General features: G+C 36.8%; 1 long non-coding RNA gene across 1 annotated transcript; it reads left to right on the top strand.

Moving 5' to 3' along the window:
* Nucleotides 1-16,857: 16,857 nt before the first annotated feature.
* Nucleotides 16,858-70,050, top strand: LOC105492621 (uncharacterized). Its single transcript, XR_011609745.1, has 4 exons — nt 16,858-17,001; nt 23,542-23,599; nt 53,598-53,640; nt 69,846-70,050. It is a non-coding gene; the product is annotated as an uncharacterized lncRNA (long non-coding RNA).
* Nucleotides 70,051-72,089: the final 2,039 nt, after the last annotated feature.

Raw genomic sequence — 72,089 nt, 5'->3', positions numbered from 1 at the left:
GAAGCACTTATATACATAACATATGCTATATGTATATAATTTTTATAACTGAATATTCTGTGTCATCTAAGATTCGTGGAATGTAATCTTGCCTAAGGTTTCCCCTGATCCTTAGTATATGAAAATGTACAAACTGGAGTTTTACCATAACTGGGTTTCATAGGATTGTCCCCATAAATAATTGTTGAGAAGAAAATCCTATAAGTATCAGCTAAAGTCACAGGTATTATAAGTGTTGAGTCTGTTCTATAATCTCTAATATACTCACATTCTTTTCATCTTTAGAAGCAACACATGTCCTCACTCATATGCAGAAGCTAAAAACATAGATTCCATAGAAGTAGACAGTAGAATAGTGGTTATCAGAGGCAAGCAAATGTAGAGGAAAGAGAGGGATAGCCAGAGATTGGTTAACAGATGAGAAACTCCAGCTGGATAGGAGGAATAAGTGCTAATGTTTTATGGCACTATCGGGTCACTATAATCAACATTTTATTGTATATTTTCAAATACCTAGAAGAGTAGGTTTTGAGTGTTCCCAACACAAAGAAATAATAATGTTTGAGGTAATGGCTATGCTAATTACTCTGATTTGATCTTACATATTGTATACATGTATTGAAATATCACACTGTACCCCATAAATACATAGAATCATTATATGTCCACTAAAAATAATAATAAAAACAAAACATTTGTTACTGAATAAAGTTGTAGGCATAACAGGAGGTCTAATAAGCAAAATGTTTTCAGATATGAAAAGTTATTGTGGTGGCTCACACTTGTAGTCCCAGTACTTTAGGAGGTCGAGGAGGGTAGATTGCTTGAGACCAGGAGTTCAAGACCAGTCTGGACAACACGATGAAATTGTCTCTACAAAAATTAACCAGTCATGGAGGTACACACCTCTTGTTTCAGCCACTTGCTGGGCTAAGGCCGGAGGATCACTTGAGCCCAGGAGGTCGAGGCTGCAGTGAGCTGTGATCACACCACTGTACTCCAGCCTCAGCAACAGAGCAAGATCCTGTTGCAAACAAACAAAACATCTTGAACTAAAAATTTGGTACTGTACTTAACCTTACATTTTTCTCCTAAGTCCAATAATGTGTATTTATGCCGAAAGGAATCTTTTATTCCTTAATTTGTTTTCAAAGACAATGAAAAAAGAGTTTTATATTTTAAAAATAGAGACATGTTATATAAAAAGTATAAGTGTAAGCTATTGAAAGGTTTTTCTTTTAAAGAACAATGTCTAAAAAACAATGTCTAAAATATGATTTTTCCATCCACTAAAATTAGACTTTTTTTTTTTTTTTTTTTTTTTTTTTGAGACGGAGTCTAGCTCTGTCGCACAGGCTGGAGTGCAGTGGTGTGATCTTGACTCACTGCAACCACTGCCTCCTGGGTTCAAGCAATTCTCTGCCTCAGCCTCCCGAGTAGCTGGGATCACAGGCACCCACCACCATGCCCGGCTGATTTTTCTATTTTTAGTAGAGACAGAGTTTTACCATCTTGACCAGCCTGGTCTTGAACTTCTGACCTCAGGTAATCTGCCTGCCTCGGCCTCCCAAAGTGCTGGGATTACAAGGGTGAGCCACTGTTCCCAGCCTAAAATTAGAGCTTTATATTTGACATAGCTCTGATGTGTAAGTTACTGATATTCAAATTATATCCAATGGCATATACAGAATTTTGTGCAGAAGTGTTTTGAATATTTCCAGCTTCTCAGGCTCAATCCCTTTCACTCAGAAAACTATTGTTCTAGATTGAAATGGAAGAATCATTTTATTTTAACATAGGAATTTAAGCTCAGGCAGAGAGCAACAGGCTGGCATATAAAGGGATTCCATCTGTCATTAGGAAATTAAAATATAATTAAATAATAATATACCGGAAATTGACAATATACTTCCTTTACATACACGTTAAGGATTTGTCAGATGGCTGACATGGATTAAAAGCAAGGACATTCTGAAACTATCAGTAATTAGTCCCTGGATTTCGATCCAAAAGAAGCAATCTTAAATGCCTCACCATTATAGGCAATATTCTAATAAGATTCCTTTTGCAAAATGTATTCTTTCTTTTTCTTTTTTTTTAAGTTATGTTTTGGCAAGCCTGTAGCTAAAGCTATACATGCCACAATTGTAAAATGGTACATGAAATAAATACAAAACTATAAATGTATTTTATTAAAAATGATTTGAATTTTTTTTTTTTTTGAGATGGAGTCTTGCCCAGGTTGGAGTGCAGTGGCACGTTCTTGGCTTGCTGAACCTCTGTCTCCTGGGTTCAAGCAATTCTCCTACCTCAGCCTCCTGAGTAGTAGGGATTATAGGTGCCCACCACCATGCTCAGCTAATTTTTGCATTGTTGGTATAGACAGAGTTTCACCACGTTGGTCAGGATGGTCTCAAACTCCTGACCTCAGGCAATCTGCCCGACTCGGCCTCCCAAAGTGCTAGGATTACTGGCCTAAGCCACAGCAACTGGCCAAAATGTTTTTTGCCAGATACATCAGATAATATACTGTTAATAGTAAAACTAGACCTATTTAGATATACTTAGATTTTCACTATGTTTAGCAGTCAAAATCTTCAGGTTTATAAGCTCATCACCAAATACAAAGTTGTATTTTGTAGCAATTAAGCAAAAAATTTTAGCACATAAAAATAATTAATTTCTGTATAGGATCTTTGGTTTTGTGCAGTCTGCTTTCTCTCTCTCTTGCTGGCTCTTTCTCTCTCTCTGTCACACACACACACACACACACACACACACACACACACACTCTCCCAGTTCTTCTTATCACTATTGGTCTTTTGAGTCTTTTCAATTAGACATATAAGATATGTGTAATAAGAAAGAGGAGCTATTGAAGATCAATGAAAAATTGTGTGTGTGTCGGGGGGGGGGTGTTTTCTTCCTCCTAATAATAATATATAAAGGTTAGTACTTTATTATTATATTTTTCTTGGTTGTTGCTATTCCATTTTGTTTTGTTTTTGCTTCCGTAGGAAGAAAGTTCTTTCTTTGACACCAAGACTTTTTTCTTAGAAAACTATCTTTAATTGTCATAACTGGATTTAATAGTATGAATACTTGCAAAACTTTTAAAAGGGACTTTTTTAAAAAGTCTACTGTTCTAAAGAAAGGGCAAGAACTCAGGCTTCAGATAGATCAGGAATTTGTCTTTGTCCAATTGTCTTAAAGAAGCTATTTTTTTTCCATCTTCTTTTCTATTTTGTGAGGTAATGAAATATTTAAATAACTGATACTTGGCAGAAACACTTATTCCCACAGTATTTCTTGCCAAAATGAAAGAAGAAAGATCCAAATATCAAACAAGGGACGCTGTATTTGTGAGATTATAAGCCTGATTTTTACATGACCTCCCCCTTAAAATAAAATAAAATAAAATAAAGCAAGGTAAAGCAAAACAATATAATTAAAGCAGTGGAAATCTAGAAAGCTTTGTGAAGTGATATAACCATCCTCAGTTGATGACAAAAATTAAAAATCCAAAAATATATAGCAAGAAACAATCTTGCTCTGACAGTAAATGGATCACATAACCAAATCCTTTTTCCAGTTTCAATATCTGTTCAATTTTTAAAAGGAACACAAAAGTTAGGACAACATGACCCATAACTTGTGACTATCTAAATAAAATTAAATGCCTTTAAAAAGTTTTCTACTATGGTGGGGTGGGGGGAACTAGGTCCAAAATAACGTGTATTCACTGGGCTTCATTTTATGAAAGGAAAGGCTCTTTTGAGAAAATAAGTAATTCCATTCCATGCAGGTTTCATTTTTGTAAACATCAAATTGGCAAATATGCATTTGCTTTCTTCCCTGAGATTTGCCTTACAAAATGTTAAGAAAGAACTGACTTTACTAAAGACTCCTTCATTTAATTATTGCATCCAAAATTTATTAAAGACAGAAAACAAAAACATTTGTAAGCCATGGGGACTGGTGGTAATTCAGGTACAGCGAAACCAGGAGGATCTGCTGATTCCAGATGGAGTGGATATATTCCCACGGCACCTATTATTTGCCAAATGTTTCGTAAAGCAAACACATGACCTAAAAGATTTTGCAAGTGTGGGGTCTTCAACAAAAAAAAAAAAAAGAAGACAAAAGAAAAAAAAGTACACACTTGCAAAAAAAAAAATTCTGTTCTTATTTAAAAGTCATTTCTTAATTCTTAACCATAAGTTGTTTTTAAAAACACACACACTTTTAATATTTTTCAGCTGTCATGCCCACTTTAGTGAGTCTACATGTGTGGGTACTCCATAAAATCTCAGTGGTGGTGGCAGATGTCCCCTTTGAAATATTTCATCTGCTGCTGGGGGTGGGAAGGGGGTGTCACTTTGGTGCCATGAACGCCATTCCTTCTGAAGGCTCCAATTTAGGACAGTCTCTCTAGAGCAAAAGCAGTATTTCTTGATGTCACTCAAACCAGCGGTACAAAAAGCAAAGAAACATATGACTATGTCAAGATGAAAAAGGAATTTTAAATAATAACATATTTATGAAGCCCTTTACAACCACAAAAGAACTGCTGTAAAAAAATCAATAATTGTTATAATTAAGGCTTGGCTATGGGAGAGTAAAAACTTATATTTGTTATTTGAAGTGACCAAATTCTATGTGCATGGAAGCCCCACCTATTCAGGGAAGACTCGCCTAGTGGTTGGAATCCCAGATGATTTCTTCCTTCCTAGTATTCCTCTAGCAGTTTCACTCTGTGCCACACATTTTAGCACTTAATTGCCTACTGTCATCCTTTATCCTCTAATTGTTTAGAGGTCTGGTAGTTTAGGAGTTTCAACTTATTTTGAGTGAATCTGTATTTTTCTTCCTTCAAGACAATTACTATGCTGAACAGAAGATACCCAATACATACTTAACTGACGCATTCATTTATTCAGTAAATTTTCATAAACATCTAGTCCAGGCCAGGTTGAAAAAATGTCACTGTCCCTTGCCCTCAAGTAGCCTGTATATTTCCAAAATGTTTTCTTAATGTCCCAAGAGAAAAGGACATTAAGACAATGATCCCAGAAATATGAGTATAACTACAACCAGTGTTGAGTGTTGTGAAGGAAAAGCACAAGACACTGTAAGTCAGGGGATTTGACATAGATGAGGGAATGAGGTGAGGCAAAGTTTTCTGGGAAACTGACACTTCGTTTTAGGCCCAAAGAGTGAGTTAGAACTATCTAAAGAAGAGGGAATATAAACACCTTGGGAAGATGAAAGTGCAGGCTAGTTTGAAGAACTGAAATAAGACCAGTGTGATAGGAGAGTAATAACTATGCGAGAGATGGAAGGAGACACTGGAAAGTGTAGCAGCGGGCTGATCATGTAGATCCCTATGGTTCCCAATGAGGATTTTGAACTTCTATGCTGCATGAACTGGCAGGCCATTCAGGGTTTTGAACCAGGAAGTGGCATGATCAGATTTACCCTTTAAAAGAACCATTCTAGCTTCAGGGTGAATAATGGATTAGAAAGAACAAATGAAGGAGTAGGGAGACCAGGGAGAAACATATTTTATTAATCCAGGCCAAAAATGACACAACCATGAACTAGGGCAGATGACAACAGAGGACATGGAAAGAGGTGGCCAAGCCTGAGGTACATTTGCAAAATTAAATGTTTAGGACTTTATGGTGGATTTGATATGGAGCTTGAGACAGAAAAAAAATCAAAAGTAATATGGCAGCTTCTGGCTTGAACTAGGTAGGCTGGGCACAGTGGCTCACTTCTGTAATCCCAGCACTTTGGGAGACTGAGGTGGGCAGATCACTTGAGGTCAGGAGCTCGAGACCAGCCTGGCCAACACGGCAAAAGCTCATCTCTACTAAAAATACATCGGACCTGGTGGTGCACACCTGTAATCCCAGCTACTCAGGAGGCTGAGGCAGGAGAATGGCTTGAACCCAGGAGGCAGAGGTTGCAGTGAGCTGAGATCATGCCACTGCACTCCAGCCTGGGCAATAGAGTGAGACTCTGTCTCTAAATAAATAAATAAATAAATAAATAAATAAATAGAATAAACAACTAGGTGGATGATGGTATCACTTACCAAAACATAAAAATAAAAGAGAAAGCAGGACTTGATTGAGGAAGAGTAGCAATCAATAGATCTTAAGTTTCAACTGCTCCTGAGGTGTGAAAGTGGAGGTGTCAGATCAGCAGCTGGTAGAAGGTCTGGGAAGGTGTGGAGCTCAGGAGATATTTGTTGGGAGAAGGTGATTCGGGAGTCATCCCCCAAAAAGAGAGTTTGAAAAACAGGACTGAAAGAGTTCACTTAGAGAAGAAGGAGGTAGGAAGAAGAGAAGCAGCTCAGGACAGCACAGGGGAGAATTCCAAATAGGACAAGGAGACAGAAAAAGAAACTAAAAAAATAAAAAATAAAAAAAAAATAAAACAGGTAGGAGGACAGCAGTGGAGTGGGAAGAAACTCAAGGGAAGAGTCAGGAAGGAGGCCCTGATTGTCGATGCCTTTGTGAGGAGCAGCCTTCCATTCTAAGTGTCCGCCTTGGGTCATTCCAATTGGAGGTTGCGCTGAAAACACAGCTTGTTCTTTCTGTCAGTAGCACCTGCTTTTATATGTCTTTTTTTCTCCCAGTTAGCATTACATGAGCTGCTCTGGATAATAATTACATATGTCTTTGCAAAACTCTGTGACTTACAAGAGGAATTTTTCATATGCTGGGTAAACTAGGCTTTTAGGTCAAGTCATCTTAAACGTAGACTCCAAGTTTTGTAAAAATGTACCCAGCCATTTTGATATGATATGGTTAACAAACAGGAAAATTTAATCTAGTATTCTATTAGTAAATATTATTTGTAGACACATGACAATGAGCTGCGATTGTATCTAACTAGTCTTCATTCTCTCTTCTTAGCTCAAAAAAGGATTATTTTTAAAAATTGCCAAAATTGTAAGGGATATATAAAAATTAAAAAGAGATGTATTTTATTGGTAAAATTACGGATATGTTTGTATTTTCTTTTAGAATTTCCTTTAAAGGCCTATGTTAAATGTATTGCTGCTGGGAGTATAAATTGATACAACCTCTTTGGAAAACTATTACTCTACTTTTTAAAACTTTGTATTTAATGATAATGTAATGCCAAAATTGCACATAATTGTACAGCTTCCTGAATTTTCACAAACTTAACATACCTCTATAATTAGCACACAGATCAAGAAACAGACAATACCAATACCTCAGAAGATCCCTTGGCATTATGTGTTTAATGTTGAACGTTCCTTTATGGCTTTTCTACTCATAAACACACACACGCATGTGCACACACACAATCATGCTGTATACATGCACACATATAGAGCTATTCTACATATGAATAATATATCCTGACAAAATAGTTGGAGTTGCTTTAAGAATGTCCTTCAATAGCTATGAGAGTTTTGAAATTTAATTAGATCTTCAGGTTTACTTGGGGTGATATTCAAAATATTTAACCACTGATATAGCACATGTAACAACCAATCCAAACAGATGCCACCCTTGGACCTGGGGCATGGTCCTGCAGTCTCCCTGCTGTGCTGATATAACCTTTCCATTGCTGGATCATAAAGATATCCAGATGATTTCTAAGGAGAGGCCCTTGGAGCTAGAGTGTAGGGATAATGCCTAAGGACTAACTAACCAGTTATATAAGTAGGTCAATATTTTAAAAATTAGTACAACTAGACATGGATAAATGATTTGTTCAGACTAAAATTTGTACAATTTGGAATATGTCCATGAACAAAATAAATATAAATTGTCTTACTTTTACAAATAAAGAAAAGAAAAAAACAGGAAAATAAAGATTATTACTAGGGCCTCTCCCAGGATCCTAAGTTTAAGTTTCATACGATCAGTTTCATGAAAATCTACCTCTGGCTATGGGTATACTGGAACATACAGCTGAGTATTTGCTTTGAGTCCAGCTAAATATTCCAGGCTGCAGATTCTCAGACTAAACTAGACTACATGAAGACCTTGTCACTGTTAGTGGCCATGGCAGTGTAGACACGATCAGTGTATTTTTGTTTACTGCTGTTTAGTTTGTGTATGATTCAGTTGCAAATTAAATTTGATTTTACTACATTAGAATTCTAATCTTTGAGAAATACCAAGGACATACCTAAAATAGTTTCAGCAACAGTATTGCAGAGTATGAAGCAACTTTGCAATCACTTCTACCATTACAGCACTTCTATAACTTAGGACAATTTTTCTTATACTATGAGGCATATGATACATGTTTGCTGTTTGAATAAATGAAGGCAAAGCTGGATTTGAATCTCAGCTTTACTAATTAGCATTACACCTTTTTACACATTCTTAAAATGGACAAGGTAATAAAACAAAAGGAGACTGTAAGGATTACTGACAGAAAAAAAAATTCATATGGTAGATACTAAAAAACTGCGAATGTCTTCTCTTCTCTCCAGAATACAGTTAAAGAACACAAGCCTTGAATTCACAACAACAAAAACAACAACAACAAAAAGGGCTTTTTCTGCTGAAACAGATCTCAGAACTCAAGACATTGGAACCAGGTTTTTCAATCACGCAGAAAGGTTTAATTAAGTGAGTGTCAATGTGATAACTAAGTCTATGTCACTGTGACCCAAGACCAAAATTAAATGTTATCAAAGACTTTGAATACCACAGGGATATTTTATTGAGCACACAAGGGATTGTGTTCTATCCTTGATGGCTTTGAGGAAGGGAAAGAAAGAAATCACCAGTTTTTCCCAATGAGCAGAGGGATAAATGGAAGACAATACTGCTAGAAAAATACACAAATTATTAAAGAATTCTTGACAACCAACAGAAACATTGGCCATAAATGCATTTTAAAACAAGATAGATTATATTTAAATGGATGACTAAAATTACATAAATATTAACACCGTCCTTTCTTAGCACACAAAGAAAAGAATGAATTCTTCAGAAATTAGGGAAAGTCAAGTGAACTCAGAGAAAACAGAAAAATAAACTTTTCCCTGTGGTTATTAACAGCATATACATCATTAATGATTACTGAATTATTATTAATATCACCACTGAATGATGTGGAAGTTCTCATGCCTTAAATGTAATGAACCCATTAATATTTGTTAAGTGTGTGAACACATTAACAATACATGATAACCTTCTTTCTGGAAACTAGCTTATGGGTGCCAGAAGCTTTGTATTTCATAGTTTCATCATTATTATTGAATTTTAAGTATTGTCTTAAGTTACCTTCCCTCACCCATCTGGTAAAGATATTTTATATGTAAAATCAAGGCTTTTCTTTTCAATTACATTTCACTCACATTCTGAACTCTATTTTTTACATCCTTAATTATGAACAAAGAGATCTTGAGAAATAAATCCATTTCCACTTCTAGCTGCATTTCAAAATCTGGAATATTGAGTCTCCATGGAATGCTCAGCCTCAGAAAGATTTTCCCCTGGGTCTCACAGGATATATTTTACAGCAGTTTAGGAGAGGAACCAATAGTTTTTATGGTCCTCAGGAGGACTGGATGGGTAGAAGACCACCAAGAAATGGAATAAGATTTCAGTTCTGTGGGTGTTACTCAAAGGGATTTGCTAAACCTACAAATTTCCCCTTCAGGTTACTATAAGTCAAGGTGACATATATGTAATATATGAATTGGCAATGCAATTGCAACAAATGATTTCTGTCAAGAAGAATTTAAAATACATTTTTTAATCCTAAATATTTTTTCAGAATATCAGTGGAAATAATGTTTTCCAGTTTATGAGAAATCACTTGGTTACTTCCTAGAAAGACATTAAGAATAATATGAAATCTAGTATTCACAGAAAAAAAGTTGTTTTTATATCTATAATTGTTTTGCCTTAAAAATATCATTTTCATTTGGAACCTCAGTGTCCTTAAAGGGTAAATTTTCTTATGTAAATATTGCGAATATAAGGAGTCTTTGAAAAACAATAAAATAACATTGAAACAATAAAAGTTGATTAATGAGGAAGTGAATGGAAAAAAAACAGAATAATAACAATAATAATAGTTAACCTTTGGGTCAGGTGGAGTGGCTTACACCTCTAATCCCAACACTTTGGGAGGTAGAAGTGGAAGGATTGCTTGAGGCCAGGAGCTTATGACCAGTCTGGACAACATAGGGGACCCTGCTACAACAAAAACGTCTTTTTTAAAAGAATAGCTGGGTATGGTGGCATGCGCCTGTAGTCCTAGCTACTCAGGAGGTTGAGGCAAGAGGATCACTTTAGCCCAGCAGGATGAGGCTGTAGTGAGCCGTGATTACACCACTGCACTCCAGCCTGGGCAACAGAACGAGAGCCTGTCTCTTAAAAACAAACCAGAAAAACAGTAAACCTTTGAAAAGTTTTTAGTTTGTGCAATATGTGTAGTAAGCAGCAATTTTATGCATCTAATTTAATCCTCATAACAATTATATAAAAAGAGAGGTAGGCTGGAATTAGAATTTCGATCCAAATAAGTGAAACTCTGCAGAATGACAAGAGTAGGACTAAGAGAATAAAAAACATTTAGCCTATTCTGTTTCACATTACAAATTATTTCTTAAAAAAGAACCCTGGGCACATACTCTATCCTTCAAGATAACTCTCAGGATTGCAATCTGTCAATATTCAACAGAAGAATTAAAAATCACTGTGTATTTTGAACCAGTAATTCAGCTTCTAAAATTGTATAAAATATAAATGCAAGGATGTTCATTAAAGCATTACATAAGATAATAAAAATTCAGAAATGGCACAAATGATTTTGGATTTGTTAGGTAAACTATGGTAGGTCTATGAGATAGTTTACTATGTATCACCATAAATTATATTATAGAAAAATGTTTCTGAGAGGAAAGAAAATGTTCACAATATATTGCTAACCTTAAAAAATGTATTCCATTTTGAATAGAAGTAAAAATATGTATGCATATGTTGAAAAGGTCTTGAAAGAAAACATCTTAAAATGGTAATAAGCACCACTTCTCCCAGCTGTGTCCAGAATCCAGCATCCAAAGCTTCAGTGGTGGGGTGGCAGGAGGGGTGGCAGCAACATGGCGACCTCAAGGGTGGAACTATGGTGTGACTTTGGATCTCATTCTAAGTGGTACAGCCCCCCCAGCCTGGTTCTCTGGCTCATAGTAAACTCCACAATAGTCTTCAATAACTTCATTTTCTGCTACAAGTATCCAGAGTTTGTTTATGTGGCTTGCCCTAAGGATCCCAACAGATACAGGTCCTCCTTAGAGTAAAGTCCTGCGTGAAACACAAAGCAAATGGCCAAGAGCTTCAGGTCCTCTGTTGGAAAATGTCCAGCATCAGTTATTCTCATGATTTCTGGAATTATCAAATACAAATTCTCTTCCCCAAGATCAATTTTTGAGCAATAGCAGAGACACTGGAAATTTACTGCGATAGAAGTGGAACTAAGGAAGAAATAGGGAAACTGCTGGACACTGGATTTCCCAGGTCCTACGTCCAGACGGCTGCCTATGTGTGCTTTGACCAATGTGGGTAACAATTATCCCCATGGAAAAGAACTCTTCAGAGAAATTCTATTTCAAGGTGAAGATCCAGATTCAAAAATTAGGACTCCACAAGTTACAAGTCTGTACAGTCCAAAATAAATAAATAAATAAATATGCAGACCTACTGAGGAGTTCAAAGAGGAAACTTAATAAAGCAATTCCCAGTCCCTGAAAATAGCACTCATGTGAAGGGCTAAAGATATTCCAAATGGAGGATTTCCTAACACCCCCTAAGATGTGATGACTGAGAAGAGTGACAAGTAGATAATTCCAGAGACTAGAAGAGAGAGGCAGCCTTTTGAAAGGGTACAATATAATTGATTTCATTTTCAAGTGAAATACCTGGCACTATCACTGCCTCTCTCAATTCACTCATGTGACCCACAAGGAAGTTCCTATGACCCTTTGGCTGAGAAAAAAAAAACTGACCTGGTTACGAAGGTATCACATCATATGCTGGTACTGGCCAGCCATGGATTGCTTATTCTACTGCAGCCTCACCCAAAGATGTCCATAAAGAAAAGTGATGAAGAGATATCCTCTCTCATGGGCAAAACTTGGAGCAGGAAGTCTTGTTATTTAGTATGCCTGGGAAGAGAAATGGCCTGAGGTTTAGATTGATTTATAGGCATTCACTGTTGGGTGGCTAGTTGGCCAGGAAATGGAAGAAGAGTGTGAGAAGATTGGTGAGCACTGTCTGGGAAAAAAGTCATGTGAATGTACCAAAACTGGGCACAAAGCATGAAGATGTTTGTATCCTGTGCAAAATGCTCTGTGAAAGACATCCACTCTTAAGGAAGTTCTCATCAATCATATTGTCACAATCATTCATACAAAGGCTATCAGGCAGCATCCCTCCCCAGTGCTTATCCAATGGGCCCCTGTACAAAGATGCCATCATGACAGACAGAGGCAATGCAAGGCCTCAACTGCACAGTCTTCACCTCCACTTTGTCACCATAACACGGTTTCTAACGTACAACCTCAGTGACCAATATTTAATACCTGACAGATCATCATTACCAAAGGGATTAGCAGCTTTCGGGTGGCAGGTTGATTACAGTGGTCCTCTGTAATCAACAGTGAACCATTTTGGAAGGGGCAGAAATTTGGCTTCATTAGATGGACATCTATTCTATACATGGATTTGCTATGCTTCTGCCAGCACTATCATCTCATGAACTTATGGAAACATACTGTTAACCTTCATAGAATCCCATGACACGTTGGAGCTCATTTCACAGCAAAATGTGCAGCAAGGAATTTATACCTATTAAATTTACTTGTCTTGCAGTGTACCCTATTGTCTGAAGAAAACTTACCTAATGGAACAATGAAATTAATTACTGATAATTCAGTTATAAAATCAGCTGGGAGACCACATCCTAGGAATATTGGGTGCTTTGAACAAGGAACCATTATAAGGTGCTGCTTCTCTCATAGCCTGAATATAAATATTTGGAACAAATGGGAAAAATGAATTACCGTTTTTGTTAATACACAAAATAACGATATTTGTATCATTTTTGCTATCTTTATAACTTCATACTCAGCAGATTTAGAGGTCTTAGTTCCAAAAAAAGAAATACTTACATTAATAACACAATAATTGTTCCTTCGAAATATAATTGAAACCTCCAGGTCGATATACTTTGGGCTTCTCCTGCCATTGAACCATCAGTCAAAGAAAGGGGTTGTGGGAATTGATCCTGTCTAACAACAGAAAATTGTTTTGCTGAAACATGATGGGATTTACTGTCATCTTCTCTTAATACTTTCAAGCTTAGTAGTAAAAATCAAAAAGCAACTATCCAGTAAAGCCAAAATCACTAAGGCTTCCAACCCTTTAGGAGAGAAGTCTTGGTTCACCAGCCAGATAGAAAAAAACTTGACCAATTGAGGTTCTGGTTGAGGGCAAGAGGAACATAAACGAATGAAGGAAGGCAGCACACTCATGATTAGAAACAGAGATGAGGGTGATGCTAGCTCTGCCTGCTTTTATTATGTATATATTAACAAATTATTTCTATTTTGCTCTTTCCTCTTTCTCTATTCATATTATCTATGAGGGAGTGTTCATGATGCATAGATTTTCATTTTAATTCACAAATCACTGTACTCTGAGAAACTGCATCTAGAACATACAATGAAGAGGACATTGTATCACTTGACCACCTTCAACTTTGAGAATGAATAGTGAAGATGAGATTTTTTGTGTCCCTTTTGTGGAGAGTGTGACAGCATCTTCATTTGTGCTTTGGGTTGCATTTTATCAGGTAGAAGAATGAAGTCATTGTTTCATGGGAATAAATAATATATGGTTAGCAAAAATGCATGCTGCACAGAAAAAGGGGTGGACTGTGTTACTTCCTTACTTCCTACTTCCTTACTGCTCACAGATTCATTTCTCACTCTTATTCTGCTTGCCAGAAATTGGCTTTTACAAACATGTCCAAGGTTTTATGTCAACTGCTTTCTAGCTAGGTAGGGTAAATGGGAAGCCCTACGTATGAGTTTAGGCTGAAGGAAGGGATAAATCAAGCCCCCATTCCAACCCTCCCGCTGCTTCTGGTAGGATATCTAGTAATGGCCTAATCTTCTCATGGTTCTAATTCTAATCAGGGATCTAGATAGCCCCTCTCACTCTGGTTTCACCTCCAGTTGACTGGCCCTGGTTTCTAGGCTCTGGTAATACCACATTCTCCCTCTGCCCTCCAGGTGTAGGAATGGCAACACTTACGTGAGTTGGCACACCATCTTTGGTTGGCTTTTCAGCTCTTCTAATTCCTTTGTCATACATTTTAGGCTTCTTACATACTCCCAAGCATTGACTCTGTTTTCTCATTAGACTCTGACTGACACAGTTATTACAGTAGTTTAGGTGAAAGATAATGGTGATTTAAATTGAGGTGCTAGGGTGTTAGCAGTAGGTACCAAGAGATTTAAACAGAGTAGAGGACATGCTATATATATTGAGGTGTTGAAGAAAAGGAGGAATCAAGGAGAATGCTTGTAATTTTTTTTTTATTTTAAGCAACTGCATAGATAATGGCATAATTTATTGAAATGCACCAGATAAAGGAAGAAACAGTTTGGAAATAAGAATTTTAAAATTTATTTTTATATGTGCTCATTATGAGATCCCTGTAGGATAGCAAAATGGGATTTCCCTATTTGACAGATGCTTAGTAGAAACTAGAGATTTGGGAAAAGACCCAGCCTCCTTCTTGATACCTCAGTTCTAAGTCCTCTTTTTCATTTGCAATTAACTTATAAGTGGTTAGACACCAGCTCCTTTTTCTGTTCCTGTCAAATGGAGAAAAAAAATGAGGAAAAATGAAATTTCTAGGGATATTTTTATTTAAATGATACTCTAATAGAATAAAAGAATTTGGCTGACTGTTTTAAGTTTTACCAGAAAGGATTTTACCTGATTCTGAAATGGCAAAAATAAGTGATGTTCTAAACAGGGAAACCTTAAGGCAACTCTCATTTGCTTGTTCTGATGCTCTGAGAACAACGGGAAGCCTAATTACTCAATAGCCAAGTGCACTTAGCAATGTTTTGAGAAACTGCCCTCTGTCACCATTCTGTTTTAGGACATGATCAATTCATTGCCTTAGTATCAGCTAAATTTCATTGGAATAAAAATAGGAGGAAAATACTGACCTCATAATGAGATTCTTGAATCCAAAGTAAAAATTTGTAAGCACTTTGGTGTCTGAATGAAGTCTATGAAAGAAGCACTAGTTTGTTTCTGGCTTTGTGAATTTAGCCTTATTCTCATGTTTCTATTACCACATAGTTATCAGCCATTCACATATAAAAATATAATCTGGAATCAGGAACTACAATATTAATAATCAATAATGGGTAAGAACACATGAAAACATCACCAATATATTTCTGAAAAGGAAATTGGGTGTCAGATTATCTTTCCTAAATTTTATACATTCAATGTTAGCTAATATATTTCTTGGAATACTTGTGTAGTTTATCTTTTTGTGATAGTGTCTTTCAAAAAGTGTTGTGGAGTGTGACATAACATGAGAAAGCAATTCTACAGCAAATTTTGCTTTATACCTTTGCTATAGACACAACATTCTAGTTGATGTGAAAGTGTGTGTAGAGTGTATATGTCTGTGTGTATGTTTACTGAATGCATCCTCATTGATGGCTGGCCATTTGGGGGGGAAATGTGAAGAGAAGTAGAGTGGCATAGGGATGGGAAACTCTCCTCCTTAATTAGTCTTATAAAACCAAAATTTCCCATGCTTAAAAGGTCAAAGAGAGAGTATAATGCACTTATGAAAAAGAGATACCCTCATTAATCTGGTTGTTCTTGGCCCAGACCGCAGAAGAAATATAAATGCTGTCATCACTTATGTGTGAGATAAAGGATGAAATGTGGGAATTTCTCGGTTTACTGCAATGACCATTCTTTTGGTTTGAGAACACTGATGGAAATAACCTGAGCTGAGAAAAGCTCCCTGTGAGGAATACATGTTATGGGAAACTATTAAAGACAACGTTTGGTCAATGACCTTCTTGATGTAGTTTAATCAAGCTGCATGCCCCACACCAAAAAGACAACTACTTGAAGAAGGGAGCCCTCAACAAGCCAAGACATTTTACCTTTCCTCTATTACATGAGTCTGGTAAAAGGCACGAGTGTGCAATAAATCTCTAGTTCATGCATTCAGAGGCTGCACTATAATAATGATACACTATAAATCACAGAAAATATGTTACCTTTATTTTAGGACAGTCAATAGCTAGAAATAGTGCTAACCAATAGCACAGATGTCTAGTAGATACAAAAACGAAGGTTTGGCAGTTGTTTAAAAATGGGAAGTATAAGGATTTGACCTGAAATATATTAGAAAATAGCAGCAGTTTCATAGTTTTGTCAGGTTTCCAGTTTTTCATTTCACTATTTCTTTTTTAAATCCCATGTTCTGTTTTGGAAGGTAGACTGCAACTTTGGAAAACTGAAAAGAAAAAAATTCTGTCATGCATTTCTAAAATAACCTTGTAAATATTTGTAGATCATATACACTTACATGAGCTTTTATGTAAATTTGTTTTTCTTTGAAAGTTTAAGGATAATTGAATGCTGAGAATGGAAGTAAAATGAGGCTGTAAACAAATGGGTGGCTCCCGCAAGGACCCAAGGGGATTGGAACTAGGATTTCCATGTGCCAACTATTAGCTAATTGTGAGATGACACTGACTGACCGGACTCATGATCCACATCCCAGTGTCTGCCTCAAAAGAGCTGTTAGAAGAAGAAAGTGCTCATTTGCTGCAACTGTGACCAAGTTCTCTGAAATCCAATAATAGACAGCTGGAGATCCCTCACATAACTGACAACACTAAGGGTCAAAGAGGCTTCTGATACCCCTGAGGGAGAGGTAAGAAAAAGCAGACTAGGTATTTTAAGTACAACAGGGTTAACAAGCTGTAATTTACTACCTTGTTGATTTTCTTGCTTGCTGGAAGTCTGTAGAAAGTGGGAACTTATGGAAAAGTGAATTATACTTTTCAAATATCCTCTTTTTTGTCTTTCCCTTTTTTTTTTCTTGTGCCCCACCTTTTTTATGGTGGTGGGACGGGGGATGGTCAGGAAGTTAGGCAAGTTGATTTAGTTAAACAGTTGAAACTCTAGAGAAATATGATCTTAACTTCCCAGAGGTTGAAAAGTAATGTTGTTTCCTGTGATTCTCCATTTCCTGGGTTTAGCAGGGACACAGATCCCAAGAATTAAAATATGATGAGAACGTCTGTCCTCCTAAGATGTTCTCACCCCGGCAGGAAAGTACCATACCAGAAATTTCACAAGAAAGTCTGCTCTCATGAGACTCACAGCCAGACTTTTAACCATTTTGATAAGTTCAGAAGAGCTTCCATCAAAAAGCTTTCAAATGCCTGTCCCCAGTGACCCCACAGATCCCTTTGAGAGCCACCCAACACCACTTCATAGTTCCCATAAACACTTGGACCTTTCCCTGTGAAAGCTGACAAGTTTTCCCGAAAGTCCTTACATACCACACTCAGCCTCATCTTGCCAAATGTGCTATCTCAGTGGAAACTGCTGGAACTTTCCAGACAGATTTTATGCTACAGGCAAAAAGCACCTCAGTCACCAATGTGCCCACACTGTTTTCTGAGACTTTCGGTACCTACATATTTCATACACGATGTAAAAAGTCTCATACTTTTTTTCTCCCTGTATAACTAAGTATTGCTCTCATAATACTTTGTGAAAAATGTCTCATAACTATAGTAATTACTGATGTCAACGCCCCTGTTAATATTCTGGATCTGCAAACATTTCACATCAGATCTCCACATGGAAAAGGGACTGCTCACCTCTACTTTGTAAATTAGCTATATGATTTATCTGTGGGAAACATTTCAAAAATATAGATTCAGAAAGACATCTACCACATGATGGCTTTTCCATATGGCATCTCATAATTATTTTGCTGTGTGTGAACATGATGAAAACAGTTTCATAATCCTCCAAGGGTCAGAGTAAATTATTTCAATTAGACATATTTCAGAGCAAACATTACCTTAGGGTTTATTAATAATATTACCTGAGAAGGAACAGCTGCCTTTTATGCATAAAAAGCTGTCAGCTTCTTACCGCTCCATACTATAGAAACCCTTTTGTGACTTTAAAAAAATGGCAGATTTTCTCATGCTTTACCTAAACACAGAACTTGGCAGCAGGGACCTGGTTGTAATCCTCAGCATGGGAGCTGGTGGGTGGATTTTTTTTTCTCTATAAACTCTTGTATAAACCACACCAGTCTCCTGGTATTTATTCTGGGTAATGCTAGAAATTGTACACAGATCCAACAGGCCATGTAAAGGAGTTTTGTAACTTCCTGAAGCCCTTTCATGCAAAATCCTTGCTCTGAATGCTATTCCAGAAAGATGGGACATTACAGCAGCTTAAAAGGAAGGTTTGCTTTGTTGTCTTTTTCTCCTCTACATTGGAGCCTTGCAAATATGAAATAGGTCAATTGGGGCAACATAATAACAGCAATTAATATGAAATTAATTGACCTATATTGAAAATGTGATGCCCATTGAAATGGCTTCAGACCTACATCACGTAGATAGCTATATTAATAATAATTAAGGATTGGAATTTTTCTCTGTAGACGGGTTGTCACTTTATAAGAGTTAGTTGGAGCTACATATTACTGCAGCACATCAATTAAGCTTCGCTTTATTATAACCACTAGTCTCTGAACATGCATATTAAAAGATCTCAAGGCACAGAGTCTATGAGATGTGTGGAAAAGAGATTAGAAACACTCTGTGTGTCTAAGAAATGTATCATCTTATCACAAGCTTTTCTTGCCTCCCACCCCAAGATAATGACGATGACAATGATAATGTGATGATGATAATCTTTATAATAATGGGATGATGATTTTGATAAGGGCTTCTCACCAACATGTCCTGCTTTTGGCAAAACTTTCCTAAGGCAAATGCATATTCATATTGGCAGAACTGACAAAGAATGTATTTTTTAGGAATTTGTTGCTGGTTGCATGAGAGATGGTATGGTAGGTAGTAGAATTAGTCAATATCAACTATTCAAATATTACTCTTTTGGCATTGAGTCCCGGTGAGGCTTCAAATTCTCAGAGGATCTTAGCTGAGGTAATATCTGTGATCTTATGAGTATTTTTTGAGACAAACTAATTTAAGTAGTGTGATTGAAATTTTGAAGGAAACTTAAATGTAAACACACAATCTTTCAAATACTTGCAACCAACATTCCTTTTCACAAACATACATGAAGCCGTAAAGCAGTCCTTTACCAAAGACAGCAGGGAAATGCTGTGAGGCGAAGAGGGTAATCAGAAAATTTTCTTATATTTGTTTATTTTGCCAATGAATATTATACAGCTGTGGGGAATAGAAATGAAAATTGGGGAATAGAAATGAAAATTGCAATCAGAAAGGTTATTTGCATTATTCATTTCTATTTCATTTTAGGAAAATATCAATAAAAATGGGGAACATTATAGAATTTAAAAGAAACCTTGTATTATATTTTCTACATTCCTTATAGAAGGGCAGAACATCTCGTATGCTTTGTTGCAACTATTCCAGAAAAAAAAAAAAAGCCATAATCATTGCTTCTCTATCCTACAATCTTATGCTTTCCAGTTCTCCTTTTTTTTCCTCTGTCTTTTGGCACTCTAGCATGTCAGATTCTTGTTTTGTACCTGTTTTGACCCCAACTAAATGGTGGAGCACTAAAAACCAAAAGCAGAGCCATAACTGGGTCAGAAGAGATCTGAAAACCTAATCATGCCACAGATGAACCATTGGCAATAGTTCAATGCGTACTTGTGGCACCAATTTATTTCTTCCCATAGTGACCGCTATCTAAGTAAATGAACCAGCATCTACTCAGTTGCTCAGAAAAAAAACCTGAGAGTCATCTTTGACTGCTCTCCTTCTCTCACACCCCAAATCTGAATCAACAGCAAAACTGTCAGTTCCTAATCAAAACATATTTAAAATTAACAATGTATCATTTCCAAGGCTGTTACCATAAGCAAAGCCAGTACCATCATTTTTCTGTACTACTGCAATGGTCTCTCAGTACTCCTCATACTACTTGCTTCTGTGATATTTTTCCTCTCTATAATTTGGCCTCCAAACAGTTGTCTGTGACCTTTCTGAAAGATATATCATGTTCCTACCCTCAACCTTCCAATGCCTTCCCATTATACTTAGAATAAAATTCAAAATCCTTATCATGGCTTCTAAGTCCTCATGAGATTTAGGCTCTGACAACCACTCTAACTTAATTTCCTATCATACTTCAACTAATTCACTGCACTCCAACAACCTTTGCCTTCATATTCCTTTATACCCCAAAGCCCTTCCTATATCTGGGCTTTTACTCTCTGTTTGGAATACTTGTATTCCAGATATTTGCATGGCTCACTTTCTTTCCTCAACCACCTTCCTACCCAAATTTAACCTTCTAGAATATAACTTTTACAATCCCACCTAGAATATTCTGCCATGTCAATGTCTGTAATGGTTAAGTATTTTTTTGGAGGTGGAGACAGAGTCTTGCTCTGTCACTCAGGCTGGAATGCCTTGGCATGATCCTGGTTCATTGCAGCCTCAACTTCCTGGGTTTCAGCAATCCTCCTGCCTTGGCCTCCCGAAGTGCTGGGATTACAGGTGTGAGCCACCACACCTGGCTATAATGGTAAATTGCATGTGTCAACATGAGTGATCTAAGGGATGCCAAGAAGCTCAAAAAACATTAATTCTGGGTGTGTCTTTGAGGGTGTTTCCTAAAGAGAGTGGCCTTTGATTTGGTAAACTGAGTAAGGAAGATCGCCCTCACAAATGGTTATGGGCATCATCCAATCTGTGGAGGGCCCCAGTAGAACAAAAAAGTGGAGAGAAGACAAATTTGTACTCTTTGCTCAAACTGAGACATCCATTTCCTTCTGCACTTGGATATTAGCAACCTTGGTTCTTGGGCCTTCAGAACCTAACTGGAACTTACATCATTGGCCCCCAGTTTTCAGGCCTTTGAATTTGGACTGGAACCTATATCTCTTGGCTCTCTTGGTTCTCAGGCCTCTAGGCTTGAACTGGAACTGCACCACTGGCTTTCCTGGGCCTCCAGCTTGCAGACAGTAGATCATAGGACTTCTCTGCCTCTATAGGCTTCTGAGCTAATCCTTCATTCATAATACATGTCTTTCTATATATCTGTGTTTGTACATTCATCCATCTATCTATCTATCTATCTATCATCTATCTATCTGTCCATCCACCCATCCTTCCATCCATCTATTTACATCTCCTATTGGTTCTGCTTCTCTAGAGAACCTTTACTAATATGCTATCCTTTTACCTTACTTCATTTTTATTGTTAAATCATACTTGACAGTTTAATATATATGAGCTACATTTATTTACTTACCTGCTTACTTAATTATCATACATCTTCTATCAGAATATAAGCTCCATGAAGTCAGAGACTTTGGGAGTTTACTTACCACTGTATCCCCAGCACCTAGAACATTTCCTAGCACATACTGGATACTAAATAAACATCCATGACATAAACGATTGTATTTGACTCAATTTAAAGGTTTGAAATACATGAAACTAAGATAACAACAGGACAAGTCATATAGTTTCATCTGCCCTTTTTCCATGTTAAGGGAAGTAAATGTGTATTATTATTCAATGGTTATCTAAAAAACTGATGAACCCACCTGAAGGTAATACCTTGTATTGTCCTTAACTCCATACCTACCCCCCAAATACCAGGTAATGCATTGACTGTCTTTGGGTTTATCTACTTCTTTTCAAAGTACCTTGTTTACTTTTCATGTTTAACTCTGAGATCATGAAGTTTCGAGTTCTGCTTGTGTACCATTGAAAGACTTGAATTACATGTTCTCCAAGATCCCTTCTAGCTACATAATTCTACTAAAAATGTAGAGAAAGGTAAAGCCAATGGTGACTTCAGTTATTTAATATGCACCTATGTTCTAGTTTATTAGTTACCCTATCTATAATTTTAATATGCAACTATAGTTACTAGTTAGCCTAGATTTTCACTTGGTAGTAGAATACAACTTACAATGTTATGTATTCTCATCGAATATCCCTGATAAGTCTCATAATCAAAAGAATAGAGTGGTAATCAAAATACTAGAAAATAGCCCTGATATCTAATGTGTCATTCACTATTCAACCTAAGCAGGTTGTCTTCCTTTTGTAATTTGATTGCCCAACTTCTAAAATAAGGTCAATGCACAAAACACTTACTGAAGTGTCCTATTTCCAGGACCATATTCCAGGTTTCTTGGAAGAAGGTACTAAGAATGATTTTGGCAAGTCAAGTATGTCAGAATAAGAGGTAGAATTGGTCAGAGGGAAAAATTGAACAACCATGGAGGTCTAATAAAACCTTGGCCAAAAGCTCAGGTGCATATAGACCCCTTCAGAGTTCTCCTGCCTTAGGCAGAATACGAGGGATATTTACATCCACCTCAATCAATCATTGTATCAGGGCAAGGAGTGGGGTGGGGCAAGAACATGTCTTGGAACATGCAGCTCACATAAACTTTGGAAACCCTGGAGGAGCTGACTAATGGAGACTGTCTTCCAGCAATTGAGTCAACAAGTCCTATCTTATAGGGGGATGGGGGTAAAACATTTCCATCCCTTCTGGTCACAGAACCATGTAGCAATTCCTCTTATATGTTTTATATTAATGCAAAAGAATAAGATATGTCCTATATGGGTGCTTTTCAAAGACCACTAATATGATACTGTATGTGTATTACTGTGCATTCTATTTTCAATCTATAATGGGCAATGATAATAAACATTTATGATCTACATTGAAGTGTGCATGTATCTGCAAGAGCCCATGGGCTTTTGTGTATAAGGGAGCTTGAAGTATGTCAAAGGTCATTTACAGACTAATATCCATAATAGAACAGGGCAATTACCAATTCATAAATTGTGCTTTGGCTAGACTTCTCCTTCCTAGACTTTTCAAGAGCATTGGCTTTAGCTATGGGCCTACTTAATTGGCTGTGTTTGAATTTTACAAACCTCAGATCTCACACCATTTTAGAGGGTTCATCAACACATTCATATATGTAGCTATCATAAAAACAGATGTTTACTTAAAAATAACATAATTCTTAAATTTTTCTAAGTGTTCTTTGCTGTCATTATTATTTGGCCTGGAATTACTAATCATAGAATATATCATAATTATTCTTCCCTCTTTTCCCTTTCCACTTAAATAGTTTAAAAATCATATTGGCTTTTTTTCTTATTTCTTGAAATACTCAACCAATTGGCTTAGCCCTTTCTTTCTTTCTTTTTTTTTTTTTTTTTTTCTGTGTCACCTTTTAATACAGGTTTTCATCACCTCTGCAAAAGGGATTTTTTTTTCTCCCCAGTGAAAAAGATGGATTGGTAAGTGGCCCTACAGCCTATAAACTGTTTCCTTTTAATTCAGGCCTGAGCAGTTTGGCCTGGCTCACATTCAGGTAGTATATAACTTGTCTGAACTCCTTCTAAAGGGCCTCCTGCTCGTGTATTTATGCTGAGCACTTGGGTGAGCCTTGAAACAGCCTCTCTACAGAGTGATGGGATGTTTGCTCACCTCCAGACCACATTGTAATGAAGCATGCCCCTTGCTTTTAAAATTCTGAGGTTCTGACCTCTCCAGGTGAGGCTTTCCCTGGAAATGGCCCCCTGAGGCTACTCCCAACTGCACAGTTTATGTGTGGGACACCAGTAACTATGTTCACTCTTAAGGGTTTTCTTTCTCTTTACATTGTCAGCTGCTCTCATGTTCCAACATAAAGGCCCACACAGGAAGTATTAGGAGAGATTTCTAGACCTCCTAAAGCTAAACCTGGTTAAGCTTTCCTTTAACATTCAAATACTCAAAGGAACTTTGTGTAAATTACAAATTTTGCAATGGTGTATCCATTTGAAGAAGAGTGGTATAATATGCAAAATAACAAAGAATTTTTTTCATCATAAATGTCATTGCCAAGAACAGGAACTGATGTTACTTGGCTTTGATCTTTGTTTTCTTCCCCTTCCTCCACTGCTTAATTCAATTATGTATCCCTCCTTTACATAATGCAAGCACTACTCCTCCACCTCCTCCTTAATTACAGACTATTCAGGGATCCTGAATGTCCTGAGATAGAGCCAGTATATTTTGGCATTGTTTTATTCAAACCTCTACCAGGTACTGCATGTTCAAGACAATTTTCTTTTAAGTGCACCCCACACACACCAAAATCAGACTACATAGATAATAGCTCATTCAGTAATCAGTAGATTATGAAGTGGTTGAAATGTATTTGAAAATTAATGGATAGACTGAGACAAAGAGGCTACTTAGATTCCTTTGATGAGATGATACAGCAACTTACATCTAACCTAACTGTATGCTACTCCTTCTCACCCAACTAACTATGCAATTGCAAATTTTATGAAAATATTTCAAACTGTATTTATATTATGGCCCTGTCAAATACAGTTTTTAAGTAATTTTGGCCCAAGATTGAAGATTTAAAAGAAACGTGAAAACTTCTCTGTCCTTTATACATTACCTTTTTACCTGACACTTGGACTACCATCAATTATTCTGCTCATTTTGGGGGGAAAAGTGAGAGGAGTTATGGAAGGAAAATATTTGTAAAAGGAGATAGCAACACGTCATGATAGACTTTACAGCATGTTTCTGTGCTAAGCCTACTACACAGCAAACTAAACTCAAAAGAGTCCTGTCCTCTACCATCTGTGACTGGAAAAAGAAGACAGGAACAAACAAAACAGCATTAAGCAAGGATTCGTAAATGTAGTTAGATATCTAAAAATGATAGTTGTGAAAAGGTATCTTTTCTTCACAGTTTAGTGGGATGAACTGCAATCTCTCTTTTAAAGCGTTATGTAAAAAGAATTTGAATGGTGATGATGAAGTATGACTTTAGGAAGTCAAACAAAGTCTTGTCTGAGAGAAAGACCAGAGGATGAGCAGGTCAAGATCCCTCTTCCCTCCAGCACAGTGAGTCGACTTCATGTTACCATTCTCTGATTAGCAATCTTTTTTATTTTTCTTTCCTGGGTTCAAAACATTTCCATAAATTGCAATTATTTCCCACAGTGCCAAATATATGTTCATTGACAAAGGTGATTATTAGGTATTAAAGTCTAATTTCATAAGAAATTTGTGAATTGTTTTTTTTTTTTTTTTATTTTTTGAGACGGAGTCTCACGCTGTTGCCCAGGCTGGAGTGCAGTGGCGCGATCTCGGCTCACTGCAAGCTCCGCCTCCCGGGTTCCCGCCATTCTCCTGCCTCAGCCTCCTGAGTAGCTGGGACTACAGGCGCCCGCCACCGCGCCCGGCTAATTTTTTTGTATTTTTAGTAGAGACGGGGTTTCACTGTGGTCTCGATCTCCTGACCTTGTGATCCGCCCGCCTCGGCCTCCCAAAGTGCTGGGATTACAGGCTTGAGCCACCGCGCCCGGCCGAAATTTGTGAATTAATTGTTAAGCCTCTTTCTTAACTAGTCAAGAGCAAATCCTTCCTTCTCACAACTTGTCATGCTAATGTTGCATGTTATCACCTGCATGTCAGGAGAAAATTCTTTAGGCAAAGATGTTCCCTTCAGAAGAGAACAAGGGCAGTTACCCTGCACTAAATATATCATGATGGACTTTGATCTTTCCAGTCTCTTCAGATATCTTTTATTTTTACCCAGAAAAAGTTGTCCATATGTTCAATTGTAGAGATGAAAATATTAATTTAAACCAAAAGCATATTGCAGGGAAAGCAATCTAATTACAAAAAGCCATTTATACAGAAAAAGTATACTTTCAAATAAAGTAAAAGGTCACCACAAATCTTTATAGGCTAACAAAATGGAATCAAATACATAACGTTAAAAATGTACAGAAACAGTTTCTATAGAGGACTAACACTGTTCTCTGTCATTGATGCCTCTAGTAGATCAAGACAAAAATAGAGACCGTTTGAAAATTAACTAATATAGTTAAATTAACAAATACACTTTCAACTGGGTGCAGTGGCTCATGCCTGTAATCTCAGCACTTTTGGAGACCAAGGTAAATGGATTGCTTGCACCCAGGAGTTTGAGAGCAGCCAAACAACATGGCAAAATCCTGTATCTACAAAAAATGCAAAAAATTAGTTGAGCATGGTAATGCACATCTGTAGTCCCAGCAACTTGGGAGGCCAACATAAGAGGATTACCTAATCCTGAGAGGTTGAAGCTGCTGTGAGCCACGGTCATGCCGCTGCACACTCCAGCCTGGGTGGCAGAGGAAGACCCTGTCTCAAGAAAAAAAAATAAAAATAAATAGAAAAAATAAACTTAAATTAAAAAACATACTTTCACTATAAACTCTACAAAGAATATAGAATATACCATATTTATAAAACATGCAGAAAAAAATAGGCATGTACAGTTTCAGAAAATATTTTAGTATATCGCAAAGCAGAAATTATGTAGCGTACATTGTCTGACTAACATAAAATAATAATAATAAAAGGCTAAAGAAACAAAACAAGCAAAAACTCTAACCATTAGAAAAGTTGCTATAATTTTTCTAAATAACTTTGTTCAGACCAAAAAAGAAATAAAAGTTAACAGTTAAAGATAATTTAGAAAATAATGAAAATTAGTATATTACATTTTAACTTTCATGAGATGCAGACAAGGTGGTATGAAGAGACAAAATCACAGCCTTGTAGTATTTTTACAATTAAATAAGAAAAAAATTGAAAATAAACCAAGAGTTCAACTCAAGAAGTTAGAAAAAGAAAACACACTTAAGAGAAATAGAAGAAAGATAATAGTGAAGATAAAAGCAGAAAATGATTTATTATAAAAGAAAAAGATAATAGAAATATTAAATAAATTCAAGAATTATAAAAGAAGAGAAGAATTTCCTGCAAATAAAATCCAGAGAGAAACAATGATTGAAATTATAATGATAAATACCTGTGATGTATTGTTTACTTTTTCTGTAGGAGACACTATACTTAACCTTTGCCTATTACTTCAGTTAATCCTTAAAACAAAACTCTAAAGTGTTTATTTCTGTTCTTTTTATAAATGTGGTCACTGAAGTTGGGGGTTTCACTTGCTATTATAGCAAAGCTTCTTATGTATCAGTGATGGAATTTCAAAGAATAATCCTCTCACCTTTACTCCAAAACCTGTGCTCCTAACAACTACACTATTTTTAACAAAATCATTTGATAAAGATGGTCACAGAAGATTAAAATGCCTAATTCTAATTAGTTTGCTAAGTTGGATGAATTGGGCAATTTCTTGATAAAATATACATTTATCAATTGTACCAAGTTTAGGCAATCTATATATACAAGTAAATATTGAATTAATTGGATATGTTACAAAAAAATTATCTCCAAACATGGCTCTAAAGCCAAAATGGTATTTTAACTAATGAGTCTTGTTTTTAAGTTTTCAAAGAACAAAATTTCCAGCCTTATATTACTTATTCTAGGATCTAAAAATAATAAACAGTAGTTTTTAAATTAAATTAAATTAAAATTTTACTTATTTATTCTTTGAGACAGGGTGGTTCTTTGTTGCCCAGGCTGGAGTGCAGTGGTGCAATCATGGCACACTGCAGCCTCAACTTCCTGAGCTCAATCAATGATCTCACCTTAGCCTCCCAAGTAGCTGGGGCTGCGGCCATGTGCCCCCAAGCCCAGCTAATTTTTGTGTTTTTGGTAAAGATGGAGTTTCGCCATGTTTCCCAGGTTGGCCTCAGACTCCTGGACTCAACCCATCTGCCCAACTTAGCCTCAAAGTGCTGGGATTACAGGCTTCAACAACCCGCCTGGCTAGTTTTTTAATTTTAAAAATTAAATATGTGGTATCAAAATTTGATAAGGATAACAAGAAAATAAGGAAATTATGCATTTATCTCAGTTACATAGTTGTGAAATCACCAAATACCAGCACTATTATGAAGACATCTGACTGGATAAAATGAAATCCCATTACTCATTAACCATGATATAAAAGAGTTCTTAAATCATTCATCAGCCTCACCTTATTTTGAAATTACTAGAGATAGTCTCATTAAATTTAGGAACAAGGGAAGAATTCTCATCATCATCATCATTGCATAATAATGTTAGGAAGGCCCTGACTAACTAAACAGCCAGTGAAACCATTTATAAGAAACAAACAACATTTGGAAAGTAGGAGATAAAACTATCTCTATGACTAGACCACACCGGAAACAAAATACATAACTTACAAACTCAAAATTCATGAGTGCTGATGAGATGATCCAATGCAACAGAAAAATTATACAGTCGTTAGCTTCTTATATACTATAAATAACCAATTTGTTGGAACAAAGTCCCACCTGCATCTAAGTGTGCCTAAGAGCAGAAAAGAAGGACTAGATCGCTGCAAGTGGAAACCCTGTGGCACGCTGCTGACAGGCTGAAATTTCCATGACATCTCTATTATTCACAAACAAAATGTTATTGTGGTCCTACTAGGCACCAGGATCGGCCCAGATGTAGAGAACATAGCGTTGAAAAGATCTGGAAGGTATCATTGTAATGGAGCTGATAATTGATTGGGATGAGTGGAACAAAGAATCATAAAAATGAAAAGTAAATAAACTGAAAACGGAGTGAAAGTTGCTATTATGAATAAAATAGACTAATGAGATGGAGACTCGGGGTACTTCAGGTTGGGAATTCAGAGTCCTTCCTCAACAGGTGACATTTAACCTGAGAATTGAATGAGAGCCAGATAGGTGATCAGGTTGAAGAGAATTCCACATAGAATCTTTTATTTTGACTTAAAACTTTGTTTAACTTTTATGTTGGATTTTATAATACATGCATGCTTCTTTCAATGTAAATGCACTGTAGACTTTTCCTCCGAGATTAATGTCATATTCATTGAGAAGTCCATTCAGACAGCCTTCTCCATTTAGTCGCTTTGACTTCAGTTCATTTGGACACTTCTTATAAACTAGCTGTCAGACATTGTTCTCCTCCTCTTAGCCAATCTCCTTTTCCTCCTTTCCACTTTACTCATTAATATATGCAATATACTTTCTCATCTTATCTCTAACTCTCACCCCCATCTGAACTCATTACTGAAATGAACGATGGGGTGTCTCATTTGACATATTACTTGTTAATAAAAATTGTGATACCCAAGTGGCCTCAATAAATTGTGTTCATACAAATTAAGGTAATATCAAATTGGCTGTTTCAAAATGTTCTTTTTTACCCCTTATCATTCTGACACACACCCCTAAGAGGTATCATTTTAAAAAACATAAGAATATTAAAATAATTTCATTTTAATTCTGGTAGTAAGATGGTAGCAGGTTAGATCTAATTTTTCTCTCCTCTCTTGGACTCTAAGCAGTAAGGAAAACAGCAACAGCAAAATTCATGAACTCCATTTCCAGTGAAATTGCAAGACAAATTTCAAATTGTGTAAGTGTTGATTAAAGCAGCTGAGGCTAACAAAGCCTTTCAGAAATCCCTGCGGAAAGAGGCAACAGAAGCAGCAGTAGACTATGAAAAATGGGGTGACGTATTGGGGGGTATAATTGGTGGTAGGAAATCTTAGCAAGTGCCAGAAAAAACTGTACACCTTCTATATAGGAACTATGTATTCTTTGGTGATAGTGGCCATGAAGACGCTACAGAGCATGGGATGAATGTAAAAGCACTGACGGAGTGGATGAGGTTGAGGGAAGCATGGGCTACAGGAGGGGTTCATACTAAGAAAACGTTCATCAGCAGACAGTGAAGTCTCTAAGAGTTTTTAGGGTGTTTTCACTCAGCAATCTCATAGGGAGCCTAAGATATAGAGTTAATCTCAAAGAGATTTGTAGACATGGCTTTTCTCTAATGAAGTATAGTACTAATTGATAAATAAGAAACCAAAAACTGAGTCAGGAACAGGGGCTCATGCCTGTAATCCTGGCTACTCAGGAAGCTGAGGTGGGAGAACTGCTTGAGGCCACAAGTTCAAGACCAGTCTGGGCAATATGGCAAGACCCTGTTTCAAAAACATTAAAAAATAAAATAAAATAAAATAAAAAAAGAAAAGAAATAAAAAACTTTGTAATTACATTGGGTTGGACTAAAATGGACAGAAATTGTACAAAATAGGAGGGCTTTGAACCTTAAAACTTCTATGGATACACAGCTGGTTGAGAAAGCTATTAATATGTAGAGGCAAATATTGGTAATTTCTATTGGAAAAGAAAGGATAACTCAAACGGAAGAATCAGGAACCCAGAGGGTATAGCCAAGACTCATGGAGAATCATTTTTAGGGAGCCAAACAAGCCCCTAAACCATGCTGGATTTCATAAATTGCTGTGAACCTTAGTCAACTGAATTATTTGTTGTAATGACTCTATCTCTATCCCACCCCTGCACATTGTGGCAGGAAAAAGTAAGAGTGCACAGAGCACATGGACCTCATTTAGTTGACAAAATTCTGGACTGCCAGCTGATGCCATAAGAGAATGAAACTTTTGCAGACCTTGGGAGGAAATGAAAGTATTTTATATGTTAGAGAAAGTAAACAATTCATGGCCAGAAGATGGAAGGTGTAGATTAAAGATAGCCACAAATTATTTTCTAGCCTTCTCTTTCAAGTATAATTCCCCTCCACTTAAGTCAAGGCTAACCCTAGTGGCTTCCTTACTGAATCAAATGTAAGTAAATTCAACTACTTCTGAGGCTGAGGCTAGGTCATAAGAAGCCCCTCAGAGCTCACCCAGTCTCCTTGTAATACCCCTATTTGAGCCATGAGCTGCCATATGGTAAGGCTGAATACCCTACTGAAGATACCACCTGGAAAGGCTCTGAGACCACAAGGGAAGGAAGAGGGTCCCAGCTGAGCTTAACTTCGTGGCCCATCTCCACCAAGCCACCAACATACAAATTAAACTATTTTGAAACCTTTGGACCAGCCAAGCTAGCAGCTGAATACCAACAAGTGATACCAGTTAATGAAATGTAGAGCAGAATTGCCCAGCTGAGCCCTACCTGAATTCGTACTCCTAAATTTTGTGAGATATAACAAAATATTGTTGTTTTATGCCACTAAGTTTTAGGATCGCTTTTTAGGAATCAATGGACAACAGAGCATCCATAGTAATGCATATAATAAATATGTACATGCTATGTCATCTAAAAGAACAGGGGACGAAGGGTCTTACAATGAGGTATAATTTTAAAGCTAATCACTGGAACACAAATACAAATCTTCTAAAACATCAAAGTCCCAAGAAGAAAAAAGCAAAGAAAACAGACTAGAAAAAAGGCTTAAAATGCACACACACTAATACTTGCTATAAAATCTTGCAATGAACAAATGTTCCTGGACAGCAATTTGTCAATATGTAGCATAAATCTTAAAATTGACTATATATTTTGATCTGAGAATTACATCGGAAAAAAAAAACTTCTAAAATAAATTATAAGAAATGTATGTAAAATTTTATGTATAATGTTGTTTGCTGAATAATCATTTATAATAGTAGAAATTTGGAGTCATCACTACTACCCAACATATAAAATGATTTAATAAATTATGGATTATCATATAACAGAATAATGTGTAACCTCTGAAAAACATGTTTTTAAGAATGTTTAATAGCATGAAATCCATGCAAAGTATAATGTTAAGTGCAAAAGAGCAGAAAGGAAAACTATATGTAGAGGATTATGCAATTTTATAGGAAAATGAAGTGCCAATTAATATATAGGTACAGTTTTTTAAAAAATATAGAAAAAAAATCAGTAATGCTGTCACCTATACTTAATAGGAATACATTTTTATTTTATTCTATATATTTTAGGATACTCACTAATATTTCCATATATTTGTTAAAATTATAAAAAGCTATTTTAAATAAGCAAATAAGTAAATTGTCAAACTAAGGATCTGCCATCTTTCACAATGAAGCTTTCTACTCTCTCTTCTATAATTATGAGTTGGATTCCACAAAGAGTGATGGTTAAATCAGCTCAACCAACATTGATACCCTAAGAAGACATATCTGGAGCAAAATTCTTAAGCATAATTCATTCTCTATATTTCTGGAATACTTATTATTCCTGAGGTGTCCACAGATGTCTGGTTAAAGAGGAATTGTCTAGTTATGTATTATTTTAGATGCCTTTTAGATTCTTCAAAATCAAAAGGCAGAACCTTGTTCCTAGGGCCATCATCTAGCCAAATGACATTTCCTACTAGATATTGAACTCTGAATACATTATAACCCCACACAACATGGAGATATCTTATCTCTGACAAACTGTGTTGTCTTTATTTAATTAAAGGTCTCCAATAAATCCCTGATAATTTTAATATAATTTTCAGTACCCCAAAACATTAAAAAAAGGAAATCTTTCTAAGCCACTACTCTTTCTTGGTTTTCTGTTATTGTTAACTCAGTTCCTTTTTGCACATAGAGTAGTTTGCAAGCTGAATTAATTTCAGGATGCTAGGTAACTGTCCAGTCTTTTCCATGCTATTGCCTCCTAGGATCATGAAATAGTTAAATCTCCTCCAAAGTCACCATCTAAGAGTACATACATGGCAGGAGCATCTGGCTCATTATTAGATTATGTGGGCACCAGTCAGCATAGAGCTCTGAGCAGACTAAGTAATAGCAGTGGAGGCATAGTTGTGGAAAAGCAACCCACAACTTGAATGGCCAGGACACAAAATTACTCTTTGGTCTTGGCACAGAGATAGGCACTACTTTCTTTTCTATGCAGCTCTTTTTACTTCAAAAGAAAAACATTCAGACTCATTAGTTTATATTACTTTCAATCAAGGATCTAAAAATATGAAAAATTTTAAATGCTGAGATATATTTTCTTCTCAGACCCTACCTTAGGTATTTCATTTTCTCATACCCTTTCATACTCTCCCACCCAAAAAGGAAAAAGAAAGTTCCTGGTATTTAACTGGACCTGAAGTCAAAAGATCCTAAGTACCACAAGAAAGACTACTCTTTTGATATTTTTGGCAAGCACCAGGAGTGGATGTTCTAGAATTCTGGCCAAATTTTCCATCCAATTTTGCCGACTAACTTGTGAGGTTCTGGGCATTTGGAAAGAAACAGATAAGCAACTCAGCATCAGACTTTTTAAAAAAATAAAACCCAGACACTAAAGGTCTTCAGGCTCAACACAGGTGGTATTTTTACAGTGTGCACAGTCCTGTTGCCTGGACTCCATTGAGAACTACTCCATTGAGTAGTTTCTCTGAATAGTCACTCAGAAGTGAATTGCAAGCATCAGTGGTTCCTCTCGCTAAAGAACAGACACTCTGCAGAATCAGAAGGGGATTTCTGGGTAACTTGATGGGTCTAATAATCAATTCTCTAGCCACATCTAAACTCCACACAAGATGTTTGACAATCGGACGTTATGCATGCTTTGTTTGGGAACACAACTGTGAATACAACTCAAATTGTAATTGTAACTTGCAAGGCTTCAGGGTCTTTTCACTTGAGTGCTTTTCCCTCTACTGAATATTCTTCCTCCAAACATTTGCATGGCTCTTTGATCATATCATCAGAAGACCTCACTGACTACTCAATATAAAGATAAAAATCCTTCTCCCTCTTCTAACCCAAATAAGATTGACAGATGTAGGGGCCTGAGTGGCAGGAAGGGTGCCCAGTTATATTTGAATTTCCAGTGAACAACAAATATGCCATTTTTTTTATATAAGAATGCTCCAAATAATGCTTTGGACATACTTACACTAAAAAGTTGCTTGGATTTATTTGGAATTCAAATTTAACTGGGTGTTCTGTATTTTATCTGGCAAGTCTAAACCCACCCCAATGTTCCCTTTTCTCCCTCTATTTTAGATTTTTCCACAGGATACAATGCCACCTGACTTATCACATATTTATTAGCTCTTTTATTTGTCTTCTGAGCTAGACTGAGGGCAGGGACACCATTGTATTCTAGCACCCAGAACAACGCCTAGCATGCAAAGATTTGTTGCATGAGTAGAATGAATGAGTGAATGAATGTTGATACACTACTAGGTAGAGCCTGGGGATGTGGTCTGCTTGCTCTAGGAACATCCTCTTCCTCTGCTGCTCCATCCTGGCCAAAAAAGAGCAGGTTCTGAAGGCCTGGTTTGGCAGCTATGTGCTTCTCGGAAAATTCTGCTTAAGCATCCTCATTGTTCGGGCTTCCTTACCAAGCCCTAGCCGTTCAGTTTCTTTTTCTCAAGTTTACCTGGTGCTTTATACAGAAACCAAGGAGGCGGAGTAATTTGGAGATTCTTAGCGGGCTGTGTTTTCAGAAGGAAAAACCTTGTTGGATAGCGAATGCCATTCTGAATTTGTTCAATGTCAGAGCAGAGCTCATGGAAAGTCATTGTTTATGTCTGACACAAATCTTTATTATGCAATTAAAAATGTTCTCAGTTACTCTAACTTACTTTTAATAAAAAGTTTAATGTGTTTTTATTTCTTCCAGGCAGTAGATAAAAAGATGTCTTGCAATATTGATTTAAAATCCTAGCAAGTTTGCTCTTTTTCCTTTTTTTGAGACAGAGTCTCGCTCTGTTGCCCAGGCTGGAGTGCAGTGGCGCAATCTCAGCTCACTGCAGACTCCACCTCCTGGGTTCATGCCATTCTCCTGGCTCAGCCTCCCGAGTAGCTGGGACTACAGGTGCCCGCCACCGCACCAGGCTAATTTTTTGTATATTTAGTAGAGATTGGGTTTCATTGTGTTAGCCAAGATAGTCTCGATCTCCTGACCTCATGATCCGCCCGCCTCGGCCTCCCAAAGTGCTGGGATTACAGGCGTGAGTCACTGTGCCCGGCAAGTTTGCTCTTTTTTCTAAGTCATTTTTTTCTTGAAGATAAATACACACCTTCATGGACTTTGTGTATGAGTATATATTAAGATTACTTTATGTCAGGAAATAAATTGCTATTCTTTTTACTTTTAGGAAAAATATTATCTTTCTATTACACATTAACAATGATAAGCAATGTAATATCTAATTGAAATTAGTGTTAACATGTATACATCAGATAAAAGTGTTTATGAACTCATCTTGAGGTATAACCTGAAAAAAAATCTGCCAAGCAAAAATCATAACATATGAAATTCTGCAGTTTAAAACATTAACTAGAAATAAGATTAAAATGATGAGAATATAAATGATTTCATAGTACTCAAGTTCATTTTATATTTAGGGAAACATAGGACATAGAATAAACATAAAAATCTGCTAAGGATGGTGTGATTTTTAAATTACAAAGTTTCAAGTTTCTCAGTCTCAAACAATGACTAGCACTTTGAACTTAACAGTTACAATTTAAGATGCAAACAATAACTATTTGCCATAAATAACCCACTAATAATAAAGTTCTAGCCTAACCACTAAAGTGAAAACTCGATTTTTTTGGGGGGTGGGGGTTGGGGGACAGAGTCTTGCTCTGTCTCCTAGACTAGAGTTAAGTGGCTCAATCTCGGCTCACTGCAACCTCCACCTCCTAGGTTCAAGCAATTCTCCTGCCTCAGCCTCCTGAGTAGTTGAGACTACAGGCGTGCACCACCATGCTTGGCTAATGTTTTGTACTTTTAGTAGAGATGGGGTTTTGCCATGTTGGCCAGGCTGATCCTGAACTCCTGGCCTCAAATGATCCACTCCCTCAGCCTCCCAAAGCATGAGCCACCACACCTGGCCCAAACTCAACTATGTTTTTATGGCTTTACAGAGAGTTGGTTTTCCTGCCATGTATATTTCCCAAGTAGTTCGACCTTATCTCTATTCTCTAATATGTTTTATCTTAAAATTTTAAACATAGTTCTTGCACTTCAACATGTCTTGCTTCTATTCATCACCAAGGGCTCTTCCCAAACTCACTGCATCTTTGAGTCCATAAATAACCTGATCTCCATCTCAACTCTGGAAATCTGATTTCACTTCTTCCTTTAAAGATAATATAAAAGCACCCCTTAACTTTTAGTTCAACCATATATAGACTTCCATATTCTCCAAGCATGTTTTTCTCTCTCTGAACATTCCTCATTTTATTATATTTATAATAAAAAGATTGTAAAAATGTATTAAATAATTATTGTATGCCAGGTATTTTCTATGCAGTTGATAAATTGTAACTAATTTATTCCTAACACAACCATTGAATGTAGGTGTTATTATTATTTCTTTTTTGCAGAAAAGTAGCAAGAGGCCTACAGAAACAGAGTAACTTAGAATTCAGCCTGAGAGTATAGTTCTAGGGCCCTGACTCTCACTCACTGAGCTCTAATGACTTCCATTGACTTAACATGTATGCTTCCCTACCTGACTGTGAAAGTCTAAAGTTCAGTGGCTCTTTATTCATAAGCCTTGTATCTCCAGTGCCAGGCATAGTTCCTGTATCACAGTAGGACTCCAGTGCCAGGCATAGTTCCTGTATCACAGTAGGAATTACATAGTCTTGCTAATTTGGAAGGATAGAAGGACAGAAGGAAGGAAGGAGGGAGGGAGAGAGGGAGGGAGGGGCGTTTAAAGCAACATATTGTGCTTATTTAGACAACTCAGTTGGCATTTTACGCTTTCAGCATCTTCTGAGACTGATCATTTATTCTACCAAAGACAAACAAAGAGAAAACAAACAAACCAAAACAAAACTCTCACCCACCCAAAGCAAACAAATGAACTTAAGTCCTTATTTAAGTATAACTCGTTTCTTCTAGACACTGAACGCAAGACACCTAGAGTTTAACACACTATGCTTTCAGTCAATCCATCACTTTTAAAATGTTTATTAAATACATATTGAGTCAGCCAGTTCACAGGGTGTTTGCCCTGTTCTGTTTTCATTAATGAAAAAAAATCTTCTATCATACATAATTAATTTATTAATTATATTAACTGCTAATTGTCTGTCTTACCCTTTTGACATGTAAACTCCACAAAGGTACACTTCCTTGCCTTATTCCCTAATGTATCGTGGACACCTACAACCATGCCTGACATAAATTACACATTCAATAAACATTTATTAAATGAATGAATCAGTGTGAAAAGTTATAGAAGCTGAACAGATCACGGTGCATTTAGCAATGGAAAGGAATTGGCAACATTTGGGGTCCCACTGGAGACATATAGTGAAGAAAAATGTAGAATCAAGAGTCACTGAAAATAGTGGATGATATTACCAATAACCAAATGGGGAATACAATAAAAGAGAAAAAGAGATTGAGAAAAAAAGTTGGGAGTTAATTTTGACCAGGTTTAATTTCAGTTCCATGCAGAATATCCAGGAGAATTCCAGTAGGCAACAAAAATGCCTCATTACCTCATTCCTAGCAGGCAAAGGCCATAAGTATCAAATCATTCAAACCCTAATTATGAACATCAGTATTTGTGATTGAGTTTGTGGTAGATAATTCCTTGCGCCTCAGCCTTCTGCTGTGAAGCTATAAATAGGTTGCACTATACAATTGAAAAAATATGATCTATTCCTTAGAACTCAGTGTGTATGTACATTTATGTGTGTGTGTGTGTGTGTGTGTGTGTGTGTGTGTGTGGCTAATGTAAGATATTTTGAGTATAAAGTAAACTGCTACTTAGTTTAATTAATAGGAAGATTGAAGGGAGCCAGTTGATGGCAGTTTTTTTTTTTTTTTGTCCTATCCATTAAGATCATGTTCACTAATTTAGAGATAAAATAGAGAAAATGGAAAGACTTTCAAGAGAGAAAATATTGCTAAGACAGGATGCAGGAAATGAACAGAATTTATAGAATAAAAACTACAATTGAAAATTGAAATTTTGGCAAGCAGTAAGGACAGTAGAAAGGGGCAAGAGCAGATGTACAGAGATCCTTTAAGGAACATAATAATGTCAGTGGTGTACAAATTGTATCATATTGACATTCTCAGAAAACATAAGGCAAGCGCGTCAGAGTTCTCCAGGGAAACAGAACCAATAGGATATATATACCCTATGTTATATCAGGAGCTTTATTTTAAGGAATTGGCTCACAGGATTGTAGAGGCTGGCAGGCCGGCAAGTCTGAAAGCCATAGGGCAGGCTGACAGGCTGGAAAGTCAGGCACAAGTTGCTGTTACCATCTTGAGGCAGAATGTCTTCTTCTTTGGAAAACTTCAGTTTTTGCTCTTAAGGGCCTTCAGATGATTGGATGAGACCCAACCATGTTATGGACGGTAGTCTCCTTTACTTAAAGTCAACTGATGATAGATGTTACCCATGACCTGGCAACGCCTCACTCCATGTTTGCTTAAATAACTGGGTCCTATAGCCTCACCAAGCTGACAAATAAAATTAACTATCACAGCAAGATTATATCCAAAATTCAGGTTGAGTAAAAATACAAAAGATTCAGCTGTTCTAGTTCCCAGTGCATATCTTACTATTTATTGAAAAAGGTGGAGGAGGGAAGAATGTGAGAGAGAGGGTGAGTTTGTGTACAGAAGGCACTAGTTGAGGAGACAATGCGTAGTAAGAACATAAAGCAGAGAACAGTGGAAATCTAGAATATCACTGGGTCAGGAACCAGAGCACCTGGTTTCCTGCATTCCCCATTTGTTAGTTACTATAATTTGGTCACCAGTAACACAATTTATCTGACCCTAAATGGAAGTATCTATAACTGTTCCAAACACATCAAAAGATAATTTCTCAAGTCAAATTAGATGAGATGTGTGATTTTACAAAATAAACATCTTTATATTTACACATATATTATTACCACTATCAAGACTATATAAGCAGAAGTCTAGGTTACTTCAATAGAGATGGAGTTGAGTGAACATGTGACCTCAAGAGATATGTTACATTCAACATTTGGAACAGATTTTCAGCAAATGACCTTTTCTACAGTCACCAATGCTGCCCACTGTTCCCTCAGCTTTATTTATTGAAGCTGCATGATTAGAGATCACTGTTCTCATCACAAAGCACCAATATCCACTTTAAGTTAAAACTATGAGCTGAGCGAATATGCATTGCACCTACCAGGCTATGGTAATCAATATGGAATTAACATCTATAAGTTCAAATGAGACTTAGAGTTAGTCTCTGAGTGAAGATTTAGCAACAAAGATTGCTGAGTGTTTAATCAAAAGGTGATTCATAGTTTTAATCCTATGTTATTAGTACTTCTTCTAGCTTTAGGAATGTTTTAGTAATCAAAATGTCAACATGGAAGACAAATAATTTGAAAGCCTTGAATTATTGCAGGTTCACAAATTATACAAGCAAACTACATTTAAGCATAATTAATAGCATATATAGCATTGTGATTAATGAGTTGCAGGAACAGCAAGAAAAATACTTTCTTTTTTTCCCAATAAAAAGAGAAATGTCTCTGGGTACATACTATTCACTTTAATGTACTTATGGATCATTACTATGAAAATGGGAAAAAAGTTTCCAAGCCCAAGCGAAGTGCACCAGCAATAGGGATTAAAATCCATACAAACCTGAAATAACACAAATAAAATCCAAGGTAAAATATATGAAAATACATATACTAGCCAGTAAGTAATTTTGCTTTTACCAGCAAAAGGATTATGTCTTCATAATAGTCCTTTAATAACTGAATGTCTAGTACATTTAAATATTATTTATAGATTATCATCTATTTGGTATAAAAGCTAGAAGATATCTGAGGTGGTATCTAAGAGTTGGAAGTCTTAATTAAAGTTTTATAACAGAATAAAGATAAAGCATTTCTAAAACTGAAATGTAAAATAATGAGGAAAACATTGCCTTAGAAAAATTTCAATTGTACTCAAAATTTCCGAAGTATTTTCACTGGGAATGAAGAGTAAAGTGAACTCCATGTACATATATTGATCCAATAGAAATCTTCCTTAATTTGAATTCTCCCAAAAAGCAGCCTCAGGAGAAGGATTTGTGGATAGGCACTTTTATTTAGGGAAATTCCTCCAGGAAGCAACTAGCGATGGGTGCTGGAGGAAGCAAAACAGGAAAGGAGGAAAAGTATTATTGAACTGAATATGACTGTGGAAATGGGGGCTCCGTGCTATTGGAGACCCTCTGAGAAACCGTACAGAATTCACCCCAGAATTGTCCTCCTGAGATCAGTCTAGAGGGCAGTATTTCATCATGGTTCCAACTTCCCACTCATCAGAGGTCCTTTGAAGACATGGGTTCCCGACACTTCCAACGGGGCATATGCCCAGCCTTTTATTCTGCAGCTGCACAGAAGCCTGGGGCAAAAAGCAAAGGAAACAAGACAGCTGATGTCGGACATTGTCAGGCTCACCTGCTCCTGGCTGCAAGGCAGGGCAATGGCCAATAGGTGAGCTGCTAGAGGATGAGCTCACACAGTGTCCCTAAGGGGTTGGCCTTCTTCAAATATCGCTGGCACAGCATAAAGCCAATCTGGATGGCAACATGTTTTTAGAAGAAGCTTTTTTCAGAGAGATCTGCCCCAACATTTTAGCATAGTTAGGCAAATAGATTCATGGAACTTTGGATCCAGAAGTTATCTTGGAATACTTCCGGTCAAGACATAGGCTTTTATGTATCAGGAAAGAGAGGCCCTAGATATTTTAAAACCGAATGATCTGGAGCAGGATAAAACCTAAGGGTTTTTTTTTTTGTGTGTGTGTGTGTGTGTGTGTGTGTGTGTGTGTTTTCCTAATCCAGAGTTTCTCTCTTTTTATTGCATATTTGAGATTCATTTGTGTGGTTCTCCACAATTATTGGAAGGCATCTAGATACTTTTGCAGGCACTATGCTATATGCTGGGGCCACAGTGGTAGAAACCAGACAAAGTTCCTGCCATGAAAGAAAACATGGGGAGGGGAAGGGGGAAAGAGAGAAAGAAGAAAGGAAGGCAAATTTATAGTTACAACTGATGTTAAGTGCTTTGAAGGAAAAATCCATGGTGCTAATTTGTGACACAATTACCTAATAATCACTGAACAAGTCTTACTCATTTGATTCCACTACCAATTTCTGTTTATCTGTCTCATTAGAATAATGTCATTAGTTTTTTTATTTTAGTTTTTTGTTTTGTTTTGTTTTTCTGTTTTTTAGCATATGCAAGTCCTTCTAACAATGCCTTCAAAGAAACAAAAAAGGTAAATCGGTTTTGCCTCAGGATAGCAGAGCCTGTAATACATTTTATTTTCATTTTCCTCCATCTTGTAACATCTCTTTCCTCCACTTTTATACTATTATACTTTCTTCTTTTCCTCCCACCTCCTTGACCATTGGTTTTGTTTTTCAACATTTGTTTCTTCTTCATCATTTCAGCGTTGCATTTTCCTGGACAGGTTGTGTCGCTTTTTTCTTCTCCTTCTCTCTTTTTCTTAGGCAGCCTTATTCATTCCCCATGACCAACCACACACAAAGTTTCACCGTTGCATATCTATGGATATACACTGGATACTTTCACTTGGATATTTCAAAAGCAATAGGTCAAAATGAAACACACAGTTCTCCTTCTATCCTGGCCTTCTTCCTCAGCAACCCTCTCTTTCGCCATTGAAGGGCATCTCAGGACACTAACGTACAAGTCAGTTGCCAGGGGCATTCTGCACATGCCTTCTCTTAAACTCCTCCATATCCATTCCATAATAAGTAAACATTTATTGACACCGTTCGTTTCTTTTCTTTCCTCTACCAACATCCCAGTTCAAGCTCTCATCCTCTCTGTCTTGGACTACTGCAGCAACCTCCTATCAAAGGTAACTATTCACATTCAATGTGGTTTTCCATACCATAGCCAGATTGCTCTTTCCAAAGTGAAAATTCTAGCTGTATTCACCACTTGTGTCTTTTCTCCCTTCTCCTGAGTAAAACGTCAGTGACTTCCACTGCATTCAGGTGAAGGCCAAATTCCTTCAAGTGGCCACAAGACATTACCTAGTCTGGCATAGGGAAGCTAAGAATATACTCAACTTTGTTTAACAGTGTTTGGTTATAATCTAGTCAAAACAAACATTCTCACATAAAAGACATAATGCATGGATTCCTAGAGGTCTTGTCACAATTATAAATATGAGTAAGCAAATTTTTTATCGTTTTCAAAAGATCAAATCTCTCCAACAACTTCTGGTTTCAGTATTTGTTTCTCTGAAACCAGAAGGCAAGAAGAAACCCATTAGTAGCCACATGCTCAGAATATTCAATGGTATTAATTAAATTCTATTTAAATGTAAAGTAAAATAATCACAACAATCCTAGAGCCATAATTATTGAAGACTAAGGTTCTGGTTGTTGCAGACCTGTAGAACCAGAGAGGAAAGTGTGGTGGGGAGACATGAGGAAAGGAAAGAAGAAGGAAAAGTTTTAGAAAGAAAAAAACAAGGTAATGAAAAATCTGGTCAAGATTTCAATCCACTAGCAGCATTGGATATATCAGATCTTGATGGCGACATTGGACAAGTTTCCCCTCCAGAGATAAGGTCCTTCCCATGTCCTGAAAAAGGGAAAGACTAGGAGCCCAATTCATTCACTATCTTCTTAATTTTTCACAAAGCCCGTCCACAGAGTGACAATTTGCAGGTCATGGTAAAAGTTGTCGTTGGGCTTGGCACGGTGGCTCATGCCTGTAACCCCAGCACTTTGGGAGGCCAAGGTGGAGAGATGACTTGAGGTCAGGAATTCATGACCAGCCTAGCCAACATGGTGAAAACCTGTTTCTACTAAAATATATACATACATATATATATATTTTACCCCAGTGTGGTGGTGCGCAGCTGCAGTCCTAGCTACTCGGGAAGCTGAGGCAGAAGAGTCTCTTGAACCCAGGAGGTGGAGGTTGTAGTGAGCCAAGATCACACCACTGCACTCCAGCCTGAGTGACAGAGCAAGGCTCTGTCTCGAAAATAAAAATTAAAAGAAAATTTAATTAAATATAAAAAATAAAATTTGCTCTTGTACTCCTGAAATAATAAGACTCTTATAGACATTAAAATGAAAGAAAGAAATATAAGAAGGAAAGGAACATGCCTTATTTTCAAAAAAAAAAAAAAATCTGCATACACCTAAAATATATGCCTCAAAAAAGATTGCTTTCTTCCTAGCTTTTCTCTTTCAAAATTTCAAAGGCAGGACAAGTTCCCATAACAATAAGAAATAGTTTTTTAAAAAACTACAATATAAATATGTATTTTGTGGTCTATGCTAAAATCTGCTTTTTGAGTCATGCTTCATGGTGACTGCTTTAGAAATGTCAGTCCACAACAGACTCAAACTTTATCACTCAAACTTTCCTCTATTGCACAAGACTGAAGTGGCATTTGTAGATCCATTTTTATTTCTTTTACTAAACTACTGCTGATTTCTTCTACAATTTAAAAAATTCCAATTATGAATGAATATTTAGTATCTTTTTCCCTTTTCAGGGATCAATGTGAAAAAAAACACAAATTTAAAACAAACAATATGGACTTTTCTCAACACCAAGAAGAAGTCTCCAGAATTATCTTTAACATATAAACATCAATAGAAAGATCTAGAAAGGTAATTCTGTTGATCTACTTAGGGTGAAGACATTAATTATTTTAGAAATGACAAATCATCTTGATTGATTTCCTCAACCAATTAAATTTATTAGCTAACTTTCCCATATTCCACCTGAATCTCTCTCTAGAACAAAAACTTTTAACTAAATAAAGGAACTATCAAAAAGAAAAGTGAGAATATGCTGCATTCATAAGTACTTAATACATGTTGACTAGCTATAGTTTTATCTATTGTGTGTTCTATATGTATTGTGTGTTTTCAAAGTTGCATTTTACATTATTGAATGAAGGTTGGCTTGAACGACTAGGGAAGAATGTATCAGTTAGATCCAGACTAAAGCGAACAGTTATTCATCAATAGATTATCTATTGGAAATGGACCTCTCCATTTTGCTACTGTCTATAATATTTTGATTCATTCTAATCATGCACGTTGCCCACAGATTAGCATGAGCGCGCGCGCGCGCGCACACACGCACACACACACACACACACACACACACAAAAACACATATGCACCAATGTTTAAGAAACTTCCAGGTCTATCTCTATGGAATCATTGAGTAGAATAGGAATATTCCCCTCTGTTAATCTGTATGTCCTATACAGTTGGAGGTATACATTAAGTCTAAGTTTTAATTCCCAGAATTGAATTCTTTTTTCTTGCATGGGTGAAAACATGTAGATTAGTGACTCTTGGGCACGTATGCACACAAATACACATACACACTTCTATGACCACAGAAGAGAGAATCTCTGGAGTATCTCCCTTTGGCAACACACTTTTCCTCTCCATTTAGGTCAATGAAAACTACATTCAGGTACAACAGCCTAGGGAGCAGGAATTTTTAGCAGGTAATTGTTATTGAAATAGAGAGTTTTAGAGAGCACCTCAAAAAAGAATCAAAGATGAATTCACCTGAAATCTTTGCTTTGAGCCAAGAATAAAATAAAAACCTTACAGCATCCTTTTTAAAAAAGAAAATTACTTTATTACAAATACTCGGAACTAAGAACAAAGTTTTCATGAGTCTTGTGTTCTTCATCATAACCTTGTGTACCTTGTAGAGTTATACTTAAAAAGAATTTTTAACTACTCTGAGTTCATCAGTTTGCCAGAAATTCTACACTAATCTAAATGATGATTTTTCTCTTAACAGATTATTCAAATCTCGCTCAGATCAACAATGGTTAAAAAACAAAAAGGCTCACTGTATCTTACCTAATTCTAATTTTGCATTATGGATGGATGAAGTAACACCTAGTAGTAACAAGAATTGATTTAGGCATTTAATATGTTATTATTCATTTATTAAATAAATATTTATTGAGCACTAACTATGTTTCAGGCAATGGTACAAGTTGCTGAGCATAGAGTGATAAACACAAAAGTGACACTGCCTTCAAAAGAGCTTATATTTTAGCAGGAGAAATGTGTATTAAATGAATAACTGCACAAATAATTGTGGTAGGGTGATAATTTGAAATGAGAATTCATATATTTTCTATATATTTTCTTGGACTTTCTTTATTTAGCCAATTAATATCGTCCATGCTTTTGCCTCAGGAAAGGAATATGCCACAACTTAAATTAAAAAAAAAAAAATTCAAACAAACAAGTCTATTCTTAGCTTAGTCCTCAAAAGGAAGCAAAGAAATAAACCTTAGGTTGTACAAAATGTATTAATTAACGAGTTAGAATCAAGCTATCATATTTCAAGATAAAGGATACAATTTCCTGGAGGATGATAGGTTACATGGTAAGTGAGTCCTGAAGAAAGATTTCTGTCTATCTGCTTCCTTTTCTACCTAGTCAGGTTCAGGCAAGGGAAAAACAGAAATCTTAGATTGGCTAGAAACCTGAATGTGAGGAGACCGGTGCTCCTTTCCCACATGGAGACTTGGGGGTGGGGGCAGCAGGCTGCAGGCTGTCAGGCCTGGTGGATCTGACTTGGCTCAGAGAGTGTTTGCATCTCATGACAGTAGCATAATGCCCATGTGCTTAGGCGTAGCCAAAAATATGACAAAAGGCCTCTCAGAGATTCCTGTGACCCCGGCAGACCATGAGACTGGCACAATTTTGCTCAGAGATGCAAGAGGGGGCCTGGAAAAGAAGAGAAAAAGAGAAAACCACCAGTCCCGAGAATTGGGTTGGCAGGCAGGATCCAGAAGCAGCCCGTGTGGACTACTGGGTGAAGACCAGGACACCAGACATCTCAGAGGTTCCCATTCAGGCTGTGACCTTGACACTTGATGTCCTTGCCTGAAGCCTTGGCTCTGCGTGAGCCCCTTTGGTGCTTTGACATATCCTGTTTTGAGTAACTGTTGCCCCGCTTTCCCTCCCCCTTACACATCCTTCCCACCCACCTAGGACTAACCAAAGAGAAGGATGCAGGGTCTTGTTCTTTTGTCAGGGACCCACCAATTTGAAATATTCAATGTTTATTTTCCAACTTTCTGTACACCTCCCCAGGCTGAGAAGGTTTTATCTAACGGTAATAAGGCAGCTTGGCTCTGAATTTATTGGGTAGTTTTTCAAATGTTTTGTCTATGCCCTGAGTTATTTCTACTTCCCTGGAAAAATAGGCTTTCAAAACTCAAAAGCTAAGACTTTACCAATTTTTACTTAGCACTTCACCATGTTATTACTTTCCTGAATTTTAGGGGAAGAACTAAGGGTACAAGGATATAAAAGGGAATGTATCAGCTAACATTTCAAAATCTTAACCCACTACATAATTATTTATGGGTAGTTGTAACAAGCCTTGAAAGAAAATACAGAATGCACGAAGAGTAGAAATTAGGATGAAGCAAATATAGTATATGAATGAATTATAAGGAATGAAAGAGGGAATAAAAGAGAAAATAAGGAAGAAGGTATATATTTGTGTTCAAATATGTGTGTCGGGGGGGCTTTAAAAAATCTAACATTAAGTAAATAACAGAATTCATAATACCCTGAAGTTATCTGAGACAGATCTTAGTACTTAAAGAAAGACATGAAAAATGCCATAAAAGTGCTCTGTTGTGACATCAGAATTGATTTGTATTTATTTTTAAGCACTAAAATTTTAAGATGCATATTAGCTATTCATATCACCATACAAGGACAACATTTTAATTACAATTAGCAAAATTGCTAAATCCTAGAAAAGACAGCATCCCTTCTAAAATCCTCTGAACACTCCCACAAAGAAAATACCCTTCTCTGTCCCAATTCCAACCCTCTCCCACGGTCCTTACTCCAAAGCTCAGTTAGTGTCTTGGTCACAGAATATACAGGAAAAGGTTTTATATAGATAAATGAAATCAATAATATTTCGCTCATTTACCAAGTTCATAAGGTATTCAGGCAACAGAAACAGAATGCCCAAGAAGGAAACACCAAATAGTCCTGCTCAATTTGTGTAAATAGATGACATTTTAGAAGGCAAAATCTTGACTATTTTCAGCTGACAAATTCTTTGGAAGGTTCTTAAAAAAATAAGCTGGCAATGCTCACATATTTCAACTTTAAAATGAAAGGAATCTCTGAACTTTCCTTCTTTAGCAATAAACTCCCTTAACCCCTTCGCCTCCACACCATAACAGCAACAACAAAAGAGTATGGGTTAAGATTCTTTGTATTTATGCACACACCCCTCTTTGCCTAGAGCCAAGTTGAAATTGAAACCCGCACTCTGAATTTACCCTTCAGATCTCATTAATCAAGTTTAATACTTGCATTTTTCTCTTTAGTTTAGATCACATTTTCTCATGATAAAAATGGGTAGTTGTGGCTTAGAAAATGGGAAAACTGGACCAACTATGAACTAGAGCAAAGTTGAAGACAACTCTAAATATTCTGAGTGTGTTCCGTGATTCCATGAGCTTTCCTGACAACTGGTCATTCTAGCCTCACCGCATCCTGTGGTATAATGTCACATACCCAAAGACCACGATGCAACATAGCACGACTTCAGGGATAGGAGTTTCCATTTAAAAACAATAAATAAATTGTTTTTCTAAGCAAGTCCAATTATTTCACAGGGTATTGGCCCTGAAAAAGAGTTGTGAGTTTATTAAAGATATTTAGGGTGCTGGTTCTGTGAAACTTAGCTGCATGTGGCTATTGGATCACTTATCCATTTTCCCTGCCATGTAAGAAGAAAACATCTCAAAATATAACTATTAGTTGGCTTTGTGGTGTTGGGTTAGTGTGCCAGTCTGAGGTTAGAGCAGAGATGGGATCCCAAGCCCTGGGCTTTGTATTATATAGTATTGTATTTTTGATGTTGTACTTAAGGGTCAATTACTGTTTCCATTATAAACTCTGTTTTTCAAGGGTTTATAGCTCACCAATTTTCATTTTGGTATGCAACCTGTATGAATATACAGGTTTTAAAAATAGCTTAAATTGGGCAGTGCCATTTTTAGATATAAGGCAGTAAAATACACTTTTCATTGGTTTCAGTTTGTTTTCAATGTTGCCAATCTAAAAATTTATTCTTTCTTAAAATGCAAAAATGCACATTTTTCATGCTTTCTCATAACAACTTTGCATAGGGGAACTGATAAAGGGAGAAACAAATATGTCAAATGAAACTTCCAAAAAGAAAACAAAAATTATCTTTTGTGAAAATTTGTAGGTAAATATCACTTTAGTCAATGTTCTCAAAAATCAATAAACTAATCAATCAGTATTCCCTGAGCATGGGCACCATTTTGTGCTCAATACTGTGGTCAGTACTGTGAGGAATAGCTCCTGTCCTCAATGTGCCTGAAATCCTAGTTCGTGGGATCCTTATGAGAAACAAAATTATATAACTGGAGCTCTGAACTTCTTTAATCCTTCTTAAGGAGACAATGCTAGTAGGTTCTAACTGTGAAGACATCAATATTAAGCATAACAGCACTGTATATTAAGGCATTAAGGTGGTAAATCATTAGCCAAGACCTTAAGAGGCGAAGGCAAAGGCACTTAAAGAGTTCTGCAACTTATTGATGTCCTACAAAAAGAGGAAAGGATTCCAGTGTATAGACAAATGCCCAGATACAGAAATGTATCCATCGATGGTCTTGCAAGCTTTAAAACTCCTACCCTGACCATCAGAATTAGCAAATCCCTACCTAAGAGTGAATTGTTTTCCCTACAATTCTGAATTTTTCAAATCATAAAACAAATTAAATTTTGTTTTATTGCATACTAAAATTCTTAAAAGAGTTGTCTACCTTATTTCTACTCTCTCACTCAACTCTCACTCCTCGCTTATTCTTTTCTGGTTTCTAACACTACCGGTTTCCAGCACTCTACTCGCACTGCACTTACCTAAGTTACTGATAACCTTCTTGTTGCTACTGCCAATGAATAAGTCTTTTATCTTTTATCCAAATTTATCTGTATTTACCAGATCGCCATAGTTTTCTATATTTTGTCTCATAATGACCTTTGTCATTTTGTTGTTGTTCTTCAACTCAACCTGTACCCTCCCCCTCCTACTGTCATTTCTACTTACCTTTGGGGGAGTGCTCCATTGGTATAGAGTTTTGGTGGGTGATAGTTGCTTCTCATTTATGGAAATTGAAAGGACAAAACCTTCTCTTTTCCCTAGAACAAGGTGCAGTGCTGTAAGCAAGGCTCAGTTAATCAGATACTTTCTCCTAGGGCTTGAAGCTTGATCAAGTCCAGATGTAGGGATAGTTAGAGACCATTTTCATTTACTGGCAGTGACAACCCATCTCCCAATTCTATCTGCATTGCATTTATTGTCTTTTATGCTATCCAATTCTCCAGAGCTTGGTTTGTTCATACCCATTTTCCAAATCTGTTTCTCCATATCCTCATCATGTCTGTTATCTCCGGATATTCTTCAGTAAAGTTATATTTGTATAAGGTAGTCAGCCACTGTTGCTTGTAAAAACATTGATTGATATAATTTATTTTTGGCTCTTCTTTTCTGTAGTGTTTATAGGTTCATTTTCCTCTGTTTCTTAAGTTACTTTTTAGTTTCCTCTGTCTATTCCTTATCTACTAATAAGTTGCAATTCCTCCAGACACTTTTTAATGTCCTTTCTCATTTCACTCTACATTATCTACCTGTGCTTATTGCAGCTACTCCCTTGACCTCAATCTCATCCATATGCTAATGACTTCCAAATCTATAAAGCCATTCTAAATCTCTCCTCTGAGCTTCAGATTTTTTATTCATGCTAATTTTAATTTATTATATAAATATTTATTGAACTTTATGCATCTGATATACAGTAGGAGATATGGTTTGGCTGTGTCCCCACTGAAATATCATCTTGAATTGTACACAGAATTCCCATGTGTTGTGGGAGGGACCCAGTGGGAGATAATTTGAATCATAGGGCCAGTTTCCCCCATACTGGTCTCATGGTAGTGAATAAGCCTCACGAGATCTGATGGTTTTATCAGGGGTTTCCACTTTTGCATCTCTCTCATTTTCTCTGGCTGCTGCCATGTAAGAAGTGCCTTTTGCCTCCCGCCATGATTCTGAGGCCTCTCTAGCCATACAGAACTGTAAGTCCATTTAAATGTCTTTTTCTTCCCAGTCTTGGGTATGTCTTTATAGCAGCATGAATGGAGTAATACAGTAGGATACACACACACACACACACACACACACACACACACACACACACACAGGGATAAGAATAAGAAGCAAAGTAATAAGGCTTTCCATTTTATGGAAGTTAGTCAAGTGGATTCCATAATTTAGTGAACTCCATAATGTCATGAATCTTCAGTCTGATGGATTTCATATTCTAGTGGATTCCACAGATGCCGTGCAATACTCAACATGAGATATCCACTTGGATATCTCAAAAGTACTGAATTCATTTCCTGTCTCCTACATCTGCACCAGTATATTCCTCCTACTGGACTCCCTATTTCAATGAAAGTATTCAATTGCTATGTCAGCAACCTACTGAAAACACTAAATATTGCTCTTCACCCTGTCCTCACATCTGTAGCAATCATTAAAGCCTGTTCATTCACCTTTCTCAATATATCTAGAATTTTTCCACTTTTCCATGATCACTTCAACTGCTTCCCTATGTAGGCCTCCAGCCCCTTTCTCTAGGGTCAGCACAACAGTCTGTTAACTAGTCACGGCTTCTATGTCTAAATTGAAGCCAAAGTGAATTTGATAAAATGCAAGCTTATTTGTGATTATCTTTCCATTAAAACCCTTTGAGGACTCCATAATCATCTCAAAAATAAGTTCAAACTTTTTTCAAGTCACTTCCCTTCTCTTTGTTCACATTTCTAATCCCTCTCTTTTTGACCCACACACTCCTCACTCCAGCCATCAGAAATTCTCTCACATCAGCAAACAAATTGCGTGCTCTCTCAACTTGCCTTCTACTTGGCATATCTTCCCTGTTCCATATGAATTCCAACCAGACCAATTCCATTCATTCTTAAGATACCTTTACTTTTCCTAGGAAGCCTCACTCTTCCTACAAGATTGGGCCATGTCCTCTTTTATGCATTCTTGAGTCATCTTGGTCTCCCTAACATTTATTACTCTGCATCATTAACTGTTGTGCTTTACTGGTAGATTTCACTAGACTGTAAGATATTTGAAGGCAGAGGATATATCTCCTTGTATGTTTTTTCCACACTACATAGTAGGTGATCAACAAGCATTAGCTAAACAAATAGATGAGAAATGTCGATCTTAAACTCGCATTATCAAAAACCCGATTTCAAACCGTGAAAATACTTCTGTTGCTTTTTCAAGGCTTACGATACTTTGAATAGATTAATTTGACTATTCGCAGATGATTATACCTATCTGAAAACTATGGCACTTACGTTAATAAGCTGTGCTATGTTGCACCAATGATCAGATGATAAAACAGCAGCAGGATCTACATGTGTTGTTTAGCTGGGCCCCATCCATGCCACACAACACACTTTCAATATCCTATTTTCTTTGAAACTAATATGTTTCTGAAATCATTTTAGAACCCACTAAGGTTGACTACTTCAGAGGGATTACAGAAATCTAGAGTCCCAGGAATATAATTTTGTTCCTCATAAGGATCCCACGGGTCTATTTTCTTCATTTTTATTATATTCTCCTTTTCTTCATTAAACTTATTTGAAGGTAAAGAGAAGTGGTCCTGAGAAGAGATTCAGGGTGAGAGAATGTTCTCCATAATCACACAGGTATACATGAAAGTACCTATTAAGTGTCAGGTTATGCTGAACCCATCATACAGGAGAGTGTAGATAGTCATGTGGATTCAATGTTTTACAAAATTAGCATTGTGGAGATTCTGCAGGATCAAAACTATTTATTTGCATAGTAATATTAAGATGATTTTGTTTTTTTTCATCCTCTTTCTCATGGGTGTACAAAGGAGGTTTTTCCAGAGGCAAGATACTATTCAATATGACAATAAATTGAATGAAGAAGCAGACATAAGATCCCAGACAATGAGATTTACTAAAATCTCATTATAAAATGGTACTATACAAATACAGTGCTACTCTTCCCACTAAATATTTTTGGCTTGGAAAAAATGTGGTTATTTTTTAATCAAATAAAACCACATTTACGTTAACATGGAATAGATATTTTGAGAACATATTAATAAGTGAATGTTTAAAATGTCAGTTTTAATTTCTGGTAGGGTAATATTGATAGCTATTACACATAATTATTGCATGTTCTCAATAACTTTTTAGTGTAACAGGATCCTGAAAGCAAAAAGTTTGAGAAGTGCTGACATAGACAGTGAAGTAATTATAAGAGGAGGCACCTAACCATGAATGATACTGCACTGGACCCCACTGGGGACTGAAACACATCCAGGTGTGAGTGATGACCAGGTTTGATTTGGCACCGTTCCCTGCCATATGCGTGTCAGTCTTCCAGGATTGCAGTGCTAGAATACACAGTCTGTACACTCATGTAAATGTAAGCACTAGGCTTTCAGTGATTAGTTGAGGATATTCCTTGCACTTTCAGAGCCCTTTTCTTTCTCACATCATCTATTCAAAGAGTATAATTATTTGATTCTTATGGAAGGCCACATTTTCAGACATACCACCATAGTGCAGTAAATTTTGGTAGTGTGAGTTAAATAAGGAGAGTCTTGGAGCATGGATTGTTATCTATTCTGTTTGCAGCTGTCTTGCTTCAGCTAACTCTCAATAGTTGTTTGGATGCCATGCCAAGAAGGTGTGCAATGTCTGTTAAGTAATTGACTGATTGATCAATTCTTGCCTGGAGCCCAGGAGAAAGCATTGTTTCATTCTAGGTAGACTAGCCTGTTCACAATGTAACAAACTATATCTGTGAATAGAAGTATTCAACTATTCTCTTATTCAATGTAAGTGTCTCATTCTAAAAGAGTGAATAACAAGGTCAGTGCAAGTGTCTTCAGTGCCTTGGGAGAGGATGTTAAGGTTTCTCTTTTGAATAGACTTTTGCTAAGAGTAGCAAAGGTCATCATAAAAAGAACAGTTAACAAAACTATGTTTTTCGTTATCAAACGATATAAATATGTCAACACAAATATCTTCTTTTAAAAAAATTATTCATAAAGTCTATCTTTGCTGGAACTAGAGGGTAAAGATAAGAATTATAGAAGACTAACTCAGAACTGATTGCGAGGACTAATATAAAAATATTTTAACCCCAATTAATATAAGGGATAATTCTTCACCCCGAAAATACAATATAACAAAACAAAGAATGCAGGTTCATCCTTAATTTGACCTACATGAAATAGTCACCATGTAGAGGTAAAATTACAGAAAATTTCAAGGTCTCTAGAAGGTCTATGCTTAAGTAAATGAGACCTCAGATTTCACATTCTGACATTCCTTACTTTTATTTTTCCTCAGGTACAGAGTTCTATTATGACCCCTCTCCTATGAAATCAACAAGGTAACTTACCTAGCTGGTATTGCCCCTCTTTATTTTGGGGTCTGCATGCATTTGCCACTTATACTCAGATCATGTTTTTGTGAGAGGCCACAGAGTGACGTTCTTTAAGGCTATCAAAGCCTTCCTCATTATCCTTTATGGGCTGTGCAGAAAACATCTCAACTATTAGATATTTAACTGGAGTGCAGAAGAATGGGTTTGCTGGCCCCCTCCAGTTCCTTGGGTAAAAGCTCTGTTCATAATCAGTTTCTGGTTCTTTAAATGACCCTCAAGAGGTTCCTTCCGGTCCACTTCAGCTCCCTTTTTAGTGTCCCATTGATTTTCCAGACTTTAGGAACGTGTCCTTAACAGCGTGCTTTTCCATTGGCTCTCTCTACTGAATGCTAAAGGAACACTTTGTTGCTTCATACATTGAGACAGGAATATTTTGAGAACTAACACACCATTTATAATAGTACAGTTTACAATAGCATTTCCTGCAGAAAGAAGGTGCCTCTCTCAGAAAGAGAAGGACAATTTCTGCACCCAATTTACTTTCATAACTACAAGCAACACCCTTGTTTCTTGTCAATAAAAAGGAAGATAAACTAGAGTAGCAATCACAATACATAAATGATATTATTTGTCCCCAGAGTGCACACCAAAGACTAATTCACTCAAAGAGCTCACATGAATTATGAATGGCAGGAAGGGAAGGAGAGGGAATGTTAGTACAGACCCATCTGCACTGCTGTTCTACGATATTTGAAAGTCAGAGCAGCCAAAGGAAATATGTGATAAAATTGTAAAGGTATATCATTTACTTTTGGCTCCTTCTCTACTCTGAATCTCATTTTAACATTGAGACACTATAGAATCTGTGAATCTGAAAATATGATTTGTATTAAATTGCAATATCAAATAGATGATCAATATAAAAATCTGAAAAACCTCATGGGAATGGTGAGATTTTCAGAGACGTTTCCTTGACCTTACCCAACATAGGAACGAAAATGAAAAAGCAAAGGAAAAAGAACAGAAAACGATAAGTTCAAAATTACACATAAAAGTAGAAGGCAAAAATATTTGCTCACAGAAACTTGAGCATTTATGTGGCATTTGGTAACGTAACAGCGTGCACGATGGGCTCTGTCCTGACTGAAACTCAGTGGCAAAGCCGTTATTGTTTCTGTGGCCAAGAAAAGGACTATTCATGTTGTAATATAACATATTGTTATATTGTCCAGTTCTTTTTTGGACTCCATAATAAAAAATTATAGTCATTTTCTGAGGAAAAGTCATAGAATGATCAGATCATAAGCTCCATAAATAAAAATATGCTGGAGACCTTCAGTCTTGTCTCAGAATACAGTGTTCATGTGCCCTATTTTCTTATATTTTCCTCCAACATTTTCTTTGATGTCCTTTTGATCTAAAAAGCCAGGGGGAATTTGGAGGGGAAGGGGGCAAGAAATCTTTTCTTTCTGCAGGAAAAAAAAAAAGTTCCAATTTATAGGAGAGTTTCTCTCTCTCACACACACACCCTAAAAGGGAACAGTTGAATTGAAACAGAATCATTACGAAGAAGGAGTGTGTTAGGAGAAAAAAGAAAACAAATATAAAGGCAAAGACTCATCTAAATGAACCTAGTTTAGGGCCTTACCAAGGAGACAGCTTAAGTTATCTTTGAAAATGGGTGAGTCGCCCTGCTTGGCTGAGTTTGAATTGAATGTTCCTAAAGTAACATTTCACAAATAGGGATACCCTTCCATTTCACACTGCTCTTTCTCGAAATAGCAACACCATTTAGCAATATTTCATATCAAGACAATTACATTGTAGAATTATTGTAGTCTTAGTGCTTCATTAAAATTTTAAAAAAAAGTTAAATCCCTGTTTTGTTGAACACAAGAAATGAATAGTAAATATTGATTTAGAATGAATGCAAACATTTCCCTAGGAGTGGATAATTACTGCCTTTCTATGCAAAACACTTATATTTGAAGAAGCACTTCACTTACTTTGCCATGCGGCATACATTCCTTAGTACATTTTAAATTATACGTTGTCCTGGACAGTGTCTGCTCTATAATTTCTTGTGTCTCTACACCAGAGTCAGTATGTAATTTTAAACTACAAAGTTTCTGCCAACTAGGAGAATAGGCTTAACTCTTTCTCTTTGCTGGGTTCACAAATCCTTACACGAGGAGATCTGGAAAACCATAGGACAGATGATCTCAGACCGTGAGCAGTTCGGTCTCTTTTTTCAGGCCAACAGAAATGCCACTAGTAACTGGCCACAGATTTATAAACCATAGACTGCATGGAATATAAAATTTATGTACCTAAGCTAACATACTATACATTTAAAAAACAAATTAAATAATTACATTAGAAGTGTTGAATGAATTACAAGTGGCATGAATACTTGCCATAAAAAGGTTTTGTTTAAAAAGGGACCATCATACTTTAGAATATATCTTTTGTCAACACCTTTGATTATCCTAGTTTTATCCCTCTGTGAAGATATCTGCAACTCAGCACTGTCTAAATTATGTAAAGAAATACATTTTACTTATTTCAATATCACCTGGGTAGGTGGTAATTTAATTTAAAAATTAATGTTGGAACACTTTTAATTGAGTTCCTAACTACAGAAATATTAAATAGTACAAAGTTATTAAAGATTATGATATTCATCATTTTACCTATAAAAGTGCCCTTCCCTAAAGTAATAAAAACACTTGTGGAATAACTTCATATTAGAAAGACCAAAGTAAACGAAGAAAGCAAAGCAATGCTAAATTTGGAGTCAAGTTACTATGCAGGAGAAAAACAAGGTCAATGGATTGTTTATGTATCTGGATGCAGCAGCCTATCTGGATTCCAGAAACTCTCTGTATTTGTAGCTTGTGGGATTTAGTCTTATTTATTCTCCCTGGTTTCCAACAGCATGCAACCTTCTACCTCTTGGATATATTAAAGTTTTATGATATAGGAAAGATAAATTCTAAGAGAAGCAATACAATTTCAGTGATTATGCCAACTATATATGTGCTTGAAAAACAGATCAAAGTTTTACCCTTTTGCATGTCATGTCGTATCTTGTGGCATCCACTGTATTCTCTTATGTTTACATCCTCTCCTGTTATTGGCTTATTTTATAACAACTTGCCTGGTCACAAGAACTGCCTGGGGAGCTCATTAAAAATACCATTCTCAAGACCTTATTCCTGAGAGGTTGACCCGATGAGTCTGGAACTGGGCCCAGGAAACTACATTTTTTAAATGCTCAAGATAATTTTATGATTATCAAGATTAAGCTTGATAAGCACTGATCTAGATCTTTACCTAACCCATCTTCCAAGCTCAACTTTATTTTTAATCGGTGTGAGTAGTATTTTCACTAGACATACTTCCGGGGAAAAGGGTGAAGTCTACTCCTTCAGCCTGCTCAGTGAGAAATAGTTTTCCTAAATGTCTTAGTGTAAAATGAAAGCGCAACTAGACTTGACACTAATTCATTCCAAATAACAGTAATGAGTGCCAGGCCTACTTCTTGATGAGGGTTTTGATAAAGGTGTCTTTTAAGGAATGGAAAGGTACTGAGTTACTGAAGTGCAGACTGGAAAGGAAGTGGGCACAGTAAATAGATACAGAACTGAGAGGGCTGGATGAAAAGAAGACTGATGTGATGTTGTCTTTGTCATAAATGAGTCTAAACTCTGCGCTTTGGAGATATACTAAATCCAACAGTCGTCTGAGAATAGACTCAATCTGCAAAAGACTACATGGATTCTGCTGATGTTAACTAAAAGAAAATAAAAACAAATGCACACACAATAAAAAACAGAGAAATGACAATACTTCCGTAGAGATTATAAATAAAGAGAGACCGCACTGGTGAATTTACTAGCACGTGAAAATTTTTCAAATGTCAAGTTCCATCATAACCATGTGAATCAAATACAAGCTTCATTATATTTTTGCGAGCTGTATCAAGAGATGTTTTGAAAGAGAATATAGTAAATATCCTACATAATGTCAATACTAATGTAAATGATATTGATGAACATCAAACATACTTACAACAGTAAATAGTCAAACGTGAAATATTATGAAAGTAATTCATGGGTACATTGATGTGTTTCACTTTGCCTATCATGCCCCACCCACTTCTTAATCACTCTAACCAGTGAATTTTATACGAGTGGCTTTTGCCTTTTTTAGTGCATTCATTGCCAGCACGGGTGGTAGGGAAGGTGTGAGTAAAATGCCAAGGCTCTTACTGAAAGAAGATACACCTAGACCAGGGTCTAGAATCTAGCCCTTGACACCAGCATTCACTGGATTTAGGAACTAACTTTTTTTTTTTTTTTTTTTTTTAATCTAAGCCACTGCTGATTGTAACACACTTCCCAAGTTCAGAAATGTTAAAAGGTGAAAAGAAAATGTACATCTTATACGATGGACTTTGGGAACTCGGGACAAAGAGTGGGAAGTGGGTGAGAAATAAAAGACTACACGTTGGGTACACTGTACACTGCCTGGGGGATGGGTGCACCAAAATCTCAGAAATCACCACTAGAGAACTTATGCATATAACCAAACACCACCTTCTCCTTAAAAACCTATTGGAATAAAAAATAAATTTTTAAAAAACAAAATGTGCATCTTAGAATCAATAATATGTAGAAGCTCTTAAAGTTCAAAAAATAGACAGAATTTTAGGTTTTTAAAGGTATTTATCAAGGAAATTCAAAATTGGCAAATAAAGAACTAGGAATTGCCAACCCCTGAGTCAGTCCCCTAGTTACTGGCTCCTATGAGGATGACATGAGCTGCTGAAGCCACTTTGTCATGGCACAAGGACCTTTGTCCCTCTCAGATGAGGCTGTGACACAATGGACAAGAGATACCTTTCAGATAGCAGATCTTAGGGCAGCCAGATTGGGGGACCATGGAAAGCTCTCTACTACCGGAAGGGAGCAGTCCTTCTACTCCAGTCCAAAAGAATATGATATATGCCAAAAACTCCTGACCATTGTAAGTTGTTTCCCTTTCTCTCTTTTTCTAAGTGGTAGTTTTAATAAATTTATCCTTTCCTTCCTGCTCTATCATCCATGGAGGGGACACTAGAAAATACCATTAAGCATTCAGTTAGTGAACCATGGAATTTCCACATCAAAATCAAACTCAAGGCAAATATATACTCCTCAAAGATCCTGAAGATACACCTGAGCTGCAGTGACAGGGCAAGATTTAGCTTTATTTCTCCTTTGGAAGGGGTAAATATGTTTATAGGAGACAGGAGGGTCACGTTATTTTAGGCAAGTGCATTACAAAATTATTCCCATATAAAATGTAAATCAGTTCACCATTGTGGAAGACAGTATGGTGATTCCTCAAGGATCTAGAACCTGAAATACTACTTGACCCAGCAATCCCATTACTGGGTATATACCCAAAAGATTATAAATCATTCTACTATAAAGACACATGCACATGTATATTTATTGCAGCACTATTTACAATAGCAAAGACATGAAACCAACCCAAATGTCCATCAATGATAGATTGAATGAAGAAAATGTGGCACATATATACCATGGAATACTATGCAGCCATAAGAAGGAATGAGATCATGTCCTTTGCAGGGACATGAATGAAGCTGGAAGTCATCATCCTCAGTAATTTAACAGAAACAGAAAACCAAACACTGCATGTTCTCACTCATGAGTGGGAGTTGAACATTGAGAACACATGGACACAGGGAGGGGAGCAACACACACCAGAGGGGTAGAGGATGAGGGGAGGGAACTTAAAGGATGGGTCAATAGGTGCAGCAAACCACCATGGCACACGTATACCTATGTAACAAACCTGCACATTCTGCACATGTATCCCATTTTTTATAAGAAATAAAGAAAAAACAGTAATAAAGATATTCACTGAAAAAAATTATTCCCATATAAAGAAGATTACATGTAGAGAAAAACAGGGCACAGTGGTAACCTGTTAATGTATATCCATTACAGACACTGAGTGTCATATTTGCCATCATGTGGAGATAGTTTGTTTAAAATGAATCCATCATACAGGAAAGTAAGTCCTGGAAAAGGGAGGGAGAGAGATTAAAAATGTGTGTGTGTGTGTGTGTGTGTGTGTGTGTGAGTGAGTGTGTGTGTGTGACCCAGAGAGAGAGGATAACGAGCAAGAGGAGGGGAGAAGTGGCAAGGGAAGAAAAAAGTCCACAGGACAGAATTCCTGGAAACATAAGAAAATATAAAAGAGAGATTGAGTTGATTTTTTATCTCCATCAATTGAAAGATACCTCATTAATATGGGATTGATTGGCTTTTAATTCAAGTTTTTCAATAGTTTTGCAAAGGTAGGGTCGGATAAGAAAGCTGTCGTTGATTCACTGGCATTAAATCAGTGAGAGTGGAAAGAGAAAGCTGATTTCACATTTCACCTCCACAGAGAAAATGAATCTAAACTTACCAGCATAGATAACCAGGAAATATGCTGCTAATGAGGTCAATAACAAACAGCAACAAGAGCTAACAGTTATTGAATTTGTTACTACATGCCAACCATTAATAATATATTTACATTAACTCTTTCCATCCCCTCAACAACTAAATGAAGTACTTACTCCATCTTGCAGAAGATTTACTCCATCTTACAGATGAGAAAACTGAGGCTTAGGGAAGATCAATCATTTGCCCAAGGTTTCACCACCAGCTGGGACTAGAACCTAGGCTCTTTGCTATCAATCATCCATGCCTGACCACCATGCTCAAATCAGGACAAGTATAGCACTTCTGAAGTATCAATGAAACTTCTGAATTTATCTTTATCTCCTCCTCAAGTGCAGAATGAGAGTAAAAAGCATTTTCCTTCTGCCAGCAATACCACTAACATTGCTATATTGACATTATTCAGCAAACTGCTTTCACTTAGGAAGCGTGGTGAAAACTCACTGCCCAAATACTCAAGACAGTTTTCCAACAAGCCCAAATTCAACTAGAAATAGACCCAAAAAATTCAAAAGTAGTAGAAGAGGTGGAATTTATTATGTTTAAGACTACTTTAAGATTTATTTCAAGACCTGACTGACCATACTTCCATGTTAGACATTAGGACAGAACCTAATTTGCCTGGCTGTTACTCCAGCATTGAGCTCAAACTCACCCTTCTCCAGTCCTTGCGGTGGGACACCATTTCAGAAAGCTGAGTGTTCAAAGGAATGTTACTTCTGCAAACAGCATTCTTAATGTCAAAGCATAAAGCATCACAGTTGTGGGGAAAGTTGTGCATCTACCAGGAAAATATTCATCAGCCTACCCAGTTGGTCATTCACTTCCCCTCTGGCTGTTTGGACATATTTGAGTATGTATTAAAATACCCACGAGATCTCCAATCTTAATTATAAAGCTTGAGAAAAAATATCCAGTGAAAGCTATTTTCAGGTATAAAATTAGAAACTCCTTTTAACTCCTTTGCCTCAAGATTTACATAACTGTGAGGGCAAAGGAATCACATGATAAAAATACCAGATACTGCAGATTAGAAACGAAAAGTAAACCAGCCACATGCCAGTTTCTTGCTATGAGTTCCAGAGGAGACCAAAATCATCGTGAATGAGAGAAGATGTAGTGTGGAGAGAAAATCACCCAGGATAATCAAGGGATATATTTCCAACTCTATTTCTCCCCACAGAACTGTTTTGTTTTCTCACATCAATGAGCTAGAATCAAATGTGGATCCCATGATCAAGCTGGCAGAAGTCAAACTCCCTACCTGGATGCTTGCAAATTGTAAATCACAACTTTACAAGGATTTAACTTTTCCCTTTCCAAAATAATCAAATGTTGTGGTGAGGGGGCCACTAATCACGACAAAAAATATACTTCAAATTCTTTCTTTTGGTGCCAAGTCCAATAAGTTCTCTGAGTGAAATTAAATGCACCATCTTATTCCAAACCACAGCTTCCCTTGGGGATGTGCAAATCTCAAGTGGGGGCCGAAAGGCCAGTTGTATCAAAGCCCAGGGTTACACCCATTTTTTCAAGGTTTTTTTTTCCCCCCTTTTTAACTACTGCCTGTAGTATAAACGGCTCAGGCCCCTTTGCTTTCCAGCCTTTGCAGTCAAATTAGCATCTTCATACTTTCCACATTCTGCTTCTAAAAAGCAGGTCAGTCTCTGACTTCTCTTAGTTTCTCACAGTTTTTGTTTGTTTAAAGAGATTCTCAGCTGAACTCCAGGGAAGGCGGGGGGAGGAAAGAGGAAAAAATATATGTATATATCTCTACATATCTGTTATGTTGTGAGCAATTACCAGCTCCATCTCTTAGATCTGCAGTATCACAGGAATTAGAGATGGAAAAGGCCCATTAGGTCACCATGCACACCCTATGCCCACACAGAGCTTTTCCCTACAGTACATTATCTCTTCTGAGAGTTTTTGTATGTTTAAAGGGTAGCCAATGATAACATAGTTTCATCTTATTTCTTTTTGCTGCTTTGTTCTGTCCAGACTACAACATGCCATTTCTAAGGATGCTCTAGGGTGACTTCTCAAAGGACATTTTGGAGTGCCCATGAAAAGTTAGAACATTTGTGCTATACAACAACTATATTCCATAAGTTCGGCATGGAAGCATACATAAAAACAAATTTTAAAGAGTCAACATTTAGTCCCAGGACGGAAATGTTACATATAAAACAATTTTATATAGACATATTCTGTATATCTGGTGCATTATGCCATAAATATAACCGTGTTAGTGTGCATACATGTTCACATAAAGTGTGTGCAAATACTCATCATTACCCCAGAGTGTTTCTGTTTCCTAAAACTTGTGCCAAATGCTGCATAATTCACGAAAATGTGATCCAAAATATTTAAGGTTATGTTTCACACAATTTCTTCTTATCTCTGTTAAGTCATACATCTTAAATGTCAACTTGCATAGGGAAATATTTAATTTCAAGGATAGTCCTCCATCAGAAAACTCTTTATCTCTTCCTTAAGTAGCTTTGTTTGTTATTTTTTGTTCTTGTTATAAGATAATGGAGTATTTTGGCTTACTTTTTATGTGCCAGATCTAGGTATGTCTACCTGATGGACCACCAGTTTCATCCCTTTGGAAAAGAAATACAATGTTAGGGGAACCTAGCATGTTGAACGGACATATTGTTTTGTTTTTAAATGGCAACCACCTTTAACCACTGTTGTTGAAGACTAACAATAGGTCAAATCAATATTACTATTTGAAGTATATTATCTTATTCTGAGACCATAATCAACTCTGATAAAATATGTATTTTTATTATGCCATATTCTAAGTTATATAGTATTTGTCTAGGTGTAATGTGGGATATATTTTTATTTTTAATAATTTTAATAAGTTGGTCCATCCTTGATATGTGTGATAGAAAAAAGTTCTCACTGCTCTACTGAAAGGCAGGATAGTTCAGTAATCAAGAGCCTGAGACATGAATCACCAAGGTTTAAACTCTTAGAGTACCCTTCACAAGTCTTGTGATTGTAGGCATTACCAGTTATCTTCCATGTTTATTTGGTCAAGTTGTTCATCATATTTCATCAGATTTAAGATGTCATCTATCCTAACATTGAGGCTTATTTGATGTACTTGTAAGGAAATAAAAGCAATGCTAATTAAATGATAAGATGATGCTTGCTTATCACTTTAATTTCTTTAACACAATATCATTCCATGGGCCAACAAGAACATTGATGCTGTTTCATTTCTTTGAGTACTATGCCATTGGCTCTAGGTTGGTTTTTTTAACCAAATTATTAGAAATGTATTCTGTAAGTTTTGATTTTACGTTTTTTGATCACAACAAGTCAACAAAATTTTGAGATAACAATTAGAAAAATCTTTTAAAAGGCAATTACACTAAACATACATAGTTCTAACAATGCATGTATAACACAAATTGAAGTAAAATATTGCAATCACCTACGACCAACTGCATGCATCTATAGGCAATGACAACTACGCTATGACTGAGATTATAAGATGCCATTAATTGTAGGAAATATCCTAATATCAGAGATGGATAGACAGATAAATAGATCGATATAGATATATAGATAGAGATATAGATCTATAGATATAGATACAGGGAGAAAAAGCAGGAACCATAAAAGTCAACCAACTCCTATGTGCTTTAATTTGTTTATTGGTAAATTAAGGAATATAATAACATCTGATACAGAGTTTCTGGGATAACTGAATAAAACCAACACACCAGACACACAGGAGGTCCTCAATAAATATTAGCAGCTACATAATTTGTGCTGTTACTGTTATAAATGCTTAAACACTGAGTATCATAAGGAAACACGGTTGCATTCAGTGATTTGCAACTGGAAAAAGAGAGACAGGGATTGTGAAAAGTGGGGTACCTTTTTAAACTTCTACTCTCCATTTTTTCATATGGATTGCCCTTGAGGAAGAAGTGTGCCTCTTCCTCAGGCCCTCAACTCCACTGAAGATCCTGCCCTGTCTTAGGAAACCACTGCCATAGGTAAGATTATACATAGTCTTGGGTGAGTTATAGATAGAAAAGAATTGAGCAATTTTTGGAATCAAGCAGACAATTTTTTTTTTTTTTTTTTTTTTTTTTTTTTTTTTTTTTAAAGACGGAGTCTCACTCCGTAGCCAGGCAGGAGTGCAATGGCGCGATCTCGGCTCACTGCAACCTCCACCTCCCGGGTTCAAGCAATTCTCCTGCCTTAGCGTCTTGAGTAGCTCGGACTACAGGCACACACCACCACTCCCAGCTAATTTTTGTATTTTTAGTAGATACGGGGTTTCACCATGTTGTCCAGAATGGTCTCGATCTCTTAACCTCATGATCCGCCTGCCTTGGCCTCCCAAAGTGCCGGGATTACAGGTGTGAGCCACTGCACCGGCCCCTATTTTTCAAATCTTGGGTTAGCTACTAATCAGTTGGGTGGCCTCAGGCAAAGTTAATCTCCCTGGGCCTCAGGGCCTCCATGTGTAAAATGATTTAGTGATACAACTTACTTAAGTGTGAGAATTAAATGAGATAAAGTATTAGAATGCTCTCCATGATGCTTGACACATAGTAGACACTAAATATATTTTCATTCACTCCCTTAATTTGCCAAGAATCAGTGGTGATAATTTTTAGCAAACATGGTTATTTGAAAGAGGAAGGCATCAGTTGAGGTGCCAGAAAATAAAAGCAGCAGAGATGAAGGACGAAACTCATAGTCTTTACAAAAGGCTTTATTAACAGGTAAAGGCTTGCTTTTAAAATTAGTGATCAATGGTTTAAATAATATTCTTAAAAAGAAAAAGCCTAACTTATCCACAAAACAAATGTAAATAACAAGGGAACTCAATGTACTCTATGTAGGGAAAGATTAAATTGGTGAACATTAGAGGAAGAAAGTTTGAGCTCCAAAACCCATCAGGTTCTTCCCCACCCTCATTCAGGAAGTTTTGCCACTTGTTATTCCCTCTGTAAAGGGTTCTTCTCATGACCAGTTCCTTGGAAATCTTCCCTTCCTTCAAAGCATCTTTTTTGAGCACTGTGACTTAATGGGGGTTCCTCATTAAGCCTCTTACAGAATCCTGTTTATTTACCTCATCACTGTCATTTATTTACTTGGTTAGCTGGTGAGTCAGAGAGCAGCATGATGTTGGGGCTAAGTGCATGGGCTACAGCACCAATATGCCTGCTTTAAACCCTCGCTCTGCCACTTATTAGCCACTTATCTTTGGCAAGTTACTTGTGCTGTCTTCCTTGCCTGTAACAGGAAAAATAATAGTGTCCACTTCATGGACTTGTAGGAGTAAACGAATTAATATATGTAAAGCACCTACTAACTGACGTGTATGTGATTCCAATAACTGCGAGGTGCTATTGTTTTATAATTATCCTCCTTTGTGTTTCAACACCTTGCTTAATTCCTGGCAAATAGTTGGCACTCAATAAATGTATATTAAAGCAATGAAAGAATAAGTATTTTTGAAGAATGTTCCTAAGGGGAGACTTCCAACAATAAGACAAGTTGCTTTTTGAGGGCATAAATCTCTTAGTCAACAGAATTGCCGAAAGAACTCTTAGAAAGATTTTAGAATTCATTCTCCAATTGCACAGGAGATGTAACTACTGACTCACTAAGTTCTTTTTTTTTTTTTTTTTTTTTGAGATGGAGTCTCGCTCTGTTGCCCAGGCTGGAGTGCAGTGGCACGAACTCGGCTCACTGCAACCTCCGCCTCCCGGGTTCAAGCGATTCTCCTGCCTCTGCCTTCCAAGTAGCTGGGACTACAGGTGCATGCCACCATGCCCAACTAATTTTTTGTAGAAGATTCTGATATTGATCTAGGGTAGCTCTCACTTTCCCTCAGAGCGTTCTAGTTTACTCAAAGACAAAATGAAGGTTTTTGACTGAATAATCTCTAAGCTCCATCCTCTCTAACATTCTAGGGTCCTATGTGTGAACTAGTCTAATCTGTTATTACAGGCATTACATTTTTTCCTGCAAAAATTTCCATAAGAGAACTTAGCTCAAATAGCACCTGGCCCAGAGTTGTTCTACCCTAGGGGCAAGGAGCCCAAACCACTGTTGACTATGGTGTAGTCACTGCCATTTGGTGACTGGAACATCAACAGTCCTTATTCCATGCCTCCTCTTTCCACTATTATATTTGCCTTCACTTTTCATCTTCCACAGAAATACAGCCTAGCCTTGTGCAGCTCCAAAGCAGAGGCATTCTACCCACACATCCGTGCAGAAATCAGAGCCAGGAAAGCCCTATTAGGTCATGCAGACCACACCCCTTTTAGAGCAGGAATGTCCTCTCCAATTGACATTTCAGCTCCTCTTCTGGCTCCAAAATGTGGTTGTGCTTCAGTGGTTCCTGTACATGATTTGAATAACGGTTTATAAGCATTCTGGGATCCCTTGAAAATAAACGTTCTGTATAAAGTTATATTGCTATTTTGTTTATTATAGAAGTTTGTTTTTTTTTTTCTTTCCTTTTTAGTCTTCTTGGGAATAGTCACAAGGAAATTTCTCCAAGAGGAAATTGTATGAGCAAGCCTTTTGACCTGATTTGACCTGATTTTTATCAAAATTGATAGCCATCCAGAACCTGATTCATTAATACCCTGGTTGCCCCACTGTAAATGTCCAATAGAAAAATTAGCTTTTAAAACAATCAAAATATTATTTAAAGTACTATGTGTTAATTACTGCTAATCTATTTACTCACATTTCCAATGAGTTAAAGTATACATTTATTTATTGTCAATGTAAATTATGTTTATTTTTAATCATATAACAATGTTTTGTTGCCTTTGGATATAGAGACCTATAACTGTTAGTTTGCTAAATGTTCAACATTTTTAAAATGTTTGCTTGTTTCATTGTGCTGACCAATACAAAACCAACTTAACATTACTCTAGGTGACAAGAAACCCAACTGATCAACTTAACATTACTCTAGGTGACAAGAAACCCAACTGATTAACACAAATGTCAAACATCACTGGGGATTCAACCCAAATCCTTGGCACCATCCAGCCATTCCTCTGGCTCAAGGACAATTTCATTATTTCTTTGTTAGTCAGGGAACATAGGAGTGAGAAACAAACATCCTAGATGATCATTGCCAGTAGCTTCTTGCATGCTACTACGGCTTTCTTCTTATAAAAAGCTTAAGGCAAATACCCTGAGATAATACTGATTTTTACCACACACACAAACAAAATTAGCAACATCACACCTGTTTTACAGAGTTGAAACCCTGATTGTGGCCACTGGTCATTGTTACTTAAGTCATAGAGATAGAATCAGGGAAGAGCCAAAATCTGTCTACTAAATTCTAACTCACAATCATATTCACAAGACCACATTTTCTTAATGCTGGTAACTGGAACAGAAAAGCACCCCACAAAATGTAAAGTGTTATTCAAAGGTATACCAGAAGTTGGGGGGTGGGCACAGTTGCCCACACCTGTAATCTCAGCTACTTGGGAGGCTGACACATGAGAATCGCTTGAATCCGGGAGGCAGAGGTTGCAATGAGCCAGGATCATGCCACTGCACTCCAGCCTGGGTGACAGAACAGGACTGTGTCTGAAAAAAAAAAAAAAAAAAAAAGGAAGAAAAGAAGAAGAAGGAGGAGGAGGAGGAGGAGGAAAAGGAGAAGGAGAAGGAGGAGGAGAAGAAGGAGAAGGAGAAGGAGAAGGAGAAGGAGAGGAGGAAGAAGGAGGAGGAGGAGAAGGAGGAGGAGGAGGAGGAGGAGAAGGAGGAGGAGGATTAGTTGATTTTCCCCATCTGCTCCTCTATTTAAAAGAGATGATTGCAAGGAGTGGTGCTAAACTCAATATATGCTTAAGAAATTGCTATCATTTTAGATAATTCAATAGGTTACACATTTATCAGTGACATTTCATAAGCTAAATATAATTTTATGATTTTAAAAAGGCTGCTGCTCACATTAGAAAGCTCTGCGTAACTCTTGCCTACACTGACACAGGACTAATAATGCACAGGAACCCAATTGTGGCCCATAGTTGGGAACAAACTGTAACTTCTAAAACTTTCCAATGAAACAGGGCCCAGAAAGGAATAGAGACAGATATGCACTACTTAGAAATGTGTAATTTCAAGTTTTTAACAAAACTACAACAAGTGATGCTCTAGAAAGGGGCTCAAGGGATAAATAGCTATTGAAAACATTGAAAACACAACTTTTAGATCAAACTAGAAGAACCATAGACTGGGTACAAACTAGCAGAAAATATTTTAAGGTGATTTTAGATCAGAGGCCAAGTGACGAACACAAAGAAAACAATGGGTTCAGCAGTTCTAAAAACATAATAGTAAATACATCAATACGTGAGAAAATGTCAAAATTTTCCTACTAGGAAGCATTCCTCCTAGGATTGCAGTCAGTGACAATAAAAAGGCAATATAAAGACACCAACATTTATGCCATATTTACCAGAATATGAATTATCTATTTATCTATTTCTCCATTTAACACATCTGCCCAATTAAACCTAGCTATCTCCTCAAAGGGGGACTATTTAGAACATTTGAATTTTAGAGACTAGGGGCTAGCCAACATGTCTCATTTCAAGTTCACTTTGAGTTATGAGGACCACAGGAAGGCTGCTTTGGTCACTGCATTGGGAATTCGGAGGCCTCACACTGGCTCAGCAGGGAGAGTCTGTGATCCGTGATTGCTGCCTGTCGTGACTAGGGTGGAGGGAGGGAGATGGGTATAAGCCCTCCTGCCAGTCATTTGATTTTCTGATTCAGTCCATCCTTCTCAGTCTACAGTTGAGGAATTGAGACATAGCGAGCTTACTGTTAGAAATAGAGAGAGAGGACTTGGTTGAAGAGTAGACAAATGCAAAGTTGCTTTTTTTGTAGAATGTGAGTATCTTGATATGCAGTTTCCTGCATTTTCTTTCACCCATTACTCTCCAAATACTAATTATTTTAAATTTCACAAAATGAAACTATGTAACTAATGAATGTAATGAAAACACAATTCACTTCAACAATAATATAGTCCTAGATGGAATGAATCAATTCATTCTACCAAAACCTCTTAATGTTTAAACATATTCATAAATCGATGCAAGCTTCTAATTTCTACCTTTCTGGAAAAAAAAAATTCTTAAAACTTAATTTCTCTCTGTAGGACATTTACTTCTGCAAGGATACTGTTTTTCCTAGGCCTCCTTCCTTAGGCTTCTTTCTCTCTGTTTAGAAAGTTTATAAATCTAACTGACTTAATCCCATTCAGTTGTGATACTAAAACTAGTAATGAAGTGTAGAGGAACCATTAATGTACCAACTTCCCCTAAAACTGCACACCAAAATGCCCTTGAGTAATCTCAAATTACTAACCACATTCCCTTGAAGCTTACAAGAAGAAGTATGGAATATCCATTGGCCCAGCATTTACCTTCTATAACCACACCCAATATAGAATTACTTTTTAGAAATCCTAATGAAATATTTCAGGTAACCAAGTAGTTGTTGCAATTGTAATCACTGGATATCTAGTATTTATACTAATACTTTTACTAGATATCCAATATAAAATATCCCAGTCCTAATAGATGTTATTCTTTACCTATTATTTCCCCTTATCACTTAACCCTTTTTTTTTTTTTGCCTTTTATTCAGATATATTTATTCCGAAACTTATTTGCAAGATAAGAAAGCAGTTGTCTCTACAAAAAGGTTTCTGGTGAGGAAGCGCATGAGAACCATGACAGTCATTACAATGGAAGTACCTCATGCACACTTGGATTCTTCCATCATATTTTCCAGAACTATCTGTACTATTCATTGGGAAATCAATGGCATGCCTCTATCATGTGAGTCTTTGTTGAAAATGTTTTTAACACAGACTACCTTCTATAAAATAGCATGGGGAAGGGCAGTCATGAGATATATTTTATGACTTTTATGGCTTTGCCTCTCCAGCTGCCCATTGAAGAGATATTTTGGCTCAGGTTTACCTATCATGGCAGCATGGGCCCATGGGGACCCATGGAAGGCTGTAATTAGGGGTTCTATTAACCAGTTTCATTATTTCAGAAGGCCTAAGGGAATAGCACATTCACCAATAATAAGGCTACTAAAGCTAGAATGTCAAATTACTTTGCTTTGGGGCAAAATCTTATCAATTTCCTATGAAAACTCTTATTACCTCATGCTGATCAGGGCCTCTGATTGGCAACTATGTATGTGTCTGATTAATAAAGTGTGAAATAAAAACAAATGAATTGTTTTGTTTGGACATTAAGTTTTTTCAAAACATACAGTCCCAGACATAGAAGATAATTTCAGAGAAGCCTAATTTACATCAAGTGTTTAATGTCAATCTAATATCTTGAATAATAATGGTGATGATGACACAACAGCTAAAACTTACATGGCACATTCTGAGTACCAGGCACTGTTCTAAGCATTATACAAACACTAATTTATCCAATCATCACAACAGCCATATTAGATAGGGCCAATTCTTAGGCCAAAGTAAGGTTATAAAATAGTAACTGAGGACCCTGAGAGAGAGGGCAGTCCAACATTATGCTATTATGTCACAGTCACACAGAGTAACTGCTGAAGCAAGAATGTGAACACCGGCACTAAAGCCTCTGATTCCAGGCTCTCAATTCCCCCTTCTAGGAAATACTCTGATTAGGGTCTCACTTTTTAGTATAACAAAGATAACAGCACATAGTGGCTTACTCACCTGTAAAACTAGGATTATCATTAGTTTCTTCAAGAGTTGTTGATAAGATTAAATAAGTTAACTTTTGTAAGCCTCTAGAACAATACCTGGTACAAGGTAAGTTCTGTTTGAATAATCACACTCTTCAAATGACAAAGCTTTTTTTTCCTCCCCTTGAGTGCAAATCAAGGTCCTGATGCTAACCGTCTCACCTGTGTTCAGTATGAGTGAAAAACTAATTTTGAAAATGACTTTGCTTTTGTCTAATTACCAATATGCAAGGAAATGCCACTGGCTGCCTAAAAATAAACCATTAACTCATACTGGTAAAAGCTCAGCACAAATACTCCCTTTGCGAGCAGGAAGAGCGAGGTGAGGAGGATGACACCATGACATGTTGAGTTCAGAGGCATGCAACCAGGCACCTGAGCCCTGCTGGGGACCCTTTCTGAGTTTTCCTTTCTTTTCTGCCTTCTCAGAAACACCCCTGTGAGACTGGTAATTTACCACTAAATCTGTGAGCACAGAAAGAAACTTTTAAACTGTAACATACACATAAGCTATGCAATCCTGGGACAAGCATATCATTGCATAATATAGCTCAGTTTTAATAAACCTCCATCCTTTGAAGCTCCATTGTGGAGGAGAGTAATTCCACGGCAGCTTTGAAGTATACTCCCTTAAAGAAAGTAAGAGAAAAGCCATTGTTTATTTCACTACTATTTAAGAGTTAATGAGAGATTTGCACCTGTACAGCTGTTGTGGACTGAAACTAGCTCATGGAGTGAATGTGTTTTCTGCTTGAGACAGTTGTAAATGCCTTGAGTAAAAACACTGAGGACTGCTAATGGATAGGTTTATTTTAAAGCATGCCATCTGCTATCAATCATAGAGAAGTATAGGAAGCAAGTTTGGCTGGGCTCCCTCCTTGCGAGCCTGATAAAGACAGGGCTCCAGGACTCGGGAACATTGAGTCCTCAAGAGAATAAAACATCAAACCTACTCAGCAGCTCCACTAACAATAATAAAAATGCCTCTGCCTAAAGGTGACATTCTGAATTTACGATTATTTGTGTCTATAAAGTGTATTCTTTGGCTCCTGACTCATTCTGACTGTCTCACTCCGAGAACAATACATTAAGCCTGCCTGGAGTAAATGGAAATCCTATCCTTTTATTAAACCAGCA

This window comes from Macaca nemestrina, chromosome 11 (assembly GCF_043159975.1).
Source record: "Macaca nemestrina isolate mMacNem1 chromosome 11, mMacNem.hap1, whole genome shotgun sequence".
NCBI lineage: Eukaryota > Metazoa > Chordata > Mammalia > Primates > Cercopithecidae > Macaca > Macaca nemestrina.
This window is presented reverse-complemented; position numbering and strand designations above follow the sequence as displayed.